The sequence below is a fragment of the Kryptolebias marmoratus genome, linkage group LG15, assembly GCF_001649575.2.
Source record: "Kryptolebias marmoratus isolate JLee-2015 linkage group LG15, ASM164957v2, whole genome shotgun sequence".
In the NCBI taxonomy this organism is placed as follows: Eukaryota; Metazoa; Chordata; class Actinopteri; order Cyprinodontiformes; family Rivulidae; genus Kryptolebias; species Kryptolebias marmoratus.
The window spans coordinates 28,598,475-28,670,361 of NC_051444.1; the positions used below are offsets into that span (position 1 = coordinate 28,598,475).

General features: G+C 36.9%; 4 protein-coding genes across 12 annotated transcripts in view; 1 reads left to right on the plus strand and 3 right to left on the minus strand.

Moving 5' to 3' along the window:
* LOC108242125 (troponin T, fast skeletal muscle isoforms) overlaps window positions 1-8,169 on the minus strand; it is a 20,310-nt gene extending 12,141 nt beyond the window's left edge. For 2 of the 7 annotated variants that reach the window (XM_017426759.3, XM_017426757.3), the window contains exons 1-5: window positions 8,022-8,168; window positions 4,057-4,096; window positions 3,937-3,944; window positions 3,447-3,455; window positions 1,897-2,040 (exon numbers count right to left, since the gene is read on the minus strand). In XM_017426759.3, coding sequence (XP_017282248.1) covers window positions 1,897-2,040; window positions 3,447-3,455; window positions 3,937-3,944; window positions 4,057-4,076 — 181 coding nt within the window. In that variant the 5' untranslated portion in view covers window positions 4,077-4,096; window positions 8,022-8,168. Of the gene's footprint in view, window positions 1-1,896; window positions 2,041-3,446; window positions 3,456-3,936; window positions 3,945-4,056; window positions 4,097-8,021 lie in introns of all 7 variants that reach the window. The other 5 variants (XM_017426761.3, XM_017426760.3, XM_017426756.3 and 2 more) reach the window with 4 other exon arrangements.
* Window positions 8,170-10,466: 2,297 nt separating this feature from the next.
* On the plus strand, window positions 10,467-21,161 carry LOC108242121 (flocculation protein FLO11). Of its 2 annotated transcripts, XM_017426741.3 has the most exons (4): window positions 10,467-10,617; window positions 10,998-11,038; window positions 13,380-15,513; window positions 18,372-18,697. In XM_017426741.3, exons 3-4 carry the CDS (start codon window positions 13,389-13,391, stop codon window positions 18,548-18,550), a joined length of 2,304 nt encoding a protein of 767 aa, XP_017282230.1. In that variant the 5' UTR covers window positions 10,467-10,617; window positions 10,998-11,038; window positions 13,380-13,388; the 3' UTR covers window positions 18,551-18,697. The 2 variants fall into 2 exon arrangements, with proteins under 2 accessions (XP_017282230.1, XP_024863953.1); XM_025008185.2 differs by having other exon boundaries at window positions 10,468-10,617; window positions 13,380-21,161.
* Window positions 12,574-51,062, minus strand: LOC108242122 (non-muscle caldesmon). Of its 2 annotated transcripts, none has more exons than XM_017426742.2 (15): window positions 50,852-51,062; window positions 41,575-41,715; window positions 34,971-35,202; window positions 34,568-34,704; window positions 33,699-33,948; window positions 30,965-31,090; window positions 30,789-30,812; window positions 27,889-27,930; window positions 27,078-27,109; window positions 26,718-26,802; window positions 25,520-25,660; window positions 24,868-24,966; window positions 24,002-24,085; window positions 23,427-23,529; window positions 12,574-12,835 (listed from the first exon to the last, which is right to left on the minus strand). In XM_017426742.2, exons 1-15 carry the CDS (start codon window positions 50,908-50,910, stop codon window positions 12,810-12,812), a joined length of 1,581 nt encoding a protein of 526 aa, XP_017282231.1. In that variant the 5' UTR covers window positions 50,911-51,062; the 3' UTR covers window positions 12,574-12,809. The 2 variants fall into 2 exon arrangements, with proteins under 2 accessions (XP_017282231.1, XP_017282232.1); XM_017426743.2 differs by having other exon boundaries at window positions 26,718-26,799; window positions 50,852-51,061.
* Window positions 51,063-63,169: 12,107 nt separating this feature from the next.
* On the minus strand, window positions 63,170-70,686 carry LOC108242112 (macrophage mannose receptor 1-like). The gene is made up of 5 exons (XM_037979919.1): window positions 70,540-70,686; window positions 67,836-68,030; window positions 65,590-65,816; window positions 64,925-65,244; window positions 63,170-63,774 (listed from the first exon to the last, which is right to left on the minus strand). Exons 1-5 carry the CDS (start codon window positions 70,680-70,682, stop codon window positions 63,580-63,582), a joined length of 1,080 nt encoding a protein of 359 aa, XP_037835847.1. The 5' UTR covers window positions 70,683-70,686; the 3' UTR covers window positions 63,170-63,579.
* Between the last annotated feature and the right edge of the window lie 1,201 nt (window positions 70,687-71,887).

Genomic DNA, 71,887 nt, shown 5'->3' on the forward strand with positions numbered 1-71,887 from the left:
AAGGTAGATCAGGAAGTGTTTTTCGGAGGGTTTTCTTAACTGCTACTGATGACCTATTTTGTCATACTTGTCATCAAAACCTTGACTTTTGCTGTGAATTGGCTTTATAAAAGTACACTGAATAAAAAGCCCTAAATTTCTTTTCCTCTGATTTGACTGGAACTTTGTTTTGTAGTAATCAGTGATCATATTACAGATTTTTTTTTAAAACTGTAGTTGCAAAAGGAAGGACAAAGAGGCATTTGTTCAGAAAGCAGACACATAAACCTGGGACTTCTGCTGTGACTTCAGTTAAAACACTGAATCTGAATGCATTTCAGCAAGATAATGCATGAGAATAAAATGCTGTGCAGCACAACCCCAAATGTAAATGCTTTGTAGCAAATGGCAGATAACACTCTTCATCTACACACAAGAAAATAAAGTGCTAAACATGGACTAAAGGAAGGCAAGTAATTGGTTTTACATGACATGAAAAGGCCCATCATCCTGTTTACTAAGGCCTTGAAAAGAGACGCATGAATTTGCCGAAATAACGATAATGGTCATTAATGACACAACGAGTCATTAAAATGAAAAGGCCAAGGATGAGAAAGGGCAACTGATTCATGTAAAGGCAGCTTACTTTCTTCCTTTCCTTTTTAACATTTATGCACATACTTAAAACACATATGACAATGAAACATAATGTCAGAAATGGGACGAATGCTTTTTATTCTCAAACACTAATGGCAATATGCTTATGTGACAGCTGAAGGCATTTCATAAAGCAAATTTTTGCTCCAGAGCACTCTAACAGAAGGTAGTGTGGCTAAAAAAGGTAAAGGTATTTGTTGAGTCTTGGGTTATAATTTGGATTTAGATTATCTAAGAATTCTGAAAACTGACAGTAAAATATAGCAACATGTGAACCAGATAATTGGAAAACTTGCATAAAGCTTTTAACAAGTTTGGAATAAGTCTTTTGCAGAAGGATTCAGTCATCGTGAACTTGATTGTGCTTACATTCATTTTCCTCCCGCCTTTAAGCAAACAAACCCTCAACAGAAGCAAAGTATGCCAGGGTGAGAGGAACATAATTTAAAGCACAAAGCAGCTGACAAATGGCTCAGGCAGTACAAAAACAGTGCTGCAGCAAGTTATGGAGAAACCACAAGAGAGTGTGGACAGAGTGATTTATTTTGCTGGTTATTTAAAGTGATGGGTACTTCTGAATTGATATGTCAAATTAATCCACCTGTACCAATGCCTGGTAATGCAGAAAAGCACCAGAGTGGTTATTAAAACACGACAAGAACACAGTTGCTGGATTAACAATGTGACAGAGGTTTTTGAAAAGACATCATAAAGACAGCATAAAACACAATTTTGCCAACTCCAAAAATAACGAGGGCCTAAAAACTCAGAGAGACCATTCAGAAAGTCTGAAGAAATATTGATCACGACCACTCTAAGTAATTAATCAAAAGCCTAGCTTCTTGGCAGCAAAATATTAAGAAATTAGGAATGACTCAATAACTTTGTAGGGTACTGTTTTGAAAATATGTCTAAAGTAAAGGATAATGTTCTGGTTTTACTTATAGGTTGATGTCCCATTTAACCCAGCCTCATTAAGAAAACAATTCTGCTGGCTAGAATCTTAACTACTATTGTTATTACTTGTATCGTAGTGGGACTATGTTAAAAAAAGTATTTTTGAAATTGCCAATTAAAATGTGACTAAATTAGTGGACTCCAACTTTGTCTTTGTAGTGATTATTTGAGAATATATTTGAAAAAAATGACTGCAACCATGTTAAATTGTTCTTTAAGATCCAACACTTTGGTCTGTCGTGCTGCTTTACAGGACAAACTACCCTATGAAGAAGAAGAAAATGGACTGCCTGTGCCACGTACCTTCCTCCTCATGAACCACCTCCTGTGGCTCTGGTTCTGGTTCTGGTTCTGGCTCTGGCTCTGGTTCAGGCTCTACTTCTGGCTCTGCTTCTACCTGGGCCTCCGCCTCAGGGGCTACTTCTACCTCTACTACCTCCTCCTGGGCTACGGACACGCATCATGCACCAAATTGCAGAGTAGAGGGTGTCGGAGAAGTGAAACCATAGACATGACAGAGCCATTAGAAACCTAACGTGAGATTACTTTAATTACAGAGAACATGAATGGATGAGCCAAGGACACTGCTGGAGAACAGAGAGAGAAACAGGTGATGGTGATAAACCTTAGCTGACCTTTCACACAGATTCCATATTTAACTATTGATGTGTTACACTACTGGGAGAATAGACTGTAAAGGCTTATCAAATCCATGTTTTCTAACTTTTAAAACTAATTTAAAACAGGACTTTCAGAGGCTTTTAGAGTAAAGGATGTTATCCATTATCTGAAAATAAGTTGGTAATACATTTAAAATCTAAAAACAAATAAACAAACTTAGGATAACCACAGGAACACAATTAAGTTTTAGTACTATTGTATGTTTGCAGTTTTAGCAGAAAACTGACATATGCAATGAAAGTGCTTTAAAACTCTTGTAGTACAAAAATAGTAATGTATGCTCTTCTCACAGAACTGCATATTTAATCCAACAAACCAAAATACAGGCCTATTAGCATTTCTAAAATATAAACACAAAATGTCCTCAGAAACCTACTAAAAGCTTTTACATTAAAATATTTTCAATGCTAAGAGCTAAGTGTGAACACAAACAGCTTGACTTTATGCAAATTCTAAACAATGTATATTTAAATAAGCAAATATTATTATTTTAGAACATTATTTTTTTCAGCCAATAAAACATTTTACAACTAGCTAATGTTTTCAGAACAGTATACAGATTTCATTGCTCACTTATTGTGACTCAACATGACAATTTTTTGTCTGCTTTTGTTAAATCTTGAGTTATTTTCAATTTAATAAACATCCTCCACAGTAGTTTCCCACATCCACTGTTTAAAATATGTTTTTTGTGTGAATCAGGTCAATGACAGCGGTACTGACAACAACAGATGACATTGTAAAAATGTCCACATGGTAAGAAAATAAATGTAAAGGATAAGTTACATTTTTTTACTTAACCATGGGAGTCAAAATATCACTCAGTAAAAAACAAAAATCACCCTTAACTTCGAAGTGTTTAACTGACAGCCTGAAATTAGTTCATGTTACAATAATTCTGCTTATTGGCCAAAATAAAGCATGAGCTTGACTAAAGCATTTTCATTTTACAGTCAAAGAGCTATTATTGCCTGACTATGGAAAAAAAATAAACATCTATGTATGTTGCTATCGACTCGTTTTACTTTATCAAAATTTGCTGAAACCCTACAGGTGTTAGTGTGTTTTGTATTGAAATAATGTTAAACACTTCAAGTCAGAAGTGAAAAGCAGCTGATTAGTTACTGCAATTGAAAATAGAAGGAATTCAACATCAAGTTAGTCAGCTTTACCTTCCTCCTCTTCAGTTTTGCAAAAAATGAAAAAAAGTGGAACAATAACAACGCAAAATCAGTAATAAAAAAACTATTATTACAAAATTATTATTATTTTGTTCATAATTATCCATCTTGACATTTCTGTGTAAGAGATTAGTATACCTATAAGACTAACGTTCATTTTAAAATGCATACATTGGCAGTACTTGTCAGTCATTATTACTATATATTTTTTATAACAAAAGAGAAAGAAAAGCATTTTGAGAGATCCACAAATAGCTGAGACTGCTAAAAAAAAACAACTTCCAAACAACTATGACAACATAAAAAAACATACTTTTGTTAGGTAACTTTAAACTCTAGTTTAAAAACAATAACAATGTGAGAAATAAAGCTGGCAAAAATGAATGGCTGATACTGTAGATTTTGAGCAAAGTCTTACCTTCTCTACTGTACAGTTTCATAAATGCATAACTATGATAATTAAAACTTGCTTCTTGCTTACCATCATACCTGAAAAATGAAAAGACATTCAAAAATTAGTTTAAGAGGGAAATCTCATCTCATTTCTTTAGTAAAACAGATGGAAAACATCAGGGAGCTGCTTTATATGGGATGTACTTACACTTCTTCAGTGTCAGACATGGTGACAGTAGACTTCGAACCTGATGAAAAAAGAAGGTGAGTTTATTTACAGCTAAAGAGACTACTAATATGAAAATGTTCAGTTTGGTCCCTGAGCAGATGTCCTGACAAAATATCAAATACCTTGGTGTTTTTTGTTTTTTTCTAAAAAGTGAACACTTAAATGTTCAAATCTTTAAACCACATTCGCTCCAATTTGGCTCATTCATCCATTTTCTGCTGCTTCAGAGCCACACCCTCAATACTACAGAGGAGGCCCTAGTAGTGTGATCCATCTTCCACTCCATCCTGTGGTCACTCGTCAACAACAATCCTAAATACCTGAACTCCTCCGCTTGGGTCAGAGACTCACACTCAACCTGGGAGGAGCATTCCACCTTTTTCTGATTGAGAACTATGGCCTTGGATTTAGAGGAGCTGATTCTCATTCCAGCCCCTTCACACTCAGCTGTGAGCTGCCCCAGTGCACCGACACCCTCCTCTCCACCACTGCACCTTAAGATCCTGTCCATGAACACCACAAACAGGATTGGAGGCAAAGGGTGAAGTCCCATACTGGGAACTAGCTTGACTTTGGGTTGATGATCCGGACACTGCTCTTGATTTGAGTATACAACTCCAGCACAACCCCCCCAAAAAGGCTTTGAGGAACATGACCATAAGCCTTCTCCAGATCTACAAAACACATGTAGACTGGAGAGTCAAGCTCCCATGGCCCCCTGAACAACTCTGCAAGGGTAAAGATCTGGTCCACTGTTCAATGACCGGGATGAAAGCCACACTGCTCCTCCTGGATCTGAAGTTTGACAATTAGTCTTGGCTTCCCTTCCATTTTGTGTCTATTTGGGTTTCTAAGTGTAAAGACATAGAAATGTTGCTGTATAAACTTCTCGCAAGATCCGGGACTTCCAGAATGCATGTAGAACTACATTATAAATGGCATCAGTTGTAATTTCTGAACTTTCTAGATCCAGATCCTGCTTGGTTTGAGGCCAGCAGCTATAAAACAAATTTCCTTTTTTCCCAGTTTAAGTTAAAACTTGTAATTTGTAACTTTGTGCAATGAATAGTTACCATCACCAGGAAAACAGGTTCTGGTTTGTAAGAGTAGACAGCAGCAGCAGCAACATACTGTATCTGTCCTCACTGAAACTTTTTCACAGCTTGTCTGGGATTGTTTACTCAGCTGGTCAGAAAGGGTTAAATTCTTCGCAGGGTTGTTTTGACAAGCTGGAATCTGGTTCACAGTTAAACCAAAGTTGCCAAAAATATCGGCCAACCATCTTCCCGTTCTTTTAGTGTTTAGACTACTATAACAAACTCATATTTAGAGGTTCATTCTACTGTGCCGCAACGTAAACTTTATATTTTTGCAAAATAGACAAAATGTAACAACAAGGGACGACTTTGCTTATGGACATAATCAAACTAGTTTCCAACCAAACACTTTTATTAGTCTTTATAGACACAAAATGAGCCCGGACAGGAAGACATGTCACATGTGATAGATTTTGTGAGACTATGAATCAATAATTTCCAAACTCTAACAGAGCTGTTAATGAACCTAATCAATTACTTTTACTGACTAAGCTTAAACTTTAGGTGTTTAAACCTAACCAAGCAACCATTGAAAACCAAATGTAAATTGAAGAAGGTAGAGCTAGGTCTGATGTTTCTCTAAAATGGCAGTCAGGAATATCTGTAGCTTGACTGCCACCTCAAACACACACACACTTTTCTATGCAGGGTTTGGAGGGAGCTGTTGCCTACATCCAACTATCACTGTGTGAGAGGCGGGGGACACTGTGGACAGGTCACAAGTCTCAAATGAGACAAACAACCACTCATGCTCTATCTCACACTTAGAGGGAATTTAGAGTTACCCATTACCCCACACATGCATGTAACATCCATACAGAAAGGACCCAGGCAAAACACGAACCTGGAACCTTCTGTGAGGCGACAGCTCTATAGCAAAAGCCAATAATGCTTTTTCTTTTCGAATAACACTTGTCCAGAGATCTTTCTTTTTGATAGGCTGAGGAATAATAATATAAAAAAAAAAAAACATCACTGAGTCACCAGCATAGGTGCAACCACAACCCTCAGCTGCAATAAAAAGAAAAATTAGAACAAATACAGTAGTGTTCGGTGGGGTTTGCTTCCTCTGGCTTAGTCTTTAAACAATGTTTTAACTTTTTTCTCGACATTTTAACTTTAGTCTTGACATTTCAGCTTTAATCTCAAAACTCAAAACCAAAGAGCTTTTCTTTTGAGTTGCCCTAATATGTGTTAGTGCAGGCAAGCCTCCAAACATAGCTGAGCTCCATCATTGCCTGTTTCAAGTCTATAGACGTTTTATTTTGGGGTTTCTTCTCATTGTACATTATGTATTCATCTGTACCATATTTGATATATATAAATAAATATATATATAAAGTGTCTTTGGATGACTTTTTCCTCACTTAGTAGTGGGCACAGCTGCAGAGGACTCGGAGGATTAGTTCTGGATCATATTTCTACCCATCAGCTGAGGAACAGTATTCAAATAGCTGCTTTAATCCCTGTGCTTGGTCCGACGGGAGGATCCTCTGCACTCAAACAGCCAATCGCCAGCCACCTCCAACAAACAAGCCCTTTGATCGACCTACAACTGACAGGGTTCTCGCCTCTGTGTGCAATGTTCTGTCAGTAAATACCAGCACTTCAACATGCTGTATATTTAGTGAGTGCTCACTTCATTTCTTAAGTATGAGAACACTGAAGGCTGATAAGTTTTTTCTGAGTCTTTCTGAAATTAAAACTTGGTGTTGAGATTGATAGAGCGATGAAAACAGGTGAGGCCACAGTTAAAAAGCAGATTTATATTTCAAATGCACCTCAGATCATCTGAGACACTGGTTTGAGAAAGACGAGCAGCTTAATGAAAGACGAGAATTTGAAAACCTCATGTCTTAAAGATGTTCCTCTGGTTTACAGTTAAACAAGTGAGGATCGGTTTGAAACCTGAAATGCCGAGAACTAGCTTGAAGAGGGTTTCATAGCGCAAAAAGAAACCTGACAGTAAAAAGTCCTGTTCATTCAAACAGTTTGCTTCATTAAAAAAGCTGAATTATGATGCAAAAACAAGTGTTCTATGGAAAAATGGTAACATGTAGGATGATTCATTAAACAGAAGGATTCAGAGATGGTCCAGTACTTTTGACCACGGTAAAGTATTAGTAAAAAATTCAAACCACAAATTCTCTAAAGCTTAAGATTTCAAATAACTCAACTCAACCCTCCCACCCCTCAGCAGCTGGCCTTGACAAGTAAATTGTCTCTGGGCGTTAAATTCATAACAGACAATTTAGCACGTCTCATTTTACGCCCAACACTATCCTCCAGCGCCACTTTAACAGCCTTTTCGCTTCAGAATGACATACTCCAATTACAGCTTCCCAAAGGTTTCTATACAATGCCTTTTGTTGTAAAAAAAAATCATTATTGAACAGAAAACTTGGCTGGCTAAATAAATTCACTTGTCCTTTTCCCTTTTCAAATCCTTTCTGGTTTTTCCTTCCCTCCTCTTCAAATGATGGCTGCTAAATATAAAAAGTGCACAAAGTTGTATTTAGGGCATCGTTTCTGTCACCATTGTTACTTGATAAACTGTGCCAGTAAAAGGAGACAGCTACTGTAGCCAGATTAACCTCACCAAATCAAACATTACACGTCTCACTAAAAAAAACAAAAAACAAAAAACAAAACAAAAACAGTCTGCCTGCATCAGGTTTAATTTAAATCTTGTTTGATGATCTGTGCTTCCTGAAGGGCTTAACCAGCTCAGACTTTATTCCTTCGCGTCACCCATTTTTTATTTTCTTTTTATTAAATCAAAGAGAAACATGTTGTTTAGGTGTGAAAAGGGATTTCAGGGCTGGTGATAGTCTGTAAGTGACTCACCTCAGAGAGGAAGAGCAGCTCCCCCAGCGATGAAGATGAAGGTCTGTAGGAATCTGTAGGCTCCGCTCAGAGAACAAGCCCTTGTGTTATAGTGACACTTGAGCTCATCAGGCCCTTATTGGCTGTGGGATGAGAGCGAAGTGTGTGTAGCGTGTATATGTTTATGTGTGAAAACTCTTTGTGGGTGTGTGTGTGTGTGTTTAGAGGGGTGTGCATTCGTGACCCTGGAGAAGGAGATGGGTGGAATACTGTGGATGGAAGAGGAGGGCTCGGGTTTTGGAAAGGAGCAGCTGAGAAGCTTCTGTTGCTAAATTTACAGTGATAGAAGGCAGAGAGTGGGTGTTACGCTCCAGCTTGGCATCTAGACAATGGAGGGAAATGTGTGTGTACGCGTGTGTGTGTGTGTGCCTGCATACCATTTCATCAACCAGTAAATCTATAAGTCATAGATGCAGCGACGAAAGGTGAAATAATCAATTATTAACAGAAGAAGGGTAAGAACACAAACCTGGCCTCGTTAAAAAGCACAGTAATAATACAAGTTTGCTTGATTTTTTTTTGTGTCAAAGTAGCCATTTGAAGAGCTGAGCTCTGTCCTGGCCTTTTGTTTGTAACATGTCTTTTAAAACAACAGAAAAAGAGAGCTTAGAAGCTTAAAACTAATAAGAAAAACTAGCATTCCTTAAAGGAATACACCCCCAACCACCTTTCATTTTAGTAAAACACTAAGATCCCCTTATGGTGAGAAATGACAGAGTTGGGTCCATTTTTAACAAACCTTGCAAATGCTGTTAGATGCCATGTCATGCAGTATTGTGTTGGCACTCAGAGTATGTGTTGAGGTTGACTCTCAGCTACCACCACACCAGATTTTAGCTCAATATCTGTATATTTGACTGCGTTGTAGCCTGTATTTGATTGTAAATAATCTTTAATTAGATTTTAGGGTTTTTTTTGTGTGATAAATTTAGATATTTGACTTTTTCCCCTTTTAAGATATCAAAACAAAAAGAAAAGTAATAAAAAACAGCATCTATACTATCATCAATTGTAACTGAGTAAAGTGACAACACCCTCTACTGGTTGTAGCGATTAGGACAAATCGTGTTCAACAGTGAACACAATTTAGCATCCTTTTGATCAAAGCATGCCTTTTATTTACTGCTAAGCTGTACATTTGGCATCATCTCTTGTTTTAGTTATTTTATCAACAAAATTAAAACAATTTTAAATTTAAAAAAATGTTTTTAAAGCTTACAAAGCTTACACAGGCACATAATATAAATTTTCTCAAATATAACCATGAAGATTAAAAATACATATAAAAATGCATAGAGGATACACACTGTATACACTGTATATTCAATTGTGCAACATTTTCTGTGATGTAATCTGCTTCTCATTATCAGTAACCAACCACAGGGTTGAGTTATAAATAACTCTTGTGAATATTAATTTAAAGAGGCACACACTGTCCACCTGCTTGACAAGAAACTACATAAACAACAAAAAGTAAACACTAAAATTCAGGTCATTCACTATAATGCAATTTTAGAAAAAGGACAAAATCTGAACTATATTTATATGATAAATATAATATAGAAAAAAAGTCTACAGGAAAGGATCTAATAGCAAACTCATTTAAGCATTTTAAAGATAAAGTGATAAATGTACGTATCCCCAAAAAAAAATCATATTTAAGGAGTAACAAGTTAAGATCAGCCCCTCTATGAAGAAGTTTCAGTCTCTATCACCAGAGAAATGTCTTTCTTTAGTGAAATGCACAGCCACAGCAGTGTGATTTCTTATAGCACTGCGGTGTTCAACAATGGGAGTCTGAAGTGATTGTGTACCAACATCTATTAGGTAACAAGGACATCTCCTCTTGTAAATGACTCTGGAGGACGAATAAGATAAAATATGCTTGATTTTCTATTTTTACTGGATGAATAAAAGTGTGAGTTTTATAAGTTAAGTTACACTGCTGACAACGTCTACATGGATGAACACCAGAAGGAATAAAAGGAAGTGAATGTGTTGGAACCACAGGGGGAAGATCTGATCTGACCAGCATGTTATGGAATTAGTCAGTTTTCTTCTGGTTTATGAATCTGTTTCTCTCAGTTTGTCATGTGTTTTACTTCTAAACCTTTACCCACTCCGATAGACTTTGGTATGTTTTCCACAATTCTCCAAAGTTTCTCAGGATAAATGTCAGTGTTAGGAGATCTTAAATGGGAGACAAAAGAAGACTTATCAGTTTGAGCTCATTATTACTAATCAATCAACCATTGTTGTTACATTTCATCAGGGGTCTATTTATCTCTGGTCTTCGGAGCTGCCAGAAACAGCCGCCTTCCTTCAGGTGGAGGTGGCTGTCGTCCGCCTGTAGGGGCTGCACCTCAGCCGTCTCAGGTGGCCTGGAAACCCCCATCTGCCCCCGCAACAAACACTGAAGGCAACAGTTTTATTTTTGGAGTGGCTGCGGGCGCCGCTGTTCGCTCCCTAAGACTCCAGTTGACTTCAGGATGAGACGGCCCGTGGCACTCTGAGCCGGGATTAACAAGCAGAGAGCAGGTTTTCCTGTCAGCCGAAGGTAATCCAGTCAAATTAAGTGCCTGCTTGATTGACAAGGTGGTGGTTCTGACGTGAGATCCTGACCCTTTGGACAGGTGCTGACCTGCAAACATGACGTAGGGCTTGATAACAGCACGTGCACGATTTGTGATCTTAAGCGCATGATGCAGAGGACACGCAACAGTATGTCCGCAGGAGAAAAGGCTTGCAATAAAGTGCTTAACATGTATGTTTTTGCACATTTTTGAGCTATGATAGATACATTTAAGCTTTTATTATAACTTGATCAAATCTGCACACCAGAACAGTGATTATACTATTTTTTCTTGACATTTTTATCCAAATAGCTGTTTAAAAAAATGTGTACACCTTTCTTACATCAGACTTTTACCTTTGCAGCCCATCAAGCAGAACACAAGCGACACACATTTCCATCTCAGGTAAGTGTTTCAGACTCACAACATGGCAGCTTCACCACATTGAAACCTTCATTTTTTATCTAATTAACTGCTTTAAAGCGAGATGGATCGAGGTCATGGTCTACTTTTATCACAAAGCTAATCTTACACTTTCCTCTTTTGAGCTGCTGGAGTGAAAAACTCCCAGATGTCCAACCCCAAAACCTTAAATGGGGGACCTCTCGTGTTACAGCTGGCCTTCTTGTCCCAGTGACGACAGGAGTCACTTTGACAACAGGGACTCATGATAAACATTTGGCCAGAAGCCATCAAACATCTCAAGATGAAAAGCAGCAAAAGCAATCTTAAATTTTATTTCTCTCTGCTGTGACTTATGGTTTTATATGGTTAAAAACACATCTAAGCTGGTCAAACTCACTGAAAGTATTCCTTCCCAAGGTTTCTGACTTAACTAAAGTTAAACAGACCTTCTCACTTGGAAACACGAAGCTCAGCTCGCAGACAGATCAGCTCTGCGAGGATTTGAGCCGTAGATTGATTACCAGAAAACTCAGGACGTTTCATTGAGTGCAGGACAGCAGGCAGCAGGTGCTGGGTGTCAGGATGTTTGCTCTTATTTCCCCCGTACTAAAATTAGAACATGGCTCTTTTACGAGTGCTACTCAAAAACATCTACACAACTCCACATATCCTTTCCAACAGATATTTTTCCCTTTGTTCAAAAATAAAATCTAATATTTACTTATATACTTTATTTACATCTAGGCAAAAACCCACCAAGTCCCCCCCCCACTGAAATCCAATGGCATATGGTGATAACGTTAGTATTAAATAAATGTCAAAGTACAAAAAACAAGAGCGTAGCGTGGTTTTCCTGACACAAGTATTTACTATATTCTCTTGATGATTAATATTTACAAAACACAGACAAACTTTAATAGAACCAAGACAAAACTGGCTAAGAATAGGCATCAAAATGTCATTGTTGTTATTGACGTTTTATCATATTTTATGTCCGCTTTTTGTCTCCATATTTTCTGGAGCCATCTACTCAATTTAAGGCCATTTTCTTGTTCTATGCCTCTTTAACTATAGACATTACATAAAACTGACATTGTCCTGGCTATGTAAACGCTCTCACCCCCTGTCTGAGCCAGGTCTTCTTTTGAGTTCACTCATATTTCCTGCAGAGGTCATTTTTAAATTGGACATTTTCCTGGGAGACTATTTTAATCAGCAGTTTGTCACCATTTAAAAGTAGACCTCTGAAAAAAAACCTGCTTGACATGTCATTCTGTTACCAAGAGGAATACGCCTTCTAGCCACCCAGCACCCTCAGGACCCAGTTAAGATTTCTGGAACCTGCTAATGGGTTTTTTGTTTTCAGGCTCAGAGTTTCTTGAGGTCAACATGTCTGAGAGCCTTTGGCAGGAGTTATAACAGGAAAGCCAGGAGCAGCTGAACTCTCTAAAGTAACACTGTACAAGATGGAAATTACAGCATGAAATAAATAAAACATAAACAGACCTTTCTAAAACTGAACAAAAAGGAATTAATCATGAGTAATCAATTTTATTATATTTGATTGTAGTCACAGATACATTAAGTACCTTAAGATATCAGTCACTGAACAACATAAAGTCAAAAGTGAAAACCGAAGGAATTTCTTCTTAGTTTCTAAAGTTCAAAAGAGTAAAAAAAGGTATTTAAGTACTTTTTCCAGCTTAAAACTTGCAATACAGAGAATGATGAAATGAAAGTGGTTTTTATTCCAATATTCCAAACATGTGTTTCACAAATCTTCACAGAACTGTCCAGCTGTAGATAAAGCAAAACAAAAAAATTAAACACATATTATCATCATTTACATGTTTATATCAGATGAATGACTTCATTAAAACATTAAACAAGTGATTTTTGGAAAACATTTCTGTTTACAGGCATGGAAAGTGTTATCAATATTGGTATGAAAAACAATATTTTTGACTACTTGGTGACAGAGCATCAAACTGTGAAAGCAGCATCTCATAATATTCCTGCTGTAATGCCTTTAAAAGTAGCTGCTAAGCTAATAAATTCAGAAATTATAATCCAACACCTTTGTTTCATCATATTCTTAGCAAGTTTTAGTTAGATTTTTTTGCTGAATCTGTTTTAGCAAACTTTGTCAAGTAACTAAATGCTTGCATTGAGTAAAAATAATTCATACTTTTATTTTATTGGGCATCTACAGTTATTTAAATTCCCAAGAAATCTCATAAATTTAGGTCAATAAAATATATAAAATAAGCTATGTTTGTCCTATTTCTCCTTGACATGTTTGGTTGATGATAAGTCAGCAGATGTGTTTTCTGTCTTGCAGGAGTTAGAAATGCTGATGGAGGTGTGTTACAGCAATGGCTTGGAGCGTGACCTTTCCCAGCAGTATCCTCCACCCTTACTGCCAAAACCGGGCAAAGACAATGCAAGGCTTCAAAAACTCAAAAAGAAGAGAGCCAAGAAAAAAGGCAGCCTTTCTCAGACGCCCATCCCCTTCCGCTCCTGTTTGTCACCTGTCAACGAAGCAAGCACAGACCTGGAGCACAGTGACCAGTGCAGCCCACCAAGGACACCAGATTCCGTTTTCATTGCAGACTCGTCCATATCCGGTTTCTCCTCAGGCCCGTTCTACAGTCACTCTACATCTGCATTCCCTCTTCATCCCAGCAGCCTCCATGGACAAACTGGCAACTTTTACCCTCTGTCCCAACCAACTGAGATCAGGAGCTCTGAGGAGCAGGTGGCTCCGCTGTACGAGTGCTCTTCTTTTTTATTTGATGATGCTGCCCCTTTCATGGTGCCACCTTTGACATCACACACTGTATTGTCACCAGAGCAGGTGCCCACACCATGCCCTCCCTCTGCTTTTAAGTGCAATATGACTTCAAATTCCCATGGGTCTGTCACAACAGTTTCTCCGTTTGCTGTGTCGCAATCCACCCCGAAAATATCAATGCACAGTCTGACACTATCCCCTGCTGCTCTCAACTCTGGTCCAGGCCTGGCACCTTCTCAAGTTTCAGATCTATCTCCAGTTCCAGTACCGCTATCAATTTCAAACACTTATACACAACCTTTCATTTCCAGCCAGAGGGAGATAAATGCTGGTTTAAGGGATAACCCAGCTAGAACTGCCACAGCCAGCAGCAATGGCAACTGTGTTCTTCAACAAATGCCCTCTGAAATAACTGCCTCAAAAATATCACTTGTTGACAGAGTGAACGAGCCAAGGCTTGAAGCCATGGAAGCTAAGATTTACACATCAAAGGCAACATTTTATGAGATCTCCAAACCTCTCTCCATCCAGGACCTCACGGTTATAAACCCAGCATCATTACCTGCAACATTTTGTGAGAAAGCAGGAGTGTCAGTGTCTTCACCTTGGACCCAGAGTGGGAGATCCCAGATTCCTTCCTACACACCAGCTCAAATATCAACACCTATTTTTGAAATATCAAACCCCATCCCACTTTTATCCACTGCAAGTCCCAGTTTCAACTTCTCCCAAGATTTACAAGCACCTACTATTCCAAAAGAGGCACTGCAACACAATTCAGCAATTCAAACATGCTCTCTAAACTGGCCTCCAACTTTGATGGAAGAACAGAAGCAAACTAACGTTAACAGCAAATCCTCCATCAACCCAGACAATATTTATAAAAAGATGGAGATTCCTAATACAGGAAAGAGCACAATAAATCTAAGCCTGGCCAATACTGAGATGTACCACAGAGAAGACACAACTATGCTTGACTTTCCTGCAGTCAAACCAATGCTCACAGGGTCAGACAGCCTTTCAGAAAACAAGCCTTCATCTTTGCCCAAAGTTCCATTGTTTCATTCTGCACCAAAGAACTTAAACCCCACACAAGTGGTTTCAGTGCAAGCTTCGCTAAGTCCAAGCCCAGTGTTCTCCACCTATCGTCCTCCGGTAGTTGAGGCACGTAAGTCTTTGACATCACTACTGGAGACTCAAATGTCATTAGCAAGTTCAAAGCCCAAATCACGTTCTACTTATTATGGGCTTACTCCAACTGAGTATGCTGCATATGGTGGAATTAGGACTTCTGTGTCGCATCAGCAGTCTGCACCTCCCAGGACTGATGAAACCTCAGACAAAATCCACTCAGGCAAATCTGTAGATGGATCAGATGTTTCAAAGCATGACAATCAGCTCAATGGACCTAAGGATCTACCTTCTGTGGTTCACAATAAGCAGTCATCTCATTCAGAGGTTCCAGATGAACAGATTTTCAAACATAGCAGTGATGTGATTGAAGAAAGCCGGTCTGGAGCTGAGAATATTGGAATTCAATCATTTAACACATCTAATGTGGAAACAACAAAATCCAAGCTTCCCTTTGGATTGCCACAGAAAACAATACAACAACCCACAAGTGATGTATCCACACCAAAAGCCTCATACTCAGAGGCTCCAGTACCGATACCTAAAGCAGGTGAGGTACACACAAAAAATCTGGCACCGTTTTTTATGGAGGCAGAGCTAAAAACAGCCCCATGTACAACTGATAGCAATCATTCAACCAATCATCCTTCCTCATTCTTTATGAAAGACTCTAATGTAGAAACACAACCTGAAGCAAAAAGTGATGTTGCTGCTCAACAATATTCTAATCTTGACAAAAACCCTTTAGTTTTTAATGCAATCTGCACTAAGGAATCCATCATTACAAATAAAACAGAACAGTTAGGAAATTTAGGAATAGCTTTTATGAAAGCCAGTCCATCAACTACCTATAGTGTCAATGTTCAACCTACTGCTAGGCTTAGAAAAACTGGAGCAGACTCTGAAAACACAGCGGCTCCTTCTGCAACACAGATAAAACATCAATTCTCAGAAAGTCAAATTGCAGAAAATGCAGCCATCTTGAGAAATCAATCTTCAAAACTGGTTTCAGACATCTCAGTCTCTAGCAAAGCAACAAATGATGATACTTTAGACAATCAAACTAAAGAAGTTAATCACCAAATCAAAGCCAGCCAATCAATCAAAGCCAATGATATTATTTTACCCAGTAAGACAAAGGTGGGGAATACCTTATCATCTGTGCCTGTTAATACAGGAAATACCCATGCCAATAGGAACAATAAAGGACATTTTCCAGAAAAATTATCAAAAGAGCTAAATATTACTACGATATTGCCCCATGAACCTGTTACAGCATCTCTTTGCTCAAGTCAGTACAATGTCTGCACAGTATCTTTCCCGAAAGTAGGTGGAAAAATTCCTAATCCACAGAATATAGAAACTCAAGTTTGCAGAAATAACAAACCAAAAGAGAGCAGTTCCCATTTGCTCCGATCAAATATATCAAATGTACCTGCTGTAAATGGGATTTTACCAAGTACAGCTACCACAGAAACCAAACCTCCTGTCTTACCTGTTACTGCAACCAAATCAGAAGAGTTTTCAATCATTAATTGTCCTTCAGAAACAAACTTGTTGCATCTGCCAAAAAAAGAGCAAGAAAAGCTAACCGGTACTCCTGGAAATATACCTGTAAAGCCACAAACTCATTTAGGCTGGACTGACCAACCTAAAGTTGTGGAAGTAGAAAATTTAATTTCAAACTCATACCCAGTCCCAGAAGTGGCAACACAAGCAGCAAAAAACAATCTTAACACTCAAGTGCATCCAAATCTTTCAGCTTCAAATGTCAGAGCAGAACACTTTCAAACAAAACCAGCGTCTAATCTTTCAAATGGAAACATAAGTATGCCAAGCAATGAATTGAATATATCCAACAAGTTGTCCACAAACCAACATAAGACTTCCACAAACACAGTTTTACCTGCACAAGTTGGAGCTGCAGAGGCTACTCATCACTTCACTGCACAATCAAACAACACTCATTTAGACAGCATTTTGGACATTATTACAACCAGTCAACCCATACCTTTTTTACCAATAACAGCAGAGCCAGCTAGGAACATTAAACCAACATGTAATAGTCCACTGACCGGTAAACTTATGGTCCCCTCCAGCCCAACAATGAGACAAATGCCACCAAAAAGTCCTCAGATCAAATCTGAAAGATTTGATAGTCAGTCTGCAGCAAAGATGTCTGTAAATGAAACAGTTATTGGCTCTGTTGGGGATAAACTGGGTGCAAACCTTTCCTATCTAAACAGATCACCCAAGATACCCAGACACCAAATTACGACTAAAACTACTGCAAAAGAGAAGGTTTCTGTCATTCAGCCAAATATGGATCGTAAATTGTTAGCAAGTCCATCTACAAAAGCCAAGAAATTCCTATCTATAGTGGACACACAGGCTTCCATCTCTGCAGGTCAAATTGAGACTAACACATTTAGTAATAGTGTTAAACAGGAAACCACACAAACAATAAAGCATAGTCATATCACTTTGTCTGAAACTAAAGTCCTCACTTGTGTGGATTCAGTAAACTCTCAGACTTTAACAAAACAGTTTAGTCCTGACATTGAACCTACAACTTTTCCTGAAAGTAGCATCCATAGTGTAAACCTGCAGTCTTTCCCACATGTTTCCATAAACGATCCCCATTCTAAAAATACCCAGCCTCTTAATGAAACTACCAAAGACTTTAAAGCCCCACATAGTCCAACTCCAACTAAAGCATGGTCTGCAATAAGAGCTTCCCCTCTAAATGAGCCACGACTGTGTTATACACCAAAACAAACTCATACGCCCACCTTAACCCAGACCTGTCATACCCCCATTTCTTTTAACCATTTAACAGAAACAAAACCTCTAACAGTTATTGTTAAAGAACAGATACATTCACCAATTGCACCTTTTCAAATAAATAGTAATGCTCAGCAGCTTGATAAGCCAGTCATGAAAAATATTGCAAATCAGAATATAAAAATGCCAACAGCCAATAACACTTTAGTCCCTGAGGTGAAAGTACATTCCCCAATACACCGTATAAAAACAGATCATTCTTCTGACTCAAATACAGAAGAAAATATTTCCTCACTAAGCACTACAAGTAGCATGCCCAGCCAAGACACCAACCCAGTTTTGAACAGTGCAACAACTTTAAAAGCAATGGCTCCTCTTCAGCAAGTAGAATCAAGACCCTCCTCTGCAATCGTAGAAATCAATCCTTCAATTGTAAAAACTGAATCCTCAAAGCCTCCCACCAATCTGATCCAGGGTAACTCACACATAACTAATATTCAGTCTTCAACAGAGCAACCACTAGAGAACACTTCCCTTGCAAAGCCAGCAAAAGATACTGTCATAAAACCATCCATAGTAAAAGATGCTGTGATTGATTCTGCCACTCCTGCCTCTCTGCCTCAGGCCTCAGACTCAGTAAAAGCTCCATCTCCACAAAGAGGAACATCACCACAATCTCAGCAAAAAACTGGCCTCAAAGTCAAGGACCTTCTGAAGGCCAACGGCACAGCTGCACCAAAGGAAGCTCCAGCAGTCGAGCCCTCCACAAAGTCAGCGACATCAACTGCATCTTCAGTTACTGAGAAAAAGGCTGTCACAGAAGGGACATTACCTACATCCACTGAGCCAAAAGCAACCCAGAAACTGAAAGGCCTAAAGGGTAAACTTAGTGGGTGGACACGGCTAAAAAAACACATGGTTGTTGAACCAGATGAGCCTAAATTTCCAGAGCCAGAGGCCAAACCTCAGGTTAATTCCAGTGGCAGTGATGAGAAAATAATTAAGGTCCCTGATGAGTTGGCTATAGGCCAACATACTAATCAGGAGGTTGTTAAGAACAATGAAGGTCCAAAGGCACTGAAGATGTGGGATGCACTTCTCTTTCAAATGTTCTCCACTAAAGAACGAATCATGAACCAAATCAACAAGGAAGACTTGGATAAGAAAAAGTCCTCCAAAGATGATCCAGCAGCACTTCCATCTTTTGTCAATCGCCTGCCGATTTTATTGTACAGCCCTCGGTTTGATGCCAGAAAGCTGAAAGAAGCTGCAGAAAAGCCACTCGCAAAAATAGCATCAGCTTTTGAAATGGGGTTGATAAAACGCAAATCACATGAGGAAGACCGAAAGGATTTCAACAGAACAGCCAAAGGATTTGGTTCAACAAAAACTACTGATGTAGCTGATGAAACTCATGAATGAGGTGATTTGTACGCAATTGAACTTATCTGTGATTAGCCACAACATAATAAAAAAGTCTTGGATTGGTAGGAAATACAAACAATAAGACAACTGAAAAAATGTAAGCAACAATAACGATAGAAAGTGCTTGATTACTGCTTGATACATGTACTTGTTCCAGTGATGGAGCTTGGCATGTTATAATTTTTTTATTGTATGAAAGCAAATAAAGACAAATAAATATATACTCTAAAAAAAGGTCAGGTGTCAACAACTGTTTACATCAGATAATTGGATTAAAATGTTTGGATTATTTAAATATCTTGTTTTGACATTTAAGGTGATCATGCAGTTCTAATATAGCAGCACCTTTATTAAAACCTAATTATGATGCAAGTTAGCAAAACACATAAGACAAAATAAAGTTTGTTCAGTTATTTACTCTGTAGTTGAGTTTGGCAGATTTTTTTTTCTTTCATCTTTCAGTGGGCTAGAGGGGATTCTGAATATGTGTATTGTAGATTAATTGCTACGTCATAGTTATTTATTTATTTATTTTTTGAATTATATAAAGCTTTTAACTTATACTGCTGGCATACAGATTTTATTCTCTATAGTGAATGAGGCTTTTACATTCCTGGAACAACAGGACAGAAAGATTTTGAAAGAAAGTATCCATCAAGATGAATGAAGGTAACAAGACTGGGAAGAATAAATGTAGATTTCTGAGAGTCAGGTATGCATGGGAAGGTGTTTGCGCTCAGTTTGGGCAAGAACAGTAGAACCACAAACTCCGAAAGAATGTAGGACTGAGAAATATTGACAACTGCTATCCTTCATAATAAAAACTATATTTGATGTGCTTGGTAGATGCTGGCTAGATATAGAACTCGACTAAAGCTTCCTAAACTTATGCAGATTGGCCCTAAACTTTGAACATGCATTAAAGAATGGAAAGCAATGAAATAAGTTTAATTTTAAAAAAGAGACTATTACTCTCCTATCACCATGTGCAACCATTGTTGGTTTTAGGATTTTTTTTTAACTGTGAAATGGATCATTATTGATTTAAGCTAAGGGACAATAGGTTTTATTTCATAATTTAAACCTGCAAAATGTTAACGCACAGTACGTAACAATCTCAGTCCTAGCTGTACTTGTGAGATAGCATGCTAATGTTGAGAGAGTTAAACCAAACATGAGCAAGGTTTAAACCAAACTAACAAGGTTAGCTTTTAGCTCAAAATACTGCAGGATGTATAAGCTGTCCAAAGGAATGTTGTAGAGTGTTGTTGTTAAATTTAAAACGTGTTCAAGTTTCATTGGTTTGCTTTTGTAATTTAAATTCCTGCTTTAGCATTTTTTCATAGCTTGATTACTGTGTCATTGTGGTTTAGGTTAAGTTCAAAGTCAGGCACAAGTCAGGATTTTAAATTATCTCCTAAAGATCCACACCCATCTCAAACAATATTAAAACAGCCTCATCTTTCCATTTAGTATATTGATCAGTTCAATGAACCTGATCAAACCATCGTTGGCACCTCTACATAAAGTCAAATTTTTAGTTAACTTAGTGAGTGTCCATCCAACTTTTGTTTATTTCTGAAAGCATTTGCCTGAATTCTCGAGCATTTAGATTCTAACTAAGATGTAAAGTATGTGAACACAAGTTAGGGAGAAGATGATGGTGACAAGTGCAACCGAGAAAACGAAGTGAGAAGTGAAGAAGAAGTGTAGATTTATGATGTTTCAGTGGTTCAGAGAGTAATTCTGCCATGGCAGGTTTTGATAATTTGTTTTAATATTTTGTATGACCCATTTTGTCTCTAAAAGGCATTTAATAAAGAGTGTTTTATTTAAAAAAAAAAACAAACAAACCAAAAAACCATTTCTTTAGTGATAAGGACTAAACCTCAATAAAAGGAATGCAGCCAAATTTACTACACTGATGCTTTACATATTTTTATTCATTGTGTATTTTTTTTAAATGCATAAAGTTTTGTTTTCATCTTCTGTGTTGTATTGGTCTTATTGTTATAATTGATGACACAGCACCAATGAAAAGCCCTTGCCTGTCTTATTCTAGCTTTATTCTAATTCACCTTCATTAGTATGAGTTAGTATGAATGGCAAACACATAAGTTTTGTTTATACTTGTTCCCATAAAGTGGAATCAGTGCAAAGTGAACATTCAGGTAAAATGTATACTGGGTTTGGTATGTACACATTTTCACTGACATCCTACAGAAATGGAGGCTGAAGCCTGCTACTCCAGTTTGATTAGGCATCAGAACCAAAACCACCCCCGCACCTCTCCAAGGCCAAAATGAAACATCAATAATTTTAAAACATTATCGAAGATATTACGAAGTTCAAAACACAATAAAAAATACCTGAGGACTTTAATGTTTTTAGCATTAAGTGTACAGATTCTTCAGGGACCAAATTTGTACATGCTACAAAAACATTTACAGTGGGGGAAATAATTATTTGTTCCCCTGCTGGTTTTGAAAGTGTGTCCACTTACAAAGAAATGAATGTTCCCAGATTTTCATGGATGCTTCATTTTAATGGAGAGAGACAGACTATTAACTATTAACACTTTACAGAAATGCAAAATATTGAGTGAAATAAATGCTGGATCCCCTACAACCCAACTAGTCTAATGGTTTCCACACATTGGTTATATGCCCATGTGGCACAAAGATGACAATCGACCGATCGATTGATTGATCAATCAATCAATCAATCAATCAATCCCATATACATCTGATCTCAACTCATTGAGTGCCCAATGAGTTGAGTTGAGATCAGATACACTATGGGCAGCCCAGCTGTCCACAGAATCAGTTTCCTCAATTCGAACCGCTTCAGCACTGTGGACAAGACCAAAGGTTTAAGTATTCAGAAATGGAAGAAATATAAAATGATTGTATATATATATATATATATATATATATATATATATATATATATATATATATATATATATATATATATATATATAAACATTATATATCCATATATATATCAATTTGATCTGGAGCTCCATGTGGAATCTTGTCTCATGGGGTGAGGATGAGAAAGGTGAGGTATCAGCTCACAACTGTCCTGCATCAACCACATTTTCCCATCTAGTCCACATCTGTTTTCACTGGGAAAATCAAGGCCTGCGTTAGGTTTACCAGTAAACACAGTCACTGATAAACATCAAACAGGCCTGTACATGTGTCTCCTTTAGCTGGGAGACTTTGTAAGTGCTGCAAGGTTTCCTTTCATACGGTGTAGTGTGTTACACTGTGATGTTCTGGGTGAATGTGGTCCCACCTGCGTTTAAATCATTAACAAGCTACTCCTGTGCATCTGTGAGCTGATCTTATCATTCTCAATCACCCAATGAGGTAAGATCTTACATGGAACTCCAGATCGAGGGCAACTGACGATCATTTTACATTTCCTCTATTTCTGAATAATTGAACCAGTAGCTGTCTTTCTCACAAAGCATTCAGGCACAAACAAAACTAAACAAAGCTGTTCTAGCCCATTCCAGCCTTGTACAGGTCTGCCATCTGGTTCCGGATGCTTTCTGACAGCTCTTTTGTTCGCCCAGGGTGATGGAGAGGCTGAAATAGAAGAAACTGATCCTGTGGATCGATGTGCTTCACACACAAGTTGTGATCAGGAGTGTCTAAAACTGATTGATTGATTGTCACCTATGTGCCATAAGAGCAAATCACCAGGAGGCAAATTTCCAGCTGGGTTGTAGGTGATCAAATATTTGTTTTCTTCAGTGATCAGTTTGTAGCATTTATATAATGTACTTGTTCTGTGTTTTTAGTTAATATTCTGTTCCTCTCCAGTAAAATAAAAAGACCATAAAAAAATAGCAGAGGATCAACTAATTATCCTGCTCACTGTCCATGCGTTGATTGGTTGATTCATAGAACCTGGAGCTCTCAGATTTTATAGTGTGTGGGCTATTTTTTTTTTTACCCAACATGCCATTCTGTTCATTCGTTAATTCCCAGTATTACTGTAGTTGTAACAATCTTGAAGCCCTTACGAGATGTATCACCTTACATTAAAGTACAACCTGCTTTCTAGTTAGAAAATATTTAAAATTATATACTCATAAAAAAAATGCTTTGGAAAGAGGAGCAACTGCAAAAAGTTCAAAGTAAATTGTCAAATAACAATAACAAAAATTAGTAAATGTATTTCAACATGGAGTCATTCTTTATTTCTTAATTATATTTGGTAATAAAGGAGCTTTCTCACCTGCCTGACAGCTGACATCTTCATTGCAGCCGTTATCAACAGAAACCTTTGTATACTTGCCATGACCCGCAACTACGTACTTATAACGTTTAGTGGTGTTTTCCTGCAATTCAGTTAAAAGACAAAACTATTATTTATCTGAAAATTTTACACATTTAGGTTTATTTTTTCTATTCTTTAAACATACAAAACCTTCACTGTATATTTAAATATTCTATAGTACAGATTATATGAGCAGATATTAGATTTTTGTAGCAGGATATAAAACAACTTAGAGTCTACACGGTATGTAACTGGTTTGACTGGTTTATGCATTTTTATTTCATTGCTGAAGGGATTATCCTAAATAAAGAATGTTCAATAGTAAGAGAAACATTTCCAGGATTATCAAAGATGTTTAGATCTATTGTAAATCCAGATGTAAAAATAAAAACCGTTTCATTAAAAAGAAAAAAAAGCATGCATTTAAACTTGTTTAATTATGGCCCCTTTTTATTCTGAAAGGCACTTTGAAAAAATGCAATCAGATACTGTAGATGTGATTAAAAGATACACTCAGAATCACCGATGGCTACCTTTCCATCTCTTGTTGAAGATAACGTGTCACCGAGGTTCTCCCATAAATTCTTCTTGTTTAAAACCCCACCAGGTCTTATTTCCTGAAAATGGGAGGGAAAAACACAGATTAGTGTTAGCTTTCTCCGTCTGAATGACTTGCATGTAAACAAAGCTGCCACGGGGAGGCAAACCTCTCCCGACTGTGCCGTCAGACTGCTCTGATTAACACCAGATGGAGAGCCATGAAGCACAGAACAACACAGTGAGGACTGAAAGCAGCCATGGGATAAATCAAAATGACAAGACATGATTTAAAGATGAAGTCGTTTCAAAGTTTTACTTCAAATGTTCTTGGCTGTACCTTGAGTATGCTACACATTAATTCACATGCCTTAGGCCTTTAGCAATGAAAGCAGATGGTAAACATCTGAAGAAGTGTCAACAACTGGCTCACGGTCGGCAGAGGACATCATCTTGAAATCATAAACTTGGAAAACTTAAGATCTTAGTGCCCAAAGTTACGACATTAATGCGACTTTTTCCACATAAAAGAATGGAATTCTTTGAATTTTTCTCTAACTTAGACAGTTGTTTAAAAATGGCCATAATTAGCTGGGGAAAAGTGCTCAGAACTTCCACCAATCCTTCATCTTTTGTTTAAACATAAAAGTGGCAGGCGTCGTTGCTTTTGCTCAACAGCAGTGACTGAATAAAAAAATGAACAGAAACCACAACCTAAACAGTGTGAAAAACGAAAATAAAGCTGTCAAACAGCCTCCAAAAATGTGTCTTTTTTTTGCTTTTCTGTTTTTTTGGTCAATTTCCAGACAATGAAATTGAGGAATTAGTTTCAACCTTCAGCACAAATCAAAACAAGACCTACTGCTGGTTTTGAAGGAGAGTTACTCCTGCTTCCGTCTTCGCCTCCTTTAACCCACTGGTTGATGAGATCAGCCACACCAACTTTTATACCATCTGCATCCTGGGACAAAAAGAGAAAATGAAATTGTGTTATTCCTGCAAAACCTGCATCATGTAACACAAATTCCCACCTTGAATCTGATCAAAACTCTTTTGTGGAAGAGACAGGACAAACAAGATTTATTTACCAACTTTAAATATTCAACAAAACTGTAGAATATTGTAAAATGGCTACAAAACACATCTAACTACCTAAGCTGTTACATCAACTATCCAAGAACATTTTGCTAAATGCACATAAACCTCCTGGTGTTTGGATGTCAACACTAATACTTTATAAACACTAAACTGTTGTTACATTTACCATTATTTGATATCTTTATTAGATTTATTTTTGAATCGTGGATGCTTTATTACATGAAGCAAAGGGACTTTTTGGTTAATAAGCCTTTTTGGGTAACTTCGATTCATCAATATTTATCTTATTACATGTTATTTAAAGTATTTTGTCCTTTTGAAATGTAAATTATAAACGACGTGTTAATATACAGCATAGAAAAACGGAAGTAACAAGCCTGCATCAAAGTGATGCTATGGTTAAACTTCCCGCTGACCTTAGATGGTGGAACTGAGAGGATGTTCTGGTTCCAGGCTTCCCCAGCTTCAAACAGGTTCTTCTTCGATGTGACGGGTTCAGAAGGACTCACCAGGTCTGTCAGCGCCTGACAGCTTGGTTTTCCATCTTTTGAGGAGACCTCAAGGAAACAAGTTGAGATCCAGAAGGTTTCAATATTAGTTTGGATTAGTTTCAGGGCATTACACATAGAAAAGGAAGCTCAGGATAAAGGATGAAAGATGCTTCTAAAACTAAACAAAACTCTAGGATTCAAATAAAGTTGTCGAGGTTAGCTGCGTTTTTACTGTAGATCTATAAGACACCACTTCTAAAATGGAGCTACATTTTTGGTGCAACTGTTTTCATCAACAAGTAAAGATGAAGGCAGGGAGAAGGAAGAATTTGCTTTTGGTTTTACAGTGAACTTGGATTATTTTCTACATATAATGTAAAGAGTTATAAATCAAACGCTTATCAAATTGTAAAAATGTAGGTAAAAGTACCCGACTGCAAAAACAAGGCGAAACAAAGGCAGCTCAGTCTAAAATAAGAATTTTAACAACTTAAGGCAGATAATCCAGACAACTAAACATGTGGCACATAAATCAAGGAAGCTACTAACACAATGATCCACCAATAATATGATTATGATAAAAGCTGTCACACAGCTTTTTGTTTTGTTACTTGAACTTTCCTATTGCATTATTTAAACCCCTGGAGCCAGTTTACCACGTCTTGTGACTGACTGTATCTGACAAAAGGGTTGGTTCCAGTTGTCTGTGATGGAATGGAGAGGAAAACGTAAGTACTTGGAAATGAAATAATTTCTATAATTTCTATTGTACTTGAAAATCATCAAAGGATCTGCACTGTAAATCACATCCAAATTTACATTTTCGTGTTAGTTCATTGTTGTACCAGTGGCACCGAAGAGACATACTCCCTCCATACAAGCTGCTGCTGTGGACAGCTTTAAAGTCGGGGCTGAGAGGACTGCAGTGGTGCTATATGTCAAGGGTAATGTTTTTTACTAAAGCATGCCACAAACATTTCTTTAAAACTTCAGGAAAATGAATTTACATTGAATTTCTCCTTTAAATATGTAAATTTAAATTAAGGCATTTATCAATAATTGTAAAACATTAATTCCATTAACATCTACAAAGTTCTATAGAAGAATAAAGACATGTTTTTACCTCAAGAGCATGTGTGTATTGTTCCAGCCTTTTGTCAATCTTAGAAACAGGAACAGGAAGCTGTGTCTTCTTTGTGTTGCTGCTGCTTTAGAAGAAAGCATAAATTATCAGATTATTCACTGGGAGTTTTCTTTTTATGAGAGTTCAAGGGTGGAAGATTAAAATAAATGCAACAACAGTCAAACGTTTCAACACATAGTTTGGTAGGTTTGTCATTTAAATTGTTGTAAAAGCTCAAGTTTGCATCCTGATTTAGATGTTTTGGTATTTCTGTTCACTCAGATCCCTGCAGTCTTTATCTCAGCATTAATGTAATTGCAATGTAATGTTTATTCTTATTTTTTTGTAAATCAGACTCACCTTCTTCTGAGAGACTCTGTTCTTTCGGTTATCTGAAGGAGAAAGAAAATAAGACAACTCAAAGGGCACTACTCATATAATTGTTTCTTTGGTGTCTGTTCAGATACCAAATAAGTCTTGTACAACTTACTGTATGTAAAGAAACTATCAATCTAAATTTTCTGAAACTCGGTGAACAGGTGGAGCATCCAGTTATGGGCCAATTTTTTGTAGTGCAAGCAGAAAATTGCCTTAAACATGTTTTACTTTCTAAAAATCAAACTATACCTAAAAATGAGTGAACTCATGCTGTTTTTTAACTAAAGCATACACAAAACAGGAATAAAGCAAAAGACAATTCACTTCTCTGACAGAACACTTGGCTCATTCTTGTTTTTTTCTGCCACAAAGCAAATAAGTTTTACATTCCTTTCTTTTCACCAACTTTGTGAAACCTTCACACTTATCATAATCCTCTTTAAAAAGCTGTGAATTCTTTCCTCCCCAATAGCATCATTTTGATACTGTTTCAATCTTAAAGCATACAGAAATTAGATATGTTTTTGTTTGTTTGATAAAAAACCATGGGTACATTATTAAAAGAAGAAAATCCATCGTAAGCAACAATCAAACTATTATCTGAGGAAAACCACATGTTTAATGCAGGGACTTCCAGTTCCAGACATCTCAAAGCAGATCAGATCATCAGCAAAATACGCTGAAAAAACTTGGACTGTGTCTGTTCACTTGGCTCTGGATAATGTGCCTTCATGGAAAATAGGACAAACAAAAAGTGACCTTTGACTCAGATCATCTGTACAGCAGCACTCACCGTACATTTTCCATCTGCTGAGACTCGGCTGTTTGCCTCTTCCTGCAAAGAGACAATGAGCTGAGATACAAATTTCTCCAAAAACTACTTTAACAGCAGCAGAGAAACCCCTCCCTCCTTATTTTTGAGATGAGTTTATACAACATGGCAGAGACAGAAAGCTTGTTAACAATATACATCATATTTCATGAAACGTGGTAGAGCAGTTAAAATTAGGAGAGGGTCCGTATCACCTTTTTGAAGTTAAATGCAGAAGTACTCTTGAATAGACACATGTTGGGAGGACTGATGAAATGAAACAATGGGGTTAGCTCCTAGTCAATGATGATTTTCCCCATTTCCTTCTTGTAAATGTGTTTGTTCAGGTGTTTGTAAAGCCAAGAAATTCTTCCTCACTAAAAGTTTCCGAGCCATGTTTATGCGCTGTTCTTACAGTTTTTGCAGTAGGGCAGCAGGGTTTCAGGGTTTGTGAGGTTTCTCTGGGGGTGATAGGCTGATGTTAGTTTGTGTTTTACATTCCAGGTTTGAAATACTGTTTCAAAGACTGAAGACACAACGTGGGATCCACAATCTGAAGGTACACCCTGTTTACATTCTTTCAGAATGCTTGATCGCAGGATTTGTGATATGGCCTCTGCAGTTGCCGTCCTAAAAGCATATATGGGGAGGGAGAAGGCATGTGTGCATAGATTGTAGTGATGCCCCCACCCTTCAGCCAAGAAAACACTAAAAGTTATCCATTGCACCCACAACCACAGCCAATCGCAGAAAGCCACAGTCAAACAAGGAAGTATACAAAATATTTTAGTGCCCCTTTAAGTTGTTGGTTGGTGATTAATTGTGGGTCGGTTTGTTTGTTGATTAGTTGGCTGTTTGGTGAATTGGTTAGTTGGCAGGTAAGTTGGTCGGTAAGTAATGGTGGTTTGCCTCCTCAGCCTTGGAGTGGATATTGCCCAGGACTGGAGCCTTCTTTTGGATATATACCCACTACTTGCTGTGCTGGAATTGCTGTCATTCACTCCTGCTAAAAGACTGGGAAGTCTTGGTGTTGTGAGTACCCTCTTGTTATCCATCCATTTTTTACCCGCTTCACCTGGGAGACAGCAGCTCTAACCACCACACCACCGTGGTGCCCTGCTCTTGTTAACAGCACTGAAATGATTGAGAAGAAAACTTAGGAGCTGCTTTGGAGCATTTTCTCTGGTTTTGGTTAAGTTGAAGGATAAGGAGTTTCCCCATGAGCTTTTATTTCTAAACTGGTTTGAACTGGTTGAGTTTAATGGTGCCCTCTGAGGTAAACCCTATAGATCTCATGGACAACAGACTTCAAAATGTCTCTTCTGTCTCAGGTTGACATGAATAACCCCAGAGTCTGTAGAAATGTTGGTGTTACACAATTCCAGGAACACTTGGTGTAGAAAACAAAATGAGTTCATTGACTACCTCCAAAATAAAGGGAAATCGTGCATACAGTCAACAGGACATGGTGGTTACATACAGCGACTTTGTGTCACAACTNTGGTGTAATAGTAGAATTACACTATACAACAACACTTGAACTTCACAATGGAACAATGGAACAACATTCACCAGCCGAGTCCGGCAATGTCTCAAACAGTTTCAGTAACACACTTAAATAAGTGCTACGTTAGCTCCACATTCATGCTACTGAGCTTCTGTTTAATTGCATGATTATGATTAGAGAGACAAACTGTAATGCTGACGAAACAAGGGATGCACATCATGCTCAATGGTTTCTAGATATATTTTCACATTCACACCTGACTGATGTTAGATAAAACAAAATAAACTCTAACTAGGAACCAGCAGCAGTCTGGAGTTTGCCATGCAGCAGGCTGATGACAGGGGGTTGGAGTTTTTAAAAAAAAAACCAACCAAAATATATATATATATATATATTATTTTTTTTAAGTGTTTGAAGTTGGGAGACTATTCAAAGACAAGTCATAATATTTTTTTAACCCTAACAAAAAGGTTTGTAGAAAGTGAGAGAATATTTGAAGTAAGATTAAAAACAAAAATGAACACAAACAGTGTTAAAAGTGGAGAATTCATTAAATGTCTGCAATGGTGTCACCATTCAATCAATCATCACAATCTATCTTTTTTGTTTTTTGTAAAGTGGTATGCATACATTTCTTGATTTTTTTATGAAAATGCCACAAGCCTACATTCATATTCATAGTCCTGTAAAAGCAGTGTTGATTTACTCTTAGCTATATCATATTTTTCTTTCAAACTCTCAGACGTTCTTGTCACCTTGAAATATGATTTTAATCAATAGTCCCTCAAGCTTTCTGAAGGTCTTTCAAAAGCGGTTTTAGGTATCTTTTAGATAATTTGAAGCTCAACCTTTTTTACCTGGCTATTTTGGCTTGTTGACACTTTGTTATCAGCAGTCTGTCGCAAATTGTTCCTAATTCTTTTATTGAATTTCAGCTGAAGGATGATGCATCTCTCAGGTTTTGCTTCAGGTCTTTGGTGTATTTTTGTTTGTAAAAGGCACAACTTCAGATGATGTTCATAACCCTAACAGGCAAACAGGCCAACATTGAATGCCATAGTTTTAAGCAAATATCTCACACAATGTGTGGTGCTGGAAGTACTTATTGGGGAGGACTTTCAGCTCCCACCAGACATAACATTAGATCAGTTTTTGTAACATTGACTGAGTTATAGTCATTTTTGCGTTGACTAATGTCAGTTAGCTGTGGCAGCCATTTTGAGTTGGGTTGATGCCAAAAGTATATCAGTTATAGGTGATAAAATGAAAGGTTTCATTAAAATCGGTCCATGTTATGACAGTAAAGAAACAAATCTACAGAGTAAAATATGATAAACATAATTTTGACATGCAGTATCAATAAATCTGTACTTACTGGGTAAAACTGTATGAGGAGTTTCTGGAGGACCAGCGAAGAGCATAAAAAAGACAATTTGTTGAAGCATTTTGAACACAGCAGTTTCTCCTGTGACCAAACTGGACACAGAAGATCCTGTAGAACAAGAACTAAATGCAGGCCTTCTGCAGACCACCTTTGGTTTTATGGGTTACCTTGAATGTTGGGCTCATGGGGCCGTAGCAGTTTAACGATTCCTCGCCCTCGCTGGTGCTAACGAGAGACCCTGAAGATCTGCTGTTTACCTCCTCGCTCCTCCTCCTCCGGTCCTCCGCTGAGCTCTGAGGCAGACACCAAAACATTTCAGCCTTCTCAGTTATTTCAGTTTAAATTGAACTCTACAGCAGGATGCTTTCGTGACAGCGCAGGGAGATGGTCCCTGTCTCCAGCCATCACTGTGAAAAAGGAGGGGGACACCCTGGACAGGTGCTTTGGTGACAGTTGTCCGTCTTTATGAACACTTGAAACTTGCTCATACCCTTTCTCCACACTGGGTTGATCAGTGGCAAAGGGCTTATGAATGACTGGCAAACCTCTGGCACTAAAACTGGAATTAGTTACTGCGTCTTACATCACTGCTGCTCTCATCAGGCTACATTTCATTTCTGCCCTCTGTGAGCCAAAACAACATTCTTTGACTTTATTGCTTTCAGGTTTGAGGCCAGAATCTGTCAACTGCAATTTTTTTTTAAAATAGGCCAGCGTGTGTTCGAGTCTTTTATAAAACACGAGAGAGAAAGGGGGAAGGTTAGTGGACCACAGCTGAGTGGCTCTCTGAGAAGGTCCACTTTTTAATTCAGTTTTTTAAAAGAGCTGGGAAGGGTTTTTTATCATCATAAAATGTAAAAAAAAGAAAGAAAAAGAAAGAATGAAAAAAAGAGAAAGCAATGATCTACAAATCTCATAAACCCACATATTTTTTGCAATGCAACATTGTAAATATATCAAATGATTAAACTAAGGAAATGATACGATTAGTTTTGTTTTAAGAAAAAAAAAGGTAATGTTAAAAGTTGGGACAGGGCCATGTTTCCTGCTGTGAAGCAGCTCCTCTTCTTTTAACAACAGTCTGTAAACATCTAGGAACTAAGTATAGTTGCTGGGAGTTTTGGAGGAATTGTTGTCCCATTCATGTCTGATGTAGGATTCTAGCTGTTCAACTTCCTGAGTTTTTGCTGGTTGTTTTGTTTCATGATATGTCAAACGTTTTCAACTGATGAGAGGTCTGGACTGCAGGCTGGTCAGTTCAGCAGCTGGACTCGTCTACTATGAAGCCATGTTGTTGAGACAGATGCAGGATGTGGTTTAACATCGTCTCACTAAAATTTGCAATACCTTCCCTGAAAAAAAAAAACTTTGGATGGAGGCATATATTGTTCTAAAAACCTGTGCATACTTTCCGCACTGATGGTTCCTTTTCAGATGTGTAAGCTGCTCATGTCACATGCACTAATGAACCCCATTACCATCAGAGAGGAAGGCTTTGAACTGTGTGCTCAAAATAGTCTGAATGCTCCCTCTGCTCTTTAGTATGGATAATGTGATGTCTGTGGTTTCCAATAGAATTTCAATTTGTCTGACCATGGACAGTTTTATCCATTTTAAATCATCTTTAGCCCAGAGAAGACTGTGGTGTTTCTGGACGATGTTCACATCTGGCTTCTTTGCATGATACAGCTTTAACCAACATTTATGGATGGCTCAGTGAGCTGTGTTTACAGACAATTATTTGTGGAAGTGTTCCTTAGCCCATGCAGTGATGTTCATAACAGAATCAAAGCTGTTTGTAATGTAGTGCTGCCTGAGGGCCTGAAGAGCAGGCTCATCCAGTACTGACTTTCAACCTTGTCGTTTGAGCTCAAAGATTTCTCCAGATTCTTGAAATCCTCTGAAGATTTGATGAATTGTAGATGATGGCTCAAAGTCTTACCAATGTTTTGTTGAAGAAATCGTTCCATTATTTTTAGAACCCGATTATTACATTCTATTTTAATTTACATTTTACACAACATCCCAACTGTTTTTGAACAAGTTAGCTTTTATTGAATGGAATCCAAAAGCCATAGTGTTTAGTGGTGTTAAAGGAAATACTGAAACCCTTAAGTTATTTTAGAAATTGAAAGAATATAAATGTTAACTAGATAAATTTATTGGTGTTCAGTTTAAAATAAGTAGATAAGAAATAACTTGTAATGATCTTTTGTGACATCATAAATGTAACACTGTTGCAAAAAAAAAAATAAAACCCATAAAACTACATACAGATTTGTTAATTAAAGTTTTATTAGAATAACTATTTAATGTCTCTTTTGATTCACAGTTGATGATTTGATGAGGATTTTTATTATCAACAGATGTAAATTTAATGCAAGTTGTTTTTATGTTCTGAATGAAAACTTTCCTGTTTTTATGTAGTTCATTTATTTTTTTAATATACAAGAAAAAAACTAATTTATGAAGGTTGTTTTACGTTTTTATAAAAACATGAAGAATTAATAAGAAACATAAATGGGTTTTAGACTGGGTTAAAATTATGAATTGGTTTTAGGAATGAATAAAACTTACAAAATTTTTTTTTTTTTCCAAAATACTTGAAACCAAACTTATTAATGGTTATATTGTGAAGAGATTTTTAAATGAGGATACTGAGCATTTTTAAGATATTCAATTGAGGATATTTTTGTTTGTTGGTCTTGTAGATTGTCTGTGTTTAACATAAGTTACTTTTTGGTCTCAGCCTGGTCCTTCTTCACTTCTTACGTGGAAAAGTGCCTAATGTGGTTATTTTCTTTGTAAATTCAAATAAATATTTCTAAGTTCATTCAAATCTGGACCAAACAATATATTTTTAAAAAGACTACTCCTGAGATAAGATTAGCTGTTGCACACCTTGCTTTGCTCTTCCTCCTCCTTCTCCTCGCCTCTCCCGTCCCTCTCCTCTCTCATGATGTAAAGATCTTTCTTCTCTTCTTTCATGAAGCTCAGCTCTTCTTCCTCCCGCTCATCTTCATCTCCTGAGCTCTGTCGGGTTTCTGCTGGCTCCCTTTGCAAAGTTGGTTTCAGCTCTTCCTCCACCTCCTCCTCCTCCTCTCCCTTTATCCTCTGTTCTACCTCTCCATCCATCCTGCAAGCTCCTCCACTGTGAAGGAGATCATTAAGGTGGTCAGAGATCCACAGATAAAGCCAAAAAAAGTCAAAGCCAAAAAAGAAAAACAAAAAAATCAGGTATGTCTACAAAGAGTCTTTAGGTGAAAAAATGTACATGTTTCACCTGGACCAAATCCAGTCCATTTCAGTCTGTTTTCTGGTTATTTGAATTTCACTGCATGTATCTGAGCAGTTTAACTGCATAAGGTGTGTAATTCAGGATCTATGTTACAGGAATGACCTGTTAGCTTTCATATCAAAGAGAACAAAGAGAAAACCACTTGAATTATCTCACATAGGTTCCTTAAAACAACAACTGATTATTTTAACTTTTATTAACACTTGGACATTGAAGCCATAGATAGATAGATAGATAGATATTAATATAACACCCGGATTAAACTTCTTGCAAGAGCTCATTTAAAAGCTGACCTCAATCCAGAAACAAGCACTTTTTTCCTGATTTTTTTTTTTTTTTTTCTTAAACCAAAGTTTGTGAACCTTTGTTAAAAGAGATACTGTACAGTTAGTGACTACTTGCAAATGGACACTCAAAGAAGAGTTTTTGACCTGGTGTGAGACAAAGGCAGACAGTGTAGTGGAGAACCCACCGAGGCTTCATGGTCCCTGCTGCCAGGTACGTCGTCCTGTCGGGGGCTTGGCCTGCGCTAGGCTGCAGCCTGGAGTCCTGGGACACAAAGACACAGGGGCTGTAGGATGGCCTGCTTGTGTTTTGGGTGCTGGATGTCTGAAAGAAACCAAAAGTAAAAAAGTAAGGAACATCTTCTCTGTAATTGGTATATAAACAAATTAACCATAAGTGAGAGATTCAGGGAACTAATTAAAACATGTTTAGCTGTGCAGTGCATGTAGTTCTATTTGTAGACCAATTTTTCCACATTTTTCTCGTTGTACACAAATCAAATCTGCTACAAATCACTGAGAGGAACAAGAATTTAACAAGGAAAATTTCATTATTAATCAGAAAATTTTGTCAAAGCAGCAAAGTTGAACCTTTTCTGGACAATGAGTTGAGTCTTCATCAGAGGTCCTTCCTTCATGCTCCTCTTCATCTTTCTGCTGTTTCTTCTCCTCAGGACCTGATGGTGCAGAAGGTTTCCGCCCTTTCGCCCTGCAGACTTCCTGCACCTCGCGCTCGTTGCGGTTTTCCAGCCTGTGGCTCCAGTCACTGAAGCCTTCGTCCTCCTCCATGACCGAGCAGGACGGCTTCAGCTCCTCATCTGACCTGAGGACAGAGCAGGAGTTTAAGAGGTGAGTGGAGGGAAAAAAGCAGAGATAAACAGATACATTCACACCCAGGCTAAATATTTTGCAAATATCCCCTAAACCACAGGACAAATATTAATGAAACTTGTGGAAAATAATTGTTGGATGTACATCATACATCTACACCGATACACACAATATTCCTTGAAGTCAGCTCAATTCAAGATGGCTGCCACACCAAGCTGACTTGCAAAAAACAAAAAAAAGTCTATAACTCACAGTCACTTTAACAGTTATATGTTTTTGTTTAAAATTATGTCATTAACTATTTGGACTGAACTCTTTCTGACTGTTGGCAAAATATCTCATGAACCACCGGATGTATTTTAATGAAACTCTCAGGACATAATCATTAGATATACCTCTACACCTGATGAACTGTGAGCCAAATCTCTGTAAGATGGCCTCTGCGGCAAGCTAATCTTAAAGAACACACAAATGACTAAAATAGGGTAATTTTGAAGATATTGTGCTAAAATTTTGTTGTAGAAGTAGCTGAGGGTCAATCAAAACAGAAGTGCAACACATTATGCAGTATCTCTACTTAAAACTCTAACACTAACTGTTGGGATCAACCCTTTTTGTCTGTTAGCAACATATTGCATGAAACACATGGTGAATTTTAATGAAAGTACCTACTGGATGTCCATCTACGACTAACTAACTCTTGGAGCCAACTCAATTCAAGATGGCTACCACAGCTAATCAACATCAATTGAAAAATTACTACTATGCAGTAAATATTACAGCTATCCAGCTCAAATTGAATGTGATAGTAGCTAAGAGTATTTCCCTGTGCATACTCTGAACCTGACATCTTGCAGTATCACATGAGATTGTGCATAACGTTATTTTCAAGGTTTGAGCAAAATGTTTGCAAGCTGTCATTTCTCAACATAAGATCATCTCAGGTATGAATTCTAACATGAAAGGTGGTGGGCCATATTCATTTTTTCAAAGAATGCTAGGCCTAATTAACCCTTAGAGAGTGAGTTTATTGACTATACGCTTGGTGGATTTTATAGGTTCTGGAGAAACCATAGATCAATCCAGATGGTCAAAAGAGATTTCAATCAAAAGGGGAGGGCCTGCACAGCCACTTTGAAACCATAGTTTTTAACGGCAATACATGTAGGAAGATATACACAGCTTTAAATTCAAAATTAGGTGTGACAGCCCACTATTTAACAGCTGTCAAAATGTGCATTTTTCAATTTGATTTGAATTTGTTGTGTAGGTGTATCATCTACAATAAAAATAACTACTAAATACTAATTATTCACTAACAAAAGTCTACAGTGCAAAAACATGTAAAATTTGTTTTGTTGCCAATAATTACAACTTGTTTGTTTACATTCAAACACTGACAAGTACACTTCAGATAGTCTTGGTAAATGGCAGCTAAAACAATCCCCGACGTAAACAGAGTCAGAAGAGAACAATGGAATCAGAGACTCCAGGTCAAAAGTGAAAAGGAGAAGTTTTTCTCTCTTCTTCTGAAAAGACTAAAACACACGTGTCAAACTCAAGGCCCGCGAGCCAGATCCGGCCCTCTGTAACATTTCATCCGGCCCCCAAGATAACGTTTAGATTTCATCAGGTCCGGCCCTCCAGTCTGGGACAGATCGAGTCTCTGATTCTTATTTAGCTTAAAAAAACTGAGCCTAATAAGTGAAATTTTCTCTCAACAGTGACTTAGAAGCCAACAATATATAGTTTTAATTTCTGTATGATCAGGTTTTTGTTGATGGCTTTTTTTCAAATCTGTTTTAATGTAAAAAAATTCATTTAAAAGCTGAGTGATGCGTAAGAAATGACTGCTAATGATGAGCTTTTTGAAGTTTGATCCATTTGTCTGTGTTCATTAAAGTTGTTTGCTCTAAATTCTGTATAATCTGTAAAGGTCATTGATATTTCTATATGAGTGATTTGATATAATACATCTAAAACCAAGGTTAATTTATGTAATTTTTAATAAATATTGATCATGATTGGCTCTTGGCTAGGACCAAATTTTTAATTTTGGTCCCCTTGCATCACTGGGTTTGACACCCCTGGACTAAAAGATGTAAAGGTGAGAGTTGACAGAAGTAGAGCCAGTTTGGGGATGAAATTGAGCAGTGGAGAGCGTTAAGGAAAAGGTGGAGCTGAGATCAGATGAAATGACCTGTGCTGACATATCCCAACTCTAATAAGAGATTTTCCATAATTGATAACTGAATTTAGTTGTAAACGAAGGCGAGGAATGTCTGCTGGTTTTTAGCACACTTTTTACAAAAACTTTTATGAGTCTGAATTACACTAATCCCCAAAATATAATTTATTAATGTAGACATTATTTTGGAAGCATAAAGTGCTGATCATTAGGTTTAGATTTAGATTTACTGCGGGAAAGACCAGAACTTAAATTAGACTGGATTCAGTCTTCTTTAAAAACAGAAAGTCAATTATTTTATGTAATTTTTATTTTTCCATTTACTTTAATTTTCTATCAGAATGTTTACACTGTTGAGTGATGAGGAGTTCGCCGTTGTAGTTTCAGAGCATCAGAGGGACGTCCACCAGTAATGCTGAACAAATAATCCGATTGATTTACAGCTTCTGCATGTTTACCTTCTGCTGCAGCTGCTTTGTTTCTGAAGCAGGAAGCTGAAGGTTTGGAAAGATGCTGAAAGAGGAGCTGCAGATGGCAAATGGGACCTGTGTCTTTAGTCTCCATGACAACAGAGACAAAAACTATGGAGACGTCAAACAAAGAGGCAACACTGCCTCCTGTTTCAGGACAGCTCACATTCAGACAACAGTCCTCATCAGCAGTAAGAAAACAGATGGAAGCTGGTGTTTACCTTATTTCTATCACTTGCCACCGACAGGTGAATGGTGGGAGATGATGTTTTTGCTTGTGTGTGTGTGTGTTTGCCTGTCTATCAGTAAAATATCTCATGAACCACTGGATGGATTATAATGAAACTCTCAGGTGTAATCATTGAATGTGTGTCTACAGCTGATTAACTTTTGGAGTCAACTTATTTCAGGATGGCCACCACAGCTGACCTTAGAAAAGACACAAAAATGCTATAACTCAGTCAGTTTTATAGATATTGAACTAACATTTAGTGTGGTAGTATATGAGAGTGATTCCCAACTCAAACTCCAAACACTAGCACTTTGCGTAACACCTCAGGATATTATGTGACAGCGCAAAGAAGATGATTTTTTAAATCTTTCTTTCTTTAAGGTTTGACCGAAACAGCTATAATTCCATCTTTCTCAACAAAAAAAGATCTTACTTCACACTGCTCATGAAAGTAAATGGGCAACATGCATTCCTTCAAGGAATGCCATGTCATATATTTTAGAGCTCATTATATTTATATAGTTATGTTTGCTAATAAGGGAATTATTGAACTGAACAGTCTTAGAAGAATTTTAAGTGACAAACATTTCTCAACAAGGTGCCTTCTTTCACATCACCTTGACTTATGAACCTGTTTACCTGCAGGTTCATAAGTCTAAATCTCCTAATGATACACACATTCATACAACTCTTCCATCCTGTGATAATGAGGCCTCAGCTGACTTTTGTATTTTAATGATACAGAACCAAATGGCAGGAAAGAACAAAACAGTTTAAAGGCCGAATAATCAAAGTGTGCTGCGGTTAGCCATCAAAATTTACTCCCCTTCATTTTAAAGGTTTTGGATGGGTTGAACAGGTCACATCCAGTCTGTGCTCTAAAAAGATTTTTACTAACAACTACCGGTAAAATTCACGCAAATTAAACTGAAACAAACCCACTTCTGTGGAAATTCACGTCACACAAATCTAACCATATTTAATGGTCTAACTGGCCACGTTTCCAAAACTTTGCATAATGTGCAGACCATTTAGGTGATCTTTTAAAGATGTTGAATTATAATTGTTACAGAAAAGTCAGTCACAAATTCAGATGTCTATGCAGTTCTTGTTTCTTGCCACAATATGAAAGGGTAATACAACAAATAAATTTCTTGAGCAAAATAATTTGTTTATAAAACAGCTTGGATTATAAAAATGGTTTTCCAAATGTTTTGTCCAATACTGATATCTGCAGAAAAATTAAAAGATTAAAGCTTCTTTTTTATGCTTTATGTCTAGCAAAGAAGAAATATTCTTATCCTGGATAACATTTACATCAATATATTGTGATAAACATAGATCAACTACTAGTTTATATCAGCTGAATTAAAGGTTGGGCTCTATTAGGAAGGACTGGAATTACAATACATTGAGAACAAAGCAATAGTGACTAACAATAACCATACATACATTAAAAATGAAAGACAAATCATAAAAAATGAAAGGATTGTTGAATTCTGTTTCTTTTCTTTCCTGCAAACATTGTGAATTAAAAAACGTGAACTAAAACCACCAGGAGTAATAAATTACACCAACTTTGTCTGCACAGACAAAGAAAATACACTGTACACATATGTAACTGATTTCTATGTGAAATCTCATCCCAGAAGGATTTAAGACTCATCAACCACAAACAATCAATCTGGGGATTGGAAAGTTACTGACTATATATATAAAAAATCTGTTTATTGAATCTTGGATGGAAAGTTTTACATTTTTGAGCTCACAAAAACACATTGTGTCACAAAGCCATGAAGTAGGGTCAGTTTTTCCTTTGGTAACAAGGGTGTTCTGTGATATGTTATTAAAGAAGTAAAAATAAATTAGATTTGCTTATTTTACTGAGGGATTTTTGCCACCATCAAAGTCACCAAGAATGGAAATCTGGGCAGAAGGAATAACTACTTGTCACAGGAGTTTCTCAGTAATACTGAAAATAAAATTTCTAGCTTTTCATTAACTTGGACATGACCAGAACATGTAAAAAGGTCTGGGATCACTGTTATACATTGGCCATTTTCAAATATGTTCATCTTAAGATTACTTTTTATATATTTATATGTACCCATATCAAGTTCTTTATAAATTATGTTTTTATTAGGGTCAGTAACTGCTAAATAGCTGCTCTGTTTTCATTTTAGGGTTTTGTGTCTGGAATAGGATACAGTCCTATACTGTAGTTTTATACATGTTGTAATATTGGTATTAAAACATTACATTTTAAATTTTCAGCAGATGTAGAGAAAAACTGTCATTTAGGGAATGTCTTCAGACTAAACAAGAAAGGAGAGTCCTGGAGGTGATGGTACGACCTGTGCAGAGTCCATGTTTTAACATCCTGGAGTGTCTCAGGTTAAATAGACAGTCAGGCTACATCCACAGAGATCTGTGGCTGGAACATATCTGCAGAGTTCTTACAAAACCTTTGTGTAAAACAGTCTATAAAACCTGATGCTGTATTGATTAGATTAAGATTTATTTTCAGTTTATTCACTTTGCATCATTCTTTATCTTCTTTCAGCTGTTCCATTTAGGGATCGCTACAGCGGATCATCTGCCTCCATCTCACCCTTTCTCTAACATTCTTCTCTGTGGTCTTCTTCTTTTACTCCTCTCTGGCAGCTCCATGTTCAACACCTCTTATTTAAACACTACATGTACCTCTTCTCTGCACATGCCTGAACTATCCCTGTCTTGTTGTTGTATCTTTGTCTCCAAACTGCTCAATCTGAGCTGTCTCTCTGATGGACTGATTTCTAATCCTGTTCATTTTGGTCCCTCCCAATTAAAGTCTTAACATCTTCATCTCTGCCACCTCCAGTCTGTCTTGTTGGTGCCACCGTCTTCAAACCAAACATCATAGCAGGTCTCACCACCATCCTGTAAACTCTCTCTTTCACTCTTGCAGCTGTCCTTCTGTCACAAATCGCCCGACACTTGTCTCCAACCTGCTCTCTCTTCTTCACCTTTCTTCATTTGGATGGTTGACCTTAGGTACCTAAACTCCACCTTCATACCTCTACTCCTCACAGTAAGACCTGTCTCCCTCTCATTTACACACATGGATTCTGTCTCATTTCTACTGACCTTCATCCCTCTTTTCTCCAGAGCATACCTACTCTCTTGCAGATCACAAGGTCAGTTCACTTTGCACTGATTAATTAATTAAAAAAAGCAAATCATATACCTGGGAAACATTATTCCTTTGCAGCATTTTTCTATCTGTGCCTGAAACTTTTGCACAGCATGGTATGTTTTAAAAGATATCGGGACTGAACTGTGCTCACAGTAAACTAACACCCACATTAAAACTTGCTGTTTTTCAGTTACAGAACAGCTTTTTTCTTAATATTTTCGGTTTCTGAGACAGCTGGAGAGCAGCTACAGAGAAGTGAAGCAGTGTGCTGTTGTGTAACTGACTGCCACACTCACTCTGTGTTGTGTGGGACGTTGTTGTGTCGGTGAGGCTCTGAGCAGCAGAGGATTCCTTCTCCTTTCTGCTTCTCCCTGGCTCTCCTCCTTCGCTCCCGCTCCACCTCCTCAGCATCCTCTTGGCTCCGCTGCACGGTCACCCTGCAGTTGGCATGAACACCAGGCGGTCAGTCTGCGGCCTGCCCTTGTTTCACATGTTACATTTGTACATGTGTTAAATTGTGTTGTCATGTTCAGCAAAATGTGAAACAACCTTTTTGAAAAATATAAGAACTTTTTAGTGACAAAATGATGGGTTTTGTCTGATCAATAATTCAGGACTTCAACATGTTTTTATACTTTGACATAAGACTAAAATCTGTTATTAGTCTGAGATCTGAAAAAGGATACTTTATCTGTGTGTGTGTGCGCGTGTGTGTGTGTGTGTGTGGGTGGGTGTGTGTGCCTATGAGATATGTTTGGGTGCTTGCAGTTACCATCAATTCATACACTTTAAAAAACACAAACCAAAAATTTTGTTTGTTTTATAAAATCTCCTCTATTGAGTCGTTCTGATTTCTATTCAAAAATTTTTTCAATCTTTAATAAAATTAATGCATGACAATTCAGTACAAGAGTCTTTAAATTCAAAGGAAAGTTCTCTTTCTTAGAAACCTCATTATTGTCTCCTAGTTTCTGTCTTAGTTTCCAGTGGGCTGTATTCAGTAACAATAAAGGCTTTTATTGTCCAAGCACATCTGGAGGAGCTTCAGCCAGCTGCTGAGCTGTTTCACTTGATCTCATCCTCTTGAGAAAAAGACACATGGAGTGGATGGGGTGGAGGAGGAACAGCAGACTAAAACTTTTATGTCCTGCTTCTTCAAAGTGAGGAGGCAATTGGGGAAAATTTGACTAAAAATTGGAAAAGATGGCCTTTAAAAAAAAAATCCCATTGATATTTGATGAGTGAGGTCCAACTAATGTTTGTTGTTGGGCATAAAATGGGTTCAAAAAATTTGTTTCTTTAAGTAAAATTGAAGTTCATAATTTGTGGGTTTTGAGACACCATATAGAGGTTCTCAAATAATCTCCAGGAAGAAAATTAAATTAAAGTTAAAATGTTATTATTGCCTTTTTGCCTTATGTGGTACAAGAATTGTTAGATGAAAAACAGTATTATGGTTGTTTAGGCAGTTTGTGTTTTAAGTACCTTTATAAGGACTGTTTGTGCATTTCAACCAGTGATAGTGGGAGGTTTTGGTCTCTGCTGCTGTTATTATGTGGGTTCAATTGTTTGGGAACCTCCTGCACAATTATAGTCTGCAAACAATTCAGAAACCTCCCGATGAAATATTTTAAAACTTGCAATGACTGAAATGATAAAATCCACTACAATAAAAAAATGAAACTAGCATTCTTTGAGGGAATGCATATCACCTGCCTAAGTTTTAAACAGAGAATGTGTTGGGATTGACTTTTAGTTGCTGTCACACCAAATTGAAGCTAAATATTTGTAAAAATTACTAAGCTATAGCCATTTTCTAAGGTGATGGTCATCTTGAGTCAGGTTGACTTCAAAGGTCATTCAGTTGTAGACGTACATCCAATAATTACTACTTACAGATTTAATAAAATCTGTTCAGTAATGCTTTGTTAACAGACAGACAAACCTAAGCTCACAGACACATGACTGTGCTCTTTTCATGGTGGTGGGCAATAAACAAACCAGTGATTTACATTTTGCCTTAAGACCTTGTTGGAACATAGTACTGCAGCATCATTAGAGAAGAAAAACAGCTTAAATCGTCAAGATTTTAGGTTTCCAGTAAAAAAAATAAATGAAACAAACATATTTTTCTTTGTTTTGGACAACTCTGGGGTTAGTTCACAAAACATTAAAAAATTATAAATTTCAGCAACATATCCTTTTTCTGTCAGCCTGGAAAACATTAATGTGCAAAAGGAATATCTATTTTTAAGGAGAAATAAAATATCTTTGGTTAAGAACATGAACATAATATGATCTGAGATCATTATTATGTTGGAAGGTGACCTACATAAAATTTGGAGATTTAATAGGGCCATGTTGCCAGGAGAGAGTCTGAAGTTTAGCTGTAAATTGATTTGATGTGTGACAGAGCTGTTTTGGCTCCTCAGTCAGGTCATTCTGTGGGGGTGAATGGGTCAACTGAGGATTTGGTTTGATCTGGATCTCATCACAGCTGCCTTAAATGTCAAAAAAATAAAAAAGCACAAAAGCCTCAAAGCACATTTTAACCCTCTGACTGCAAAGCATTATAGCTTACAGCTAACAAACCATGTCTGCAAAATATAACCAGTTTTCAGACTGCTTTCTTTAGGGTTCTCAGTAATCTACAGCAGCCAGGTTTTTATTTTGTGCATTTCTTTTTTATCCTGGCACAGTGAAATTAATGTATCTGGTTTTAGTGATTTGGACATTTGTGCTCAGAATGCAAACGTTCTAGGGAACAAAAGGATCTCCTTAAAAACACACAGACAAAGTGTAAATTTGTTTAGTCAAATAAGGTTTGGTGACAAACTACATTGTTTTCAGTATATCCACTTTACAAATCCTTGTAAAGTCCTGCTCAGAACTCAAAGGTAGTTAGCTGGGTTGAAACGTGGTTGTGGTGTGGGGTTGGTTTACACACTGACATCACTTAGCTCAGCTTAGGGACACATTGTGGTTTCTGCTAACTAGAAATGAACACATTGTGTCCTGTATTTGTTACAGCACTTCACTTCTTATAAATGGAGAAGAGGTGGAAAAGGTCACCCACCTTTAAGTTTTTGAAAACCACCATCTTGCAGAATCTCTTTTGAACAGCAAACACTACAGCAGTGGTTAAAAAGTCCCAGCAGTGACTGTATACTTATACTCAAAATAAAGAGGAATTTGCAGGCATGGGTGTAAATCCCAGGGGGTCGGAGAAGCCTGGACACCCACCCCACCACCCCCAAATTTTGTAAAAAGATTGTCACCCCTAATAAATCATTTGAGGAAAATATGCTTTTAAGCAATATAATAAACAGAAAGCAAAATCACCATTTATTCGGGCAAAATCATACATTTGTCTACCCCCTACCCCCCTGTTTTTAATGGGGGTGACCAAGGTTTGATTCCCCATACCTGCACTCATTTCCTTTCCACGTTTTATTTTTCTGCTGATAGCTTCAATGATTTGCTTCCAGTGGGTAGCTATTTTGCAAAAGTTCACTGTCAACAAATGACATGTCACACGTTTTATAAATTTCCACTTCTCAATAAGATTAAACATTTGGAACAAGACTGTATTTCCATCACCTCACGGCCCAGCTCTGTTGCTTAAACAGTAACTAACCACACAAACTGTGTTATATTTTCTGTGAAAAAAGATAGGGCACGTGTTTCTTCTGTTACTTCTAAGAAATTCAAAGTCTGTCTGAGGACTGGAATGGTGGATGTATGATAACCTCAGTAGAGGGTCTTTATAAGACCATGTTGGTGGCCTAGTGGCAAAAGTGCTCATCTTTTAAGTAGAAGACCTGTTTGAATCCTGAAAGCACCCACTTTCTTTGGCTGTTCTTCATTTTAGTTTTCTGCCTTCTAGCATAAATAACTTTCTGGAGGAAAGTTATTTATGTTGTGTTTACGCAGCTTTTTCTGCAGCATAAACACAACAATCTTTATGAATATTATAGTTCTGCTAATTTGAGTTTTTGTTTTCATGTTTCCATGGCCACACTGAAAGTCAGCGCATGCCCCGTCCTCCCTGTGGTCATGATGTAAATGTTTCCTTTTGGACTTTATTATTGTGTTTGGATGCAGGTCAGATGTTTACTGACTTGTTCCTATGTATATTTTTGCAAAACAGAGAATTAAATTGTTGCAAGTAACCCGACCACAAACAGAACTAAGCACGATAACGAATTAATAAAAGAGCGCTGATGGGGAAATTATCCAAAAAGTTCTAAAAACAATACGGAGAAATACATTCAGCATGTTTCTGCAACCGGTCTACCTGGTCACAAGTGTAATTAATTTGTAATGTAATTATTTTTTATATTATTTTACAATAGTATATTTGACTGTATCTTAAGCATCTCCCAAAAGTGCTTCTGATAAATCTCCCCATTTACTGTCCCCTCCATTAAAGGAATGGGATTTTCACTTTTGGGTTGCAGAGAGTCACCAGGACAGCAGAGAAGAATACTGGCTGTTCCTTGTCCTCTTTGGAGCCCACAGCCTTCTCCAGGTGTCAAAGGATAAAGGACGGTACCCACCCTGCTCAGTCTGTTTGCCTGCCTGCCTTCTGGGAGGCCATACAGGAGTTTACAAAGCAGGACAAATGGATAAAAAAATACCTTCTTTCCCCAGGCTATCAAATCACTAAATGCAAAATCATTTTAATCTAAACAGATGACTATTTACATTGTGCAATATATTTTACACAGTTTTATTTATTGATTTGTTCGGCGCAATAACTTTTTAAACATGTTTTTACTTACCTTTTCATAATTTAGTATCTAGTATGTGGTGTGTTCTATAATTTCTGGGATGTGACCTGTAAATATTTATTTTATGATGCACCACTTTCATTGCAGCGACTTTGACTTTTGTTGAGCTGTTAGTCGTTTTGACAATAAAGTATACTGAAATTTACATTTATATATAATGACACTGATGCCTTTAAACAGGGGACTATAGTCAGTCAAACCAGATCCTGTTAGGGAGTCCTCCAAACTACAAGGCCTTAATACAATCCATAGTAATGAAGTCAAACTAGAACCTCCCCAGGTGGTAGGAAATAATATCTCAGATCTCGAAGACCTTTTAGCTTGTATATATGTCCATACCCTAAAAATCACTCTTTTCTTTTTGCTATTTTAGAGTCTCGTCATCACAGTTCTCTGAGAGAACAATAAATTATGGAATCAGTTTTCTTACAAGGTTTACACATCTGGCGAGGGGGCTGCATGATAGTGTGGTAGCTGGTATCATCGTCTCACATGAAACAAAGTCATTGGTTTGAATCTCAGGGGTGTTTAGCATTTAAATCTTCTCATGTGTGGCTTTTCTTCCAATTTCTTCTCACAGGCCCAATACATGTATGTTAGGTCAAGTGCTGACTCTAACTTGATCCTGTGTGTGAGTGTGTGTGTGCCTGGCTGTTTGTTTTGTGTATCTCTGTCTGCCCTGTGATAGACTCGCGACCTCTCCAGAGCGTACCGTGCCTCTCGCCTTTTGCCTGCTGGAGTCAGAGACCAGCTCCCCCACAGTCTTCAACAGGATAAGGCGATAAGGCAAGAGCAGAAAGCGAGTGATGGAGGTAGAAATACTTGGTTTGGGATTAAAATGACTATTTTAAGGTACATGTTTCTGTCTAAAATATAAGTGGTTCTGAACACTGATGTAATGCCCTCACATTCTAAGATAAAAACAATGAAGGCCTTGGTGGTGTGATAAGAGAGGATTAGCTTTTTCAAAACATTAAATTAGTTGTTATTTTTTATTTATTTATTTATTTTTTTTACTTCAGCTAGGATACACTGTGTAGTCCTTTGTAAAAGGACAGACTTGATTGTCTTTATCTCAAACAGCTTAGGTTCTGTAGTTGTAATGGTATTTTCAGTTGTTCTTGTTGTTCTTTCGGCTGCTCCCTTCTTCAGGCGTCGCCACAGCAAGCAAAGTTGCATGAAAGATTTGGCAGTTGTTTTACGCTGAATGCTTTTCCTGATACAACCTAGGCTCATACCTGCAGCCTCAGGGTTACGAGACAGCACCACTGAACACTGAGCCCCTGTATTGATGTTTTCAGTCACTGGTTAGAAAACCTTTTCTTTAAATGAAAAGCCAGAAAGATGGAAACAATATGGAATATGCTTTGCTCAAAAGGTTTTTGCTGTTGCTAAAAAATTGTACATACTTTTTTTTTTCATTTTCTATGTATAATACAACACAGGACTAAAAAAATTGGTTTAATGTCCTGTTTGGCACTGCTATGTAAGTTCTTTTCCTTTTTTTGTCTTCTTTTTTAAAATTATTTTTTTGATTATGTGAAGTTTATTACCAGACTGTTTTCAATTTTTTTTAGATATTTAGGATTTCTAGAAAATGCAAATCCTGTTGACTAAACTGGGTTTTAGACCAGCTGCATGATGAAACTGGCACCAACACATCCATTGCAGTTTGGGAGTTATCTGCCCAATGTATGATTTCAAATAATAAACAGACTTTGTATCATGGAGCTGGCAGGATACGCTCAGTTTAATTTCTGGTCTGACTGATTTGGGCTTTTTTTAAAATAAATTAGGGCTACAGCACATGTGTTGTAATAGTTATAGTGCCGTCTGGTTACAAGGTGTCCTTCAGGTCTGCTGAAACGTTTAACTCAATGCTGTGGAGCTTTAAAGTAAAACGAGCAAATTATAGAGGAGATCTGTCTGATACACATCACATTTTCCATCATTTACACAATGAGGCAATGGAGGTCTGGGGAATGACATTTTCTTTGTGTGTGTGGGTGCGTGTGTGAGTGTGTGTGTTAGGGGGAGGGGGTTCAGGACTCAGCCAGATGATGTCATGGCTGTTAGAGAAGTTTCTAGCTATAAAAGAAGCCATTGAACATTGAAGTTTGGTGTCATTTTCAGTGAAGTCACACAGCAATGTTCCACCACTCAGAGGAAATCACCGACAATCAGGAGTGTCAGAGGAGAGGATGAGCAAATTTGAAAAATAACCAGACTATTGTTCCTACACAGGAGGAAAGATCAGGAAAGACTGAACTGAGTGACGAACAGTCAACTGGAAAACAGTGAGCAACAAACAACGACTGGATCATTTAGTTCAAAGTGACTTTCAAGATAAGGAAGCTTTAAATAAAGGCTTTTCTTCGAAAGGAGTTATTACAGGAAAGAATTGGCCTTATGTTGATGTTGTTGACTGCTAATGAAGTGTGAAACAAGGCATTCTCACTACCTCATCTAATTTGCAGCTGGATTTAGGGAGGGCTTTATTTACACAGGGTTTGACATTTCCTGCTCTAATGCAAAACAGCTCAAGCAACCACAAAAAAAAAAAGTTTGATGGAAAGAAGAATAGGTAAGACAACGAAGGCAGGTTTCGGATGCTTTGTTATTTTGTTTGTGTGCAAGAAAACCTAAAATAAAAGAGCTTTAAAACATGAATATTTTTTTCCCTGCACATTTTGTACATATATAGACCAAATGTCTCAGATTCAGTGATTCAAACAGAATGTAGTATTGGAGGATTTTCTGTTTCATAATATTTAAATAGAGTTCACAAAATCATCATAATAAATCCTATTGTTTTGATTATTGGCATAATTTTGAAGCTTTTGTGACAATGTGAACGTATAATATTCATTTAATATTTATTTTAATATCTAGCAGGTAAAAATAAACTGAGCTAGAAAAATTTTTATTTAAACAAAATATCACAACTCATGTTCTTTTAATTAAATAGATTCTGTAATTAAAGAAATAGTCCAGTTAATTTATTTTTTTTCTAAGTGGGGTTATGTGGATTACTTGTGGGTAGTTAGTAATTCACCTGCAGTAGACAGTGGTCAGAGTGATCTCACTTTGGAGAATCAGGGAGAAATTCTCATGGCGGAAAATTTAGGACCTATTCAAGAGCAAACTTTCACCGTCTCAAACATCTCAAACCTTTGTATAGATATATTTGTTCACGCAAATGTGCATCACTTTTACATCAGACACTCAACTTGTTTCATCTTTCAGCACAGTGATGCACATGAATCATTTTCAGCACAGTCGCCTTTCTGAGTAAATTTTCTGCAGAAGTGATCTGCAGTAAAAACGTCACCAAAAATAATCACTGGAGCTGTTGTGAATTTGTGATGTAAACTTGCTCCTAAACAAGCCTTGCTCTGAGTTTTTGTTTGTCTGACTTCCTTATGAATATTGTTTCTTAATTCTCCAAACTGAGTTCACTCTGACTGCTGTCTGCTACAGGTAAGATACTAATTGCTCACATGTAATAGCTCCACTGAAAAACCAAAACAGGACAAAAACAGGACTCAATAAGGACACAAACAGGACTAAAACAGGACAAAAACAGGACTCAATAAGGACACAAACAGGACTAAAACAGGACAAAAACAGGAGAAAAACAAACAAAAAGCCCTAACCTTAATTACATTTGTAATCTTTTTTTTAATTATTTTTAGAAGAGTACAAAAGTCTTTTTTTTACTCAGTTCACTTGATATTAAAACAAATATCTTTATTTTCTAGTTTTTTTTCAGATAATATTTGAGTTTGCACTTTCTTGCACATTTTTGTTTTCAAAAGTTCACATTTTAACAATTTTTGCATGTTTAAAGGTATGCAAGAGAAAAAAGATTCATATTGAAGTACTCTAAATTTCTTTCACCATACCAATAGGTTTTGTCTGCTAACACCTCAGATCACTGTACTTATGAAGCAGCAACCCCAATTCCTGTCATTTATAATGTTGATAACAAGAGTTATTTAACCCTGAGGTCATAGTTCGTGATAGTGTTGGACTGGATTTCACACGTGTTTCTGATTATCTGAGGATGGGAAACACATCATTAGAAATCCCTTCAGTGTCACGCACCACAGTTTGCGCAAGTGTCATCACCAGCTATAAATCGGATGTGTTGTAATTTCCTATGTTGCTAAAGAAATACCCTATGGTGAAAGTAGATGATACAATATGTTTATTCAAGTTTGTACAGGTTTAGTTTATTGGCTTTTTACTTGTTATTACTTTGTTTTGTAGGTTATCTTAGTTAAATTCTGGATAGCGGAGAGGTGAGGTGGAAAAACGTGACAGATTCAGCCAGAACCTGCTTAGCTTTGATCTCACACACCAATGCTATTAGTTTCTTGTAAATTGTGAATTGTTGTGAATCTATGAACATAATCTGCCATTCTTTTTGTGCTTTGACATAAAACGTTTACAATAAAATATCAGTGAACAAGTTGTTAAATATTTGATGAAGTGTTGGATGTCCTGTAGGACTAGCTGTCAAAAAACGGTCATTTGAATTAAAGAGACAGCAAAATAAAAATGTATGACTTGATACATCAACATTTACTGGATTTAATACATTTATGTTTCACAGCTGTAAGAATGCTGCATTTCTATGGAACTTTTATTTATATATAAATATATAGATATAAAGATTTTGTTTAATCTCCAGAATTTAAATTTTGAAAGCTGCTCACATCAGTCTTCAAGTGATGAATCTTGGCTCATTCTGTTTTAAAAGCCTTTCCTTTCTCACCTGATGAGGTTCTGCAGGAGCTGCTTGCTGGAGTTTCTCCTCTTGATGGACTCTGACATGGTGGTTCTGAACTCGGTCCTGGTTCTGATCTTAGTCCTGGTTCTGATCTTGGTCCTGTAGTCTCAGACCTTTTCTGCAGCTGTTCTCCCTTCCCTCGTCCTCTGCCCTGTTGCTGCTGTCGGCCTCTCTCTGGTTAGTGGCAGCTCTCTCCTCCCTACATGTGGTTCTCATTGAAGCATTTGGAGCCCCCTGACACCCCCACCCCCCTATCATCCTCCCAGAGGTCATGTGACTCTCCCAAGGGGGAAGTAAGATGATATCATAACAATGGATCTGCACCAACACTGTGTGTATCTCGTAGTTTCTGAGAGGAGTGTAATTAGGAAGGAAGAAGGTCTCTCCGCTTTATTGTTTTATTGATGCATTTGGATTTTTCTGACTTTGAGGATTCATTAGTGAGGTTTTCTTTTGTTATTTTCTGGACATTGTTTCGACATTTCTTAAAACATATTATTCATATCCATGTTTTCTTTTTACCAACCAAAATCTCTAAAATACACAGACTCCCAGTTGCTAAGACATTTATATTCTTCCAAACAGCCTAATAAATATAGCTGGGTAACTTTACCCTTTAATAAGCCCTTCAGGAAGTCTTAACATTCAACTTGACTTTTGCTTATTGATAATATTATTAGTCTCTAAACAGCAGAGAAAACAAAAATAAATGTCAAATTCAGCCACTAAAGATACCTCAGAACTGTTTTTGGAGCCTCCTAATGCTGTACGCTATTTTAAATGAATGTGTAAAACGGACATTTCTGTTTTACTTCTCTGCAATTTTTTGATGTTTTTTTTTCTCATATAAAACTTTCCCAAGGCAGTTTAAATTGATGGGCTGCCATATTAGAATGATAAAAGTCACAATATCTGCCAAGTGCTGTAAAAATAACTCAGATTTTAATGTTCATTTAGGAAAGGTTTTGTATGTCCAGACTATTGTGAAAAGTTAAAAAGTTTGAAATGTGTTTGTTTGTTTTTTATTTCCATCTTGCTGGACGTTGAACAAAAATGACACTATCTGTATTCAAAAAGGCTCTATTTTCTACATTGTGCAGAACACACATTAAACCTTTTCGGTGTAAATCTGATTATATTAGTCCCATAAGGTCTTAACCCCATTGCTGGTTGTAAAAACCACAACTATCAATCCTGACGTGAAAATGTGTTCAGGCTGGAATTCTTTTGAAGCTAAAGAAAGCAGGAGCAGACTGTACACATTCAACTTGTAAAAACGTACAATTTTACAGATAAATGTCAAGATTTACCACAATGCTGAAGTGACGATGTCTCCTTGTTGTTTTACACATTTTATTTACTCAATGGTGGACAAGCAACAGCCATTTAATAGCAGAAAATTTGTAATTTCCTTTTTGCGAGGAGGCCCAAACAAACATTGTGAATGTAGAGGTTTGCAAAACCCCAGTGAAGCTGCTGGATAACTTCTTACCTCAAAACATTTCATATTAAATGACACAATGTCTGTCCCATGGATAGCTTTTCCAAATAAGGACCACAAAAATGTGCTGTTTTTGAGCACATTTTGGCCACAATAGGTAATGGTTATACCCACATTTTATGGCTGACAAAACTCATGAATACCTACTCGTTCACTTATTATTACCTCATTGGGAACAAGACAGCAATTTTTTTTTGCCTTATCATTGGTTGATGCTTGGTATTACCTTCTCATTTTGGCTTCCCAGAAACTCAAAAACTGTAACAAGTATGTAAGCACCACCTAAAACTCAAAGGTTCTCTTGTTCACTATTAGGTAAGGTATTACCTAATCATTAGCAAATTATGCATCTGGTAAGTTAAAAAGTGTGGATAATAAGTAGGGAAGCATTTCCTAATGATGAGGTGAAAAAAATTAAGATGTTGTCTTTTATATATATATATATATATATATATATATATATATATATATATATATATATATATATATATATATATATATATATATGAGCTGTATTTTTATTTTTTAACAAGGGCAATGGTCCTTGGTCCAATGGTTTACGGTCGATGGCACCACTGTATTAACAGATTGTATTGTTCACCTCTCTTTTATAACCTAATGAGAAAGTCTTTTACTTGATTAGCTGCCATGTGTTGGTTAGGAGAAGAAAAGAAACAAAAACCCACTCACAGATAGCCGCTCTTATTGCTCATTTATAAGAGCCAGTAGAGCCAATTTGCTCGCAAACCACTCTTCACCAAATGGATGCTCACTTCAATACTCATTACTTTACACCATAGGGGCTTGATATTCTAGAACTATTAAGCTATATTAAATATAAATCTTTGTTACATTACAATGAAATAAAGAGTAAGTGCAAAGCTAGCCAACTTCTTATTTTGACCTGGTAAAATCCAATTTTGAAAACAATGTAAATATAAACAATTTGAAACAAAATCCTTCACATGGAAGCTAAATAAGACTTTTAAAATGAAAAAAAAAGTCATAGAATCCCTCTTCTTTTGTTCTTTACTTGTATGTATACAGGCTAATTGAAGTAAAATAGTGTAAAAGTAGTAAGTTTAATTCATACTGAACACACCTTTTTATGTAAACTCTATAACTTTGGTGAGGTAAGTTGAAATAGGTAAGAATTTCATTTTAAGCCAACGTACTAAACGTTTGTAAAGATATGTAACGAGATCATAAAACTCTGTCTCACAGTTCTCTGAAGTTGTTTTCTTGTTAAATTTACTTGCTAAGGAATGTTGAGTCTACTTACTGAAGATTGTCTTTATTAATGTTATTAAGTATTTAGATTTAACACTCAGTCAAAGCAATAAGTAAATTAGAGTCAGTTACATTAAGTCTGAAAACTTTTTTACAGTGTATATTTGGTCCCATAAAACTTTGTTTTAAAATACTGTCTAAGTAAAAGTGTGATAATAAAATCAGATAACTGGGCAGAACTTAGCAGAAAGTGGGACATTGTGGCATTTTGTCTGCTGTTTATCAGTCAGATATGAGCGGCAGCCTGAGGTCGAAGCTGGAGGACTAATGAGGGATCTGGTTACTGTTCTGTAAGTTATGAATAAGATATAACAACTCAGAACCGGAGCAGCTGCTGGAGGTGACAAGTTGATCTGAGCGGCACCACTGGTGACCCTTGGGGTGTTTGTCCTGTTTTTAATTAATTTATTTGATTTTTCGACCCTAAGCTCAGAGCTGCTGTAAAATGTTTCTCAGTAAAAACTCTTTGTGTTGATCAGAGAAGCACACACAGATGTGCATTAGGTCACCCTGGCAGTTCCAGCCAACACTGATTTACACACACACACATGCACATTCCCGCCCCACCCCCCAAATCCTGCAGGAGCTTGAAACACTTGCAAACAGTCCACAAAACTGTCTCTATGGCAACACTCCCACAACCCTTTAACAAGTCTGACTGCAGCAGCTCACAGGGAGGTTGTGTCGTTCAGATACAAAAAAACATAAGAAAAACTTAAAAATCCTATGAAACATAACTACAAACACTCATTTTTCTATTTTCTGTTTTTTTTTTGTTTTTTTTTTACATTCAAACTGTTCTATCCGGCATTCATAGAAGCAGTTATACTATATCAGCATACATGAAATTAAATATATCAATAAAAACTTAATGATGTTCTTATCCTTTGGTTTCACATAAATTTAAACTCTGTTTTTATTGCCTGCAAAATAACTTTTGTTTGTGTTCATTTGTCTATACAGTTAGCAAAGTATCTCAAAAATATCTGAACCACTGAATGGATTTAAATGAACCATCAAAAAGAAATCACTGAGTTGACATCTCAAACTAAGTTACTTTTGGACTCAGCCCAAATCAAGATGGACACCACAGCCAACGTGTTTTAGAAAACATTAAAATGGCCCTAACTCAGCCAGTTTTACAGATGTTGAGTTAAAATTTGGTGTGCTAGTAGTTGAGCAGCTTTCTAATAAACTCTCAGAAGTTATTTTTTGCCTGTTCATCTGCAACTGAGTGACTTAATTCAAAATTGACGCAAGCCCACACAAAAAATTTCTATATTCCATTCTGTTTTACAGATATTGAGCTAAAGTTTGGTGTGGTAGTAGTTGACAATCATTCACAACACATACAAGTACTGAGAGATCATGCAAAATCATGCAAATATTGCATGAGATGGTACATAATGTTTTCAAGGCTTGACTGAACTGGCAATAACTCTGTTGATTCCAATTATGATTTTAGTCGAAAACTGGCATGAAAACAGCGAGCGATAAGCATTTCTCCAAGGAATGCTAGGCTTTTAATTTATACTACTGAAGTCAGCTTTTCTTAGTTTCATTTTTTTTTTAATTTTAAAGGGGCAGAACTCTAATTTTGTTTGTTTGTTTTAACACAATTTCAGTGAATTGTTTAAAACCTTTTAAAAATGTTTTAACATTGTCTTAAATTAATGTATCTGACATACAGAATATGTCCTCATATGCAAACTAAGGATTTGCAAAATTTAATAATAATAATAACTCCTCCACGGCTGGTATTTATTTATTTTTCAGCAGTGTTGTTTTCTGCTGAGAAAGCATAAATTTGAAACATTTAAGGTAGAAACACATAGATCAGTTTACATAAAATAGTCAGATCACAAGCCAGACTTGGGAATGTGCACAACTTGTATTAAGCAGACTTTTGTGTCATGCAGATTGTTAAAGTGGAAGCTGAACTAGTTTAAACATGAGCAGATGAGTCTCTGCAGATGATGATCTTGCATGAATCTGATTCCACTTCTTTCAGTGACTCTCATCAGCTTTTCTTTAAAAGGATCTTGATTCGTTTTGTGACTATCGTCCTCATGTCTGGTGTTGAGTGATTTGCATTAAGGCTGACAGTTAACCACAGTACTTTAAAGTTTACCAAACAGCTTGAAAATGTTCATCTGAATTTGCCCTTAAGGTTTCAGCTCGACTCGTAGCCAAAAACTCTCCGTCCAGCTGATAAATGCTGCCAGCTGTGCCATAAAGACGGCGTCTTGAGCAGGAGAGCAGTCTCTGCCGGTTCGATTCAGAACGATGAGGGAATGAATTCAAGGTGAGTGACGTCAAGACGAAGCATTCAGCAGCTAATCCAAGAAAGATTAAATTGATGCAGCCTGTTGGAGGTGGAAGAAAACACAGTTTCCAGAGTAGGTTCTTGTTTCAGAAGACAGACTGATTGATGGGTTGATGGTAAAGAAAGAACATTGAAAATAAAAACTCACCAGATGGGAGGCAATCTTCATAGTCCCTTAAAAAGGTGGAAAAATGTCAGTGTTTCATTTTATGGGGTTTTAACTGACTTTAATAAAAGCCACTAAAGCCTGTTTGTCAAAGTAATTTATGTGTTTTTATTCTTTTCACCCACCTGGTGAACTGCATATACTATTTTTCCACATCCTCATTTGCTGAAATTTTACAGTAGAAGAAGAAACAGTGAGCTCATAGTTCTAAGCTTTTCCCTGTAGTAAATCTTAAGAATACTGCAAACAGCTCCTGAACTGATTTATGTGTCTGAAGGTGTCAGAATGGGCTCGGAGAAATCCCAGCAGCCGTCTGTATTTGTCTGGGTCCACAAAACAGAAAAAAATCTGACCAAGCTTGGAGGTGAGCAAGTCTCCCATAAACTCAAACCACTTGGATAAACAAGTTGCAAATGAACAAATAACAGCCACCACTTTTTTTCTGGCATGCAACACCATCTGTTGCAAAGGAAGATGGATGGGTCAGGGTTCAGATTTCACACTTCGTTAAGTTTCTGGTTGGTTTCTCATCCTAAAATCCGCCCTGTTTTAGTCAAACCCAAACTACATTTTGGTTAGTTTTGTCGTATTTTTCACACATGCACACTTTCCTGTTTTTGTTGATAAATTCCTTGTTAACGTGCAACCCCAAATCAAAAGTTGGGACTATGTGTAAAATGTAAATAAGAACAAAAATCAAAGAAAATCTCATAAACCCAATGGAACACAATGTTGTTGTTTTGTTTGCTCCCTTTTTCAGGGGTCACCACAGCAAGTAAAGATGCTTGAAAAATTTAGTGAATGTTTTACGCCAGACGGCCTTCCTTCAGCAATCTGAGCTCAAACCTGCAGCTTCAGGCTTATAAGACCAAATCACTGACCACCAAGCTACTGCAGCCCCTTTTTACAATAAAACAATAAACATATCAAATGTAACTTGTCATGGACTTAGGTATTTTTCAGTTTATTTTTGGCTTTGGTTCCTTGGTGCTTTGTTTTTTCTGTATCCGGGGGTTATGTTTTCACGTTTCTGATTCATGTTTCAGTTTGGGTTTATTGTTTCTTTTATTTTATTTAGTTGTCTTTATGTTTAGTTTGGTCTTAGTTTTTTTTTTGCTCCTTGTGTTTTTGTTTGCCTGTCATCATTCACTTCTCCTCAGTTTATCACTTGTTTGCCTGCCACGCCCATCTACACCTGTCCCAGGTTTTGTAATCACTCACCTGTGCTCACTTCCCCTGATTACCCTTGTCTTTAAAACCTGCTCATCTTCTCTACTTCCTCGCTGGGTCATTCATTCTGGTATGCAGTTCTTGTCCTTGTGTTCTCGTTACTTGGCACAGTCTAGCTCCATGTTTTTGTCAGTTGTTGCTGCCATGTCAGCCTTTTGTTTTTTTTAATAAATCAGTTTTTTTTAATTTAAGATGAGTCTGCACATTGGGTTCACCACGCTCAAATCTGACAAAAACTAAGAAATTAGAGCAGGAAAATTAAGTAATTTTGAATTTGATGGCCACAGCGGTGCAGTGGTTAGAGCTGTTGCCTCACGGCAAGAAGGTCGCAGGATTGCTTCATGACCTGGGGCCTTTCTAGGTGGAGTTTGCATATTCTCCCTGTCCTCACGTGGGTTTACTCTGGTTTCTTTCAACAGAACAAAAACAGGCAAATTAGGTTAATTGGTAGCTTTAAAATTGTCCTTAGGTATGAATGGTTGTTTGTCTTGGTGTATCCCTGTGATGGATCTGTCCAGGATGTCCCTTGCCTCTTGTACAGTGACTGCTAGAGATAGGCACCAGCTCCACACGACCTGGAAAGGAGAAGCGGGTAAAGAAAATGGATGGATGGATAAATTTAATGGCAGCAACACATCCCGAATAATTAGAGACAGAGCCATGTTTCCCTCTGTGAAGCATCCCCTCTTCTTCTAACGACAGTCTGTAAACATCTAAGACCTGGGGAGAACAGCTGCTGGAGGTTTTAGAGGGAATGTTGTCCCATCCTTGTCTGATTGAGGATTCTAACTGTTCAACAGTCCTATGGCTTTTTTACCATATTTTTCATTTGATGATGTGCCAAATGTTTTTTAATTGGTGAGTGTTCTGGACTTCTGGACTGCAGGCAGATCAGTTCAGCACCTAGACCTAGTACAGGGGTGTCTAATCCTGGGCCTGGAGGGCCACTATCCTACATGTTTTGTTTGTTTCTCTGCTCCAACACACCTAATTTGAATCAATGGGTGATTAACAGGCTTCTGCAGAACATGAAGAGGTGATTTAACCACTGAATCAGATGTGTTGGAGCAGGGAATCAAGTAAAACATGCAGGATAGTGGCCGTCGATGACCAGGATTGGACGCCCCTGACCTAGTTGGTCTGACCTACTATGAAGCCGTGTTGTTGGAATGGATGCAGGATGTGGTTTAGCATTGTCTTGCCGACATATGCAAGGACTTCCCCGAAGAAGACATTATCTGGATGAGAGCATAGTGTTTTTTATTCTCTATATGCATTTCTACATGGTTGGTGCCTTTCCAAATGTGTAAGTTGCTTATGTAATAGGCAGTAATGCACCCCCATACCATCAGAGAGGCAGGCGTCCAAACTGCATGCTGATAACTGGATGGATGGTCTCTCTGCTTTTTAGTGTGGAGGACATTATCACCAGTGGTCTTCAAAAAGAACTTCAAATTTTGATTTGTCTGACCATAGAACAGTTTTCCACTTTGCCTCAGTCCTTTTTAAATGAGCTTTGGTCCAGAGAAGATGGCTAAGTTTCTGGACGATGTTTACATCTGACTTCTTCTTTGTCTAATAGAGCTTTAAGCAGCATTAGTGGATAGCACAATAAACTGTGTTTACTGACAGTGATTTGCTGAAGTGTTTTTGAGCCCATTCAGTGATGTCCAAAACATAATCAGATCTGTTTTTAATGCAGTGGTCCTTAAGTGCCCAAAGATCAGAGGTGTCCAGTATAGAGTTTCAGCCTTGTGCTTTGAGCTCAGAGATTTCTCCAAATTTATGGAATCTTTTGATGATATTATGAACTGTAGATAATGGGATATTCCAAGTCTTTACAATTTGCTGTTGAGGAACATTTCTCAGAAATTGTTCCAAAGTTTTCAGACAGTTTTTTGAAGACTGGTGAACCTCTGCCCATCTTTACTTCTGAAAGATTCAGCCTCCAAACTGCTCTTTTTGTATTTAGTCCTCTTACTGACCTGTTGCCAGTTAATCTAATTAGTTGCAAAATATTCCTCCAGGTATTTCTCAGTCGTACCATTTATTTTTACATCCTTTTGCTGCCCCTGTCCCAACTTTTTTGAGATGTGGGGCTGCTTTAAAATTCAAAATTACCATATTATTTTTAAAAAAGGTACTATTTCTTAATTTAAGCATTTTGTATGTTTAGTATGTTCCATCACGATTAAATTTAGGTTTAGGAGATTTGCAAATCATTGTATTTTGTCTTTTTTAATTTCCATTTTATACACCATTCCAACTTTTTTGGAATGTGGGTTGTATGTGAAATTACAATTTATTGACTTAACAGAAGTTTAGGCGATGATTATTAGTCTAAGATAAAGAACAGTTTCTTTTTGAAATCAACCCTTTACAGAGCAAACACATGAACTTCACAAAACTTAGAAGTTGCATGTGATATATGTGCAACACATACAGAGTGATACTTGTTTTGCACATGAGAAATGGTATTTTTGATAATTTCCCTCTCCACCTTTCCATTGTTGACTGGTAAAGGCTACATGTGCACATGGCCTCAAACTTGTTTGTTTATATGTTCCAGAAATATGAAATGAAGAAATATAAGACCTGTAAAGTGTGTACACAGTGAACTCTGTGGAAGAATTCAATTGAAGTAAACATTTATTTTCAGTTTCTAGAAAAGCAAAAATGCAACCTATGACTCTTTATTTCATCTGCACATTGCATGACCTATTAACAACATGTTTGTTGTAAAAGGTCATGTTAATGTTTCCTCACAGGAAACGAGCTGTTTCAAAGGAGCACAAAAGGAAAATAAAGCATGTGCTTCCTGCAGCTTCACAGTACATCATTAACACAACAACTTTGCCAAATTCCTTACAGGCTGACTCTATCAACCTTCAGATGTGTCTTTCTTGTCCTGCAGATGGAAATCCACATCCTAAAAATACAAATTAAATAAATAACCCAGTCAGTGGTTTCTACTTTTTTTTAACTTTAGAAAATGTAAAGAAAGAGTTGAAAATGTTTTGGGCTTCACAAACCAGAATTACGACTGATCTAAATTAATATCATTACACCAAAGGTCTTAGATATGCACTGGGTAGGTAAGAACATCAAAAATAACAAATAAATGCCAGAAATTATTGAGAAATTTTGCAAAACACTAAACATATATATTTAATCCTAAACAATAAACTGTGAGGAAAGTTTTTCTGTCAATCAGCCAACCACACAAAACAATCAGCTCTTCATTTACCAGCTGTTTACAGCTGTCAGGTCATTTTAAGTGTATTGTGTGCAGTTTGTGATACCTTCTACAGCATAAAGAAATGTGCAACAGAAACCCAGTCTCTCGTGTATTAACAAACCAGCATGTACAGATAAATACGAAACACTGAGTTGTTTAGGATTCAGTTCTCTAATGCAGTTGGCAAAATGTTTGTTCCAAGGAAGTCCAAGTTTTAGTGATAACGTCTTAAGTTTTGAAAAGCTAACAGTCCTGTTTTAATGTCCCTAATTTTCACCTGAATCTGTTGCTTAGAAGGGTCTTTACGTTGTCTTCAACCCTGAAATGTCTTTTCAATAAATGATCACGTGACTGTGTCAACAGGCAGCAAAGAAACTTTGTTTCAAAGGCTGGCTGCTGTTAATTTTGAGGTTATAACTTTTAAAATAAAATTCATCTATTTCTTTTGTTCATGTCAAGACAAGCTTTTAGAGAAATAAAAATTCAAAATCACAAAATAAATCAGTTTGAGCAGATTCACAGAAAAACTGAAAAGTGAGCTTCCCACCTCTTTGTAATCATCCAGTTCCTGGTGCCTCTCTGGAAGGTTTCCATCACTCATTATCAAGGAACCTGTGACACATCTGAAAAATATCCACGCCTGGAAATGTAGCCAGCTTTGTTGAACACAGTGAGACATTAACTATTAAACAACAGAAACACAGAATTCAATCACAGCTAACTCTTTTATCCTGCATCCAGATTTTAATTCAGTGCAGACCTGTGTTCGTTTGAGTCTATTCAGCTGTTATCTGTTTCCAAAATTACATATTAGACATTTCACAGTAGTGCCAGCAGCTTCTTTGTACCACTTTCAGCTTTAGTGAACATGATGTGTGCGTGTTTAAAGGCAACAAATTCAATCAACTTGGTCTTTAACAACCTTTGAAGCTTAATAGTAGATAAAATAGTGGCAAGAGACAAAACTTTTAACTTTTTACACATTTTCTTGTTTATTAATTCAGTAAAACAAATAGCAAGAAAAAATACCATATAAATTTTGGTAACAATAAAATAAATTTTACTTGACATAAAAAGTTTTATAGGGATTCAAAAGTAACTTTAAATTTACAGGAGGCCAATGTAGAAATGTTAACACCAGAGACAGTCAGATTTCTCTTTGTAGAAAGGTGATACTGTTAATAATACTGGAATAAAGGCTGCACTTTATAAAGATTTGTTTAATATGAGAATTTAAAAAACAAATCGAGGTTGAAATGAACTCCAGGGGTTTTCACTGCCTCTTGAGCTTAAAAGAAAAAACTTGTACACGTCTGATTAAGGTCTGCAAATTAAGTAAGTTATTAGTTTTGGAGTGTGTTTGTCAGCCTGCCAACATTTAGCACCAATGTGTCAAACTCCTACATGAAATCTCTGTTTCTCTGCATCTGCAGCAACTTAAGCTCAGCCACACAAATAAAAAAAAATCACAACTTTTAAATGGAACAATAATTATTAAATCAAGTATATCAGACATCAAACACTGACAAATATACACATGTTAATAAATGCCATGAAAAAATTACAAAAAGACAATGTATACATTTTTTTTTTTTGCTTGAGTGGTTCAAGGATTGCACAATGGTGCAGTGGTTAGAGCTGTCGCCTCAAAGCAAAAAGGTCACAAGATCGCCTTCTTGGGTCTTTCTATGTGTGGAGTTTACATGTTGTCCCTGTGCATGTGTGGGTTTACTCTGGGTACTCCGGTTTCCTCCCACAGACCAAAAACATGCATGTTAAATTAATTGGTAACTTTAACTTTCCCTAGATGTGTGTGAGAGTGTGAATGGATGTCTGTCTTGTTTGTTTCTGTGTACTTGTGATGGACTTGCAACCTGTCCAGGGTGTCCTCCGTCTCGCACAGTGACTGCTGGAGATAGGAACGAGCCCCCCAATACCCAGACAGGCAAAGCAGGTAAAGAAGATGAATGGATGGTTCAAACATTGGATTTAGTGACACCTGGTGGTGAAGTTGGTGACTGCAGCTCAACACCACTGATTTACTTGTCTCTTCAAGACATCAAGTGGAGACAAAATCCTCTTACAGTAAAAAGACCATAGTTTTTTTGTACCACGTAAATAAATATTATATATTCCACTTAAATATTACAATTGATTTTATTTGTTCTAATACAAAAAAGAAATTAGAAAGTTCAATATTTAAAAAGGGAGAAAAGGAAAAAGAGTTTCAAAATCTGTCACTTACTTTGATGTATGATTTAAATTATAAATAAAATCTCTGCACTAATAATAAACAGTCTTCAGACAAATGACTTAAATTTCAACCACTGTTGTTTTAAATGGTGAGAGGTATAAGATGTAAGAAAAGGCATCTTTTTTAAAAAAAACAAAGATTGTACAATTTCAAACCATAAATAACACAACTCGTATATTCAGAGGAGCAGCAAGGCTCACTCAGTTGTCTTCATAAATGCATTTTTTAAGGCTAACTATTAAATCGGGAAGCAGTCAGTTATTAAGCAACGCAGCTACAGTTTCAAACACTTTATTCAAAATCAAGCATTTTTCAAACCTAGAAAGCACCACAAAAATATTCAGGAATTTAAGAATTTCCTTTACTGGTACAAATCCTGATATTGCTTCTTATTCCCCATTACACAGTTATTAAAATTTATAAACGCTACATTGCATTTCTGTCATTGGATCACTTTAGTTAGTTCACACTTCAATTTTTAAATAAATAATATATTTAAACACAGAACACAGAAATTAAAATCCAAACCAAGAATATAGAATATAGTTGTTAGTTTCTGTTAGAAAAAAATGATGTCCTAAAGCCCTTCAGGTAATTTAAATTTATTGTCTAAGTGTAACAAATCTCTGATCGTAAGTTAGCATTACTGGGGGTAGTTGCCGTTTGTTGCAGAGAAGATCACACATCTTTATGCCAGATATTGTGCTATTAGGACTTGTAACTGTAACACAGAAAGTTTTTCTTCTGTGAACAGTTTCTGGCCTTCACACTCCCAGTGTCCTTCTTGGAGATGACTCCACAGTGGTTCCCCTGGATGGGGCAGAGGGGCAGATCAGCGTACAACATTTCTGCCCCATTCACCCACATCCATTCATCAGCCAGGAAACGCAGGCCGACCCACACCTACAGAAAACAACAAGGGTTAGATTTATAAAGGTTGTTTAAAGATCCTTGAGTTTTGTTCCCATGTACATGAGCTTTTATATAAATTGCAAAGGTAATAAGCTTTCAGCAATAAAAGCAAGCATTTCTGCCATGGAACAGCCATTTCTCATAATTAGTCTAACTAACATTTATTTAGGCTTTTATTTAATCACAAGTGTTCAGTTGTGTAAGAGAGAAACTTGTGAGAAGTGCATCAAACAAACTATTTAACAATAATGCTTTACACTCATGCTTAAACCTATACTTAACACAGCAATCAAACAGCAAAACACCACTTGATTTAGATCAGGGAGGCAGATCCAGACTGTCGCACCCCTTCAGATGACTTTGTCATTGTCCACATGGGCATAGAATTCTTACAGGAGATTGATTTAATCCCCAGATGGCACCCCTCCCAGTGCACTATCAAGAGACGATAAAGCTGCAGAGCGGTAGCCTTCTCTCTCACTGGGGAGAATCCCAATGTCTATGCTATGGTGTCAAATTTACACCAAATGTCCACCATGAGCGTGTATTACGCTCCACATGCGCATTGATTGTCCCATGGGTGTGCATTTCAGTGACCACGAGTGCTACTCTACTGCAGGGCACAAAACTCAACACATGTGCACATGCGCTGCAGCTCACGCGACCGCGTTAGCTCCACACAGAGATGAATTAGCTATGGAAGCTAGCGCCAACAAGGGTCATTTGGCAGGGATTTCAGAAAAGTGGACAATCATATGCAGGTTAATGTTTCCATGCTTTTTTTCTACACTTGTGGGGGCCCAAACCCTGGCAAAGGGCAAACTTGTTGCTCAATATCTTGAACAAAGGTGCAAAGCTTCAGCGAGACCCAGGGTCTTGTTTGTGCTGGTTCGTGATCAATCGCATAATTCTGCTCTAAGGGCATTTAACAGCTTGTTTTACCACCGTAGACCTACAAACGGAAACAATGTGTACTGATATTGTGTAAATATGGAGGGATTTGATTTGTTTCTGAAAGGACCACAGTGATGACTTTCTTTTTCTCTCTGGTGCCATATGTAGTTCAGATTTTTCTCCAGGGTTAGCAGTTGTTTTGCAAAAAATAAAATTGGATAAGTTTGGATTTTTCCAATAAACCCACCTCCTCCGTGTCAGCCGCCTTGACCTTGTTCATCACATAGTCATGTTCATTTCCGGGCTGCACGCTAAGAAGATCAAAGTAAAGATTTCTGGTGGAAGGCAGACCTCGACAGTGGTCCAACGCTTCATCCCAGGTTTTGTTCTCTTTTACCAAAAACACACTTTCTGACATGCAGACGAATGAAAAATTATTTTTGCAGTTTTGGACAGCCATCCTTTTTGTCACTGAGGTGACGGAGGCACAGTCACCGTTGTTACTCGGCTCACCAGTGTTCCAGTTTACATATTCTGACAAGCTTGTGCTCCAGTTCCATGATCCACCTGCTGGACAGGGGGAGAAAATGTGTGCAAACAGACGAGCTGACAGTTTGCTGACCCTTTGTTGGAAGGTCAGTTACATTAAAAAGCTAAACAGAGGTTAACATGTGTTTAAAAAAAAGAAAAGCAATGCTAGAAACAAAACAAAAATTGATCTGCTTTCTTTATCAAATTTAATAGCATTTATTTAAAAACATTTTTACTAAAAAAAGCCAACATGCAGATCATGATTTACACTTGTTTACAGTCACAGGACTGTCCACAGCAGATTTCTGTAAAACATTTAAAATGTTAAAAAGTTTTGATTACGTACACATGAACCTCAGAATCCATTCTGAAAAGCCTTACCATCCTTGTACAATCCAATCCAGACAGGAAAATCCTGGCTAACTGAATATGCATTCTCATCGTAGCTATCCAAATTTCCCAGGTCATCATAGTTATCCTGGCAGTACGTCTGAGCCTGGGACCAGGTCTTTGTCTCAGGTATGAAATAGTACTCAGGACTGTCTTGGGCGTCGGTGGTCTTCTGACAGATGAAGAATAGTAGATTTCCACATGGTCTGGCATAAAACCTATTAGTAGATAAAGGAAAAAAATGTATGCAGTAAATTGTCTCATTCAAATTCAAAGAACAGTTTCAATTGATTGGATTTCTCAATCGTGTTTAACATTTATGCCCATCCACTGAGACTTGAAATGGCTTTAACTGCTGTTGTTCATTTTTCGTTACTATTTTCAGCTCTCAAATTAATCAGTTTGTTAACTTGATATAATAAAACTTTAGACAAGAGATTCATTTATATCATCTTGAGAAATCTGACTTGTTTTGAATAAGGCAAGCTGCTTTGTTGCCTGATTTTTTTTATTAGTGAAAAACTAGTTTACCTTGAGCCTCAACAACCCAGAAAGATGAAATAATAATAAATAAATAAAATCATTGATTCATCTACTTGCATCTAGTTTCAGCTATCGAAAAAGAGTTAACATGATATCAAAAAACTGGGATAAAAAAAAAACTGTATTTTTCTTGAATAATGCATTTGAATTCACCAATGGACTATGCTTCTTTTGCAAAAGCAAATTAGGATTTTGTGCCTCCATTTAATTTCCTAAGGTCTCGCAAAGGAAGATGTGCGGCTCGTTTCCCCACATTTTAATGAGGTTTTCAAATGTATGAATTTTAAAAAAAAACTGTCCATAGTTATGTAAATTTCTGTGGTGGGGACATCTTCAGTGCTAATTTCACTAAGCAAAGTCAAACTGATTGCAACTTGATATTGCTCCAAGAGAGTTTTTAAACTAACAAAAAATCATGTGATGTTTTACACCTCTAGTGTAAATTCAATGATAACTTTCGGAGAGTCTCGTTGTTCATGAGATGTTTTGTTAACAGACAAAGTTGATTCCAAAAGTTAATAGCAAAGTTTTAGAAACAGATCAGTCTGCGGTTAGATAACAATTAAGTATAAGTCAGGATTGACTCTCAACTACAAATACATCTAAGCCATTTATTTAGTAGTGGTGGCCATCTTGAATTTGGTTGACACTAAATGTTAAGTTGTAGATGTACAATGCCTATAAAAAGTGTCAGGAAAACTCATTAAATATTGACTAGAGTTAACCAAGTGAGTCAATTTTTTTTAAATTAACTTATTTAATCGAATTTGTCCTCAACAGTTTTTATGTTTGCCACTCATAAATCTCAGACTGGTGAAGAACCTGGGAAACAGTTGTTGGAGCTCAGTCTCTCCCATCTCACCTGCTGAAGCTTTAACTCCTTCAGAGTGCTCATAGGTATCTTGGTGGTCACTCAGTCTGTGAGGACAGTCTGCTCTTGGTAGATTTACACATGCCCCAACAGAACTCCTGGAGATGTTCAGGGCCTTGGAAATCCTTTTGTATCATCCCCTGACTTATAATTTTCAAAATCTTTTCTCTGTCTTGAATTAGGACAGACACTTTAAAAGGGGTGAATATTTATGCAATCACTATTTTACATTTCATATTTTTATTTGTTAGTATTACTCTGTAAAAAAATTGAACTCATTTTGAGGTCTGAAGAAGGTTTTTTTTTTTTTTTTTTGTAAAGAAGGCAGATTTATATTGACCACGATTGAATTATGACAGCAATAAAAGCAGAAATAAAAGCAGAAATACTTTTCATGGGCATTGTACATCCATGACTTTATGTGTGTTCCTTTAAAATCTGCTAATGGTTCATGAGACATTTTACTTGTACAATAGAAAAATGCTTTGGTCAAACCATGATATGATTAAAGTACCACAACCTTTTTCTGAACTCTCTCTTTAGTGATTTCTTTTTATTCCATTTGATCACAGACAGTGTAAAAAATTCTGTTTCCTGAGGAGAAAAAATTTCATCCATCCATTTATTTATCCATTTTTACACTTCCTTTGTGTTGTTCAGAATCAGTCAGCCAATCTTAATGGCTTAAATAAATAAAAAAAAACGGCACATAGTATGTAAAGATATCTTTTAAAAGTAAACTCTACATTAATTTGATTTTAAACCTCTTTGACATGCCAAGAACATTTAATTATAAAAAAGCTTAAGAACAGTCTTACATTACTTTTTATCAAAGCCGACTGTGCCACAGTCTCTACTGTAGTCCTCGTCACTAAAGTCGGCAAGATTTCCATTAGTCCAGATCCAGTCATTCCCTTCACTTCTTTGTCTGTGCAGACCAATCCAGGCGTTATATTGGTACAACTTTATTTGGTTCAAATCTGACTCGGTATAAAAGGTGGCCAAGTCAGTGTAGTAGCTGATAAGACAAAAAAAACCAAAAACAATCAAACATTACATTTGCAAAATTATTTATCAGCATGCAAGTGGTTATGTGGTTTGAGATTTTGCTCATTTATTAGCTTTCCCTGACATTGTTTAGAATGCATAATAACTTGCAGTATAGGTTGCAAAACTATTTTCTTTAATTTTTTTAATAAAATTTGTTGCCTAAAAACCTAGAATTTAATTTCCGTTGTACTTTTAGTATAGGAACAATTCACCAAAGAAATTACATTATTATTGAATTATTACCAGCAAAAAAATGTTTTGAATAAGCCTAAAAAACGAAAAGTGGTGCTGGCAATGTATTTACCCTTTTTGTTTTGAAATCCCAACAGTTACCTTGAAAAAGAAAACCACATAGTAGTTTAAAAAAAAAAATATGGGCAGTCTAAATGTCACATGAGCTCAGTATAGATCAACCTGTTTTGACAGTCGATAAAAACATCACTAGTTTAACCCCTCTAAGTAGTAAGAGCTACCACCAACCACCAAGCAAGAGACAGAATGAAAACCAACAAACTCCACACAGGTCAGAGACAAAGTTGTGGAGAAGTACAGTTCAGGGTTGGAAGATCAAAATATGCCAAACCCTAAACAATCCACAGAATACCATTAAATCCATCATTAGAAAATAGAAAGATTATGCCATCATAGAAAACCTATCAAGGAAGGGTCATCCAGTGAAAGTCATGAATCAAGTAAGAAGGACATTATTCAGAGAAACATCCAGGAGGCCAAAGAGAACCCCGATGGAGCTGGGCAGCTGTTTTGTAGAGATGTTAGAACCTCTCCAAGATGCATAGTTTTTACTTTTTCGAAATTAGTCTAAAAAGTTACTGTACCAAAAAGCTCAGATGAGCATTTTGGATGTCATCTATCCAGAACTCCATTGCTTAAAGGAAAAAAATAAAGCATATCATTTGGGAATTGACACAAGGCAAACTGGAGACTTTCCAAAGATTTGGAAGAAGGTGCTGTGGTCAGATGAGACAAAAACTGAATTTTTAGGCCTACAACAACATGTCTGAGGCAAACCGTACACCTCTCATTATGCTGAAACACTATTCTCACAGAGAAGCATGGTGGTGGCAGCATTATGCTTCAAAGATGTTTTTCATTAGCATATGTTCAGAGTTAAAGGAACGGTGGACGGAAAAAAATATAACCTGTTTGAGTCTTCCAGAAATTTGAGACTAGGATAGAGGTTCACCTTCCAGCAGAAAAACAAACCTAACCTCACTGCTGTAGCAACACTCTGGTGGTTTATTAAATATCTTCATATGAGAAACTCTGGTATGATTTTAGGATTGCTGTACACAAGTGGTGCCCATTTAACTTAAAGAAGCAGAAGCAGTTTTGTGATGAAGAACTGACAAAAATTCAAGTGACTAGATGTATCAAGCTCATTAAACATACCTGATGAGACTTGCCACTATAAAATCTCAACAGGTGCCTCTACAGAATGTTATCTTTGGAGGAGTGAATACATATGAAATGTCTGTAAACCTGTGAAAGAGGTTTGTATTGAGGCACGGATCTGGGAAAGGGTAAAAAAAAGGATTTCTGCAGCATTAAAGGTCCCAGTGAGCACAATGGGTTACATCATCTGTAAATGGAAGAAGTTTAGGACCTCCAGTCGAGTCTATATGTTAGAGTGCTGCAGAAATGGTTGTCTTTCTGAAAGACTTTTCTCTCACCACATGCCAAAGTTGGAACTCTGTTTGAGCGACCATTGGGTTCTTGGCTTGGTTTGTGCTCTGACATACACTGTTAAGACCTCATAGGACTTACATATAAAGACAGGTGTGTGGTTTTCCAATCAACTGAATTTAACACAAGTGGACTCCACTTAAGTTATAGAAACATCTGAAGGATGATGACAGGATGCATGTGAGCTCAATTTTGAGTTTCATGGCAAAGGCTGTGAATAACTGTGTACATGTACTTTTTTTTAACTAGAAGAACTCAAAGAGTGCAAACCTCTGCCAAAGCCATAGCATCATTAAAAACACATACAGTCTGATCCAGATTGTGATTCAATCAGATCACAATCAGATGATCAGGATCCAGATCACCACCAAAAATTAATCAATTATGTCTTGTGACAACTCCAACTTTTCCTGAAAATTTCATCAAAAAGTGTTCATCAGATTTTAAGTAATTTTACTGAAAGACAAACAAAACAAAACCTCCTTGGTGGAGGTAATAAACTTGCAAAAAACTTTAAATACATTTTTTTCACTTTGTCATTATGAGGAATTCTGTGTAGAATTTTGAAGGGAAAACATTTAATTTTATTCATTTTGGAGTAAGGTAATATGTGGAAAAAGTGAAGTAGTGCGAATACTTTCCGGATGTGATGTATTTTTGACAAAAATCAAATCTAGACACTTTTTTAATATCACATTAAATCCTTACTAAGTAAAATGAAATATCATTTTGTAATAATTACTAATCAGGCATAAATAAAAAACAATACTCACGTCTTGCAGATGGTTTGTGCATTTTTCCATGTAGTACCACTTCTGATATGAATATATGTTTTTGACACCACTGATGTCAGTCCAAATGCACTGCTGCTGAGGAAGAGGATGTGGAGAAAGGGTCCAGAAAGACTGCTCTTCATCTTCAAAAGTCTGTTGTACAAAAAAGTGAGTTTAAACAATAGACATGTCAGGCTTATAAGAATAAATACAAAATCTATTTATTTACAGAAGATTATTTAACTGTTTATTAGATGTGGATGAGCAAATTGTTCATTGCAAGTGAAAGACCATAAAAACATTCACTTGCTACAAACCAAATAAAATGGTCATTCATTTTCATTATTCTAAGCATTATTCTATTTTGTCCAAATCTTCACCTGTCCTGATGTGTTGATTTGTTTTTTTTTTCCTGGTAGCTTCTGGTGAGAAACTCGTGCTGCTCCTGTTGCCTAATAAGCCACTAAAGTCCAACTACGGTAGATCTTTTGTTCTTTTCTACCTCACATTAAAGAAATCATTTGACTAGCAGACACACCTAAATCCAAACATCGAGCTTTTCTCATCGCTGCTTCTCCAGAGACCATTTAAGTGCTGGAAAATAAAAGGGAGGTTTTATCTATAGGCCAAACTTAAAATAAAACCTAAAAACATTTGATGTGAGTAAGAAAGCAGACAGATTAAGGAATCACTGTCCTCCTCAGCATCAGTTTCAGCAAACCACTTTTATGTTGTGCAGTTTATAAGAATGAATGTTTAAATGATGAGTAGAAATGTCAAACTGTGTTAAAGGAGAAAAATGTCAATAATCTGAAACATATTGGCACTCTGTAACAACCGTTTCTTTTACTGAAGTAAAAATTGTTTCAGGAGCTTGTTGTGGAAGAAATCAATTTCCAGGCACTGTGAGATGAAATCACTCAAACAGGTTTATTTATGTATGATGCACAACATACAGAGAGCCTTAAAGACAAGCTTTTGTCAAAGATATTGGAATGTTGGAAGGTGAGGAAGAGACATGAAGCAAGGTCAGTCTGGTTTCCATGAAGAGTCATTTGGTGAAAACTCAGAGGCTGTGGAATTCAGACAGAACATAGTCAGGTGTTATCTTATACCTTGCCACCTCAAGCTAAATAAAACCACTTTTTAGCTTCTAAAACAATAAATGAAAAATTTAGGGTTTCAAGTGACGTGCTATTTAAAATTAGAGCATTTCATCAGTAATAATGATTAAACATGTCTACATTAGAGATTAAACAGTTGAAGGTAAAATGTTGCTCTTCATCTTGGATACCCAATTTTTGTTGCAATGTAAGGATGTTTTTAATTATCAATTCAGTCTTGGACA

Excerpts from the sequence above, each read along its gene's own strand:
- LOC108242122 (XM_017426742.2), bottom strand. The coding sequence starts at position 50,910 with ATGTCAGAGTCCATCAAGAGGAGAAACTCCAGCAAGCAGCTCCTGCAG. Across the intron at positions 30,813-30,964 it reads CCATGAGCCCAACATTCAAG|AAACTCCTCATACAGTTTTA; the intron begins GTAACCCATAAA and ends CTGGTCCTCCAG. Across the intron at positions 23,530-24,001 it reads CTTCAACAAGAGATGGAAAG|GAAAACACCACTAAACGTTA; the intron begins GTAGCCATCGGT and ends ACTGAATTGCAG.
- LOC108242121 (XM_025008185.2), top strand. The coding sequence starts at position 13,389 with ATGCTGATGGAGGTGTGTTACAGCAATGGCTTGGAGCGTGACCTTTCC.
- LOC108242112 (XM_037979919.1), bottom strand. The coding sequence starts at position 70,682 with ATGAAGAGCAGTCTTTCTGGACCCTTTCTCCACATCCTCTTCCTCAGC. Across the intron at positions 68,031-70,539 it reads GCACAAACCATCTGCAAGAC|CTACTACACTGACTTGGCCA; the intron begins GTGAGTATTGTT and ends TTGTCTTATCAG. Across the intron at positions 63,775-64,924 it reads AGGCGGCTGACACGGAGGAG|GTGTGGGTCGGCCTGCGTTT; the intron begins GTGGGTTTATTG and ends TGTTTTCTGTAG.